This window comes from Seriola aureovittata, chromosome 20, assembly GCF_021018895.1.
Source record: "Seriola aureovittata isolate HTS-2021-v1 ecotype China chromosome 20, ASM2101889v1, whole genome shotgun sequence".
Taxonomy (NCBI): Eukaryota; Metazoa; Chordata; class Actinopteri; order Carangiformes; family Carangidae; genus Seriola; species Seriola aureovittata.
In genome coordinates this window covers 4372133-4443883 of record NC_079383.1, presented here as the reverse complement: position 1 = coordinate 4443883, position 71751 = coordinate 4372133, and the positions used below count along the sequence as shown (strand labels likewise).

The window sequence follows — 71751 nt, the reverse complement described above, 5'->3', positions numbered from 1 at the left end:
TCATCATAACCCATAACCCATAAGATACAGTATATGGAACCATTGGCAATGGATCAGCAGTAGTGAATCATATTCATAGAGTGCTATGGTTTCTGGGCCGTAGACTTCCTATGGCTGCACAGCGACTACAAAAATACTTCAAGGAAGTTCGGCTGTTGTGGAGATGGAAGGAAGAACTAACAGCCTTTGGCACATCCAGACATAGTGACATGCCAAACTCCCAGAACCCATCTTGTCCTGCCCCACCTTGTTGCCTCAGAAGCCTGAGAGCAGCTCTGCCGGGACAGCTTGATGGACTGCTTTCTGTCCTGCTGTCTGTATCTGAGCATGCAGCCAGGCGCTAGGCTAACAGAGTAGATCTGGCTCTCATTAACACAGTTTTGTCTCCCTGCTCCTCCTCTGCCTGACTTAGTGGCGGGCCGTATGGATTAGCGCTCAGACGAGCCCCTCAGGAGAGCAGTCATGCTGTCATGTGTAAAAATGTTATGAGACGTCGGGCATCGTTTCATAAGGTGTTGGGTTCCCAGACGTCACTCACTTTGTCATGCTCATTCCTGGTTTGCTATCAGGTAATTGTTTTGCCATGCTGGCTTATAAGAGCGAGAAAAAGTGAGAGAATGATTGGAAAGATCATCCTTCGCCACAGCCACCTGAATGGTATATTGTAGTGAGGAACTAATATGTTTGCCATCAGGTCAGCTCTATAAATGTTATAGGGCTGCGAGGTGCAGCAGGCCTTCTTAACTTTAACAGAATTCTTGGACAAGAGTTCAGGGCTCGCAGGTTTTGGGGTTGAACCTTTTTGTAAACAAGAACAAACCATTTTCTCTCCAGACAACCTTCCTTGTTCTGGGCAGAAAGACTTGGAGGCACCTGTAGGTCTGCAGACTGTTTCACTGTTTACGTTCTGAGGTGAGGTAGAGGAAAATGCCCCTTTTGCTCCTGCTCTTTCCTTCCTTTGAATCAGCCAAAGCCAGGCTCTGGCCTCTCTTAGGTTACCCTCTGAGCACCAGAAGGCTGTGAGGTAATGACCGGCGTGCCCAGAACTGATGGCTCTGTCACTGCAGGTGGAAACACTTTGATTATGTGGGCCCTTGTGTTTACATTGTTGCACCCGTTTACATTTAGACCCTTTGACATTTCATCAAGCAACGGGAGCGTCCCGTTTCAGGACTCTGATCTGTTTTGAGCTGTGCAACCTGCTGGCGGCCTCGGTGTCCTTTGGGTTACAGGGAAGTCAGTCAACCTCCCTTCTCTTGACTCACTATGAGAAACTTTTAATCGTCTTGTGTGGGCCTGATAGAAGTTTTCTTTAAGAATATAATATTTTTTTAATATTTCAGCTAAATATCTGAAGAGTAAGAACATCTTTGGGAAGAAGTCCTATCAGGAATTACTATGGATACTGTCAACACAGAGGCTTACCCACATCCTCAAAAGAAGCAAGCCTGTATGTGTACCCATCAATCACACTGGGCCCCCCATAACTTAATAAGAACAGGCCCCGGGTAAGCAGGAAACCTCTGTACTTGTTTGGTGTGAACCTCTGGCCATGGATCCATGTAAGTCAATTAAGCTATAATTGGGCTGTAATTGAGTTTCATCATATTCGATACCCTGTCAATCTAATTTAAACCTAAATGATTGCATTGTAACCCACACTTATTTTCAAAAACACAGCGCCGTGTGTACAGCCCCTAAAGAAAGCAGGAGAAGGGGACTCCTCGCCCTCGAAGAGAAAACTCCTCTCTCCGTAGGGGGTCGCTTTCATCCCAGCCTCAGGTTACTGTGGCAATAAGCAAAAAGGATGAGGACAGGCGGGCAGCAGGGGTATGGCCGCCTTGTAGAAACAAAATGGAAGGATGAGTAACTTCATTCGTCATCCCACCACCAACCATAATTCCCCTTGTTCACGGTGCTCCTGTCCTGTGTGGCAAACCTCTGGCCGCACGCCACCTCTCCATCTCAGATTCCGTGACCGTGTCGTCATTCAGTGCATCAGGACGCCCGTCCGGATCTCCGTCATGCTACCACTACAACATGGAAGCAAATACCCATGTACTCAGTCCATCGGCTTCTATAATAAACTAATCACTTTGTATCAACACGGGTCGGGTGTAAGTTTTCCACATGCCTCAAACATTTTCATGGACTAGACACATGCTCCTGCTGCAGCGCTTTGCTCCCAGTGAAAAAAAAGAATCCACATTAATAAACTCCCTTTTGGGTGAGATGATTGGCATGTATAGAAACAAATTCATTATTTTGTATAAATAATCTGGCCCCTGTGTTGTAATTGCACTGCTTATTTTTCTTCTCCAAGCTGATCTCAATTTTTGGGGGTGGACCAGAGAATTTGTTGTAAACCACCAGGACTAAAAGACTCCCAATTTCACTGTCTTTGAAGAGACAAGGAGGTCTGCAAGGCCGAGGAAGCTGTCTTTCAACCAGGTCAGACCTCAGAGCTAGCAGAGCTTAGGGATGGAGTTCAGAGGTTGAACTTTTTGTCACTTTGCAGGGTCTTGTAGCTTAAGGCCTCGACCTTATTACAGGTCCACATCACTGTGTGTTTTTTCCTGACCATTTGAAGTCCTTTTTGCCTCGGATGTAACCCGAGTTAAGGTTTATTACTGCAAACCACAGGAAGCTCGGGTTCTTTTACTGTATTGTGGACAATTGAATTTGAAAACACAAAGCCAACCACTACCTCTCCCACCCTCCCACTAGCAAGCTAAAGTCAAATAAAGCCATCTCCACGGAAATGGTACCCAGGTCACACAAACACAAGATACTTCACATGTTCGGCTGTGTGTGTATCCACCATCCACTTTGTCGCAGGATTTCCTTACAATCAGATTATGAGGAATAACAGAGGTGTGACAAGTGTTTTGTAACCGCATAGCTCGCAAGAGTCATTTAGAGGGGTTCAACCACAGGTACTTCTGTCTGTGTAATGACATGAGAGAGGAGGACATTGTTTGATCTCTGGTTACTCAAAGCTACTTACAGATCAAGAAATGAGGAAGCGGGTCTTTAAGTGGGGATTTGTCAGGCCAGGCCTTGTGAGCAAGTACACTGCAGTTCAGATTTGTTGTCATGTGCTGAAAAGATGAAAAATGGCACAAGCACAAAGAAACTTCAAATATGGCCTAATAGATGAGCAGAAAATATACAACTAAATGTATGTATATATACTGTAGGTCTGTTGAGTACTATATCTCAGAGATTACCACATATAAGGAGTTACTACACCATGTTGTAATGTTTAATGTTAGTTTCTTTCTATCTTTATTCTAATGACACATTTTTATGGCATAATGACTTTCCATATGGTACCAAAAAAAATGCCAAAAAGCCAGATTCACCCTTGACCAAATATGTGGTCACTGTGTTTTACTCTAGGACAGTGCTGTTCTTGGAATTTGGAGAAGCACTGTTTTTGACTGTTTGTTTTAGATGTAGGAGGAAACTGATACCTTCAGATGCCATAGACTTGCTAACCAGATGTCCATGCATGTGGGCATTCCTCTATGCTGTCCTGCATGCAACGACTTTGACTGTGTCTATGTGCGAGAGTAGTTGGAGTGTAAGGGTAGCTACAGTACTGGTGTGGCTATTTTGTCTACACCTCACCACCTCCAGTTGCAATATGGCTCACATTATTACCCTGCTGAGTTCCAGCTTGTCTTAACACTACAGAGTTCTCCTCTTCCTTTTTTTACTCTACATCAGCTCTCACAAACACTGTGCCCAGAGTACGCTTGTAATAAAAGACCAACACCTCCCACCTCCACCATGCTGCTGCCTTGTGCCCCCCTGGGGGTTGTGAACAGATAGTGTAACAGCAGTGTGTGGGTATAGCATGGTCCTGGTCCCCCGCTGTTCCAACCTTGGCTTCTTGCTCCCAAATTCACTTATAAAGTTGAATTCCTGCGCTCGGCTTCCCAGCAGGCAGCGGTGGTGCACTCACAAATATTTACATTCATCCAATTAAACAGCAGACAGTAGCCCATATATATTTAAGTGAAGTCATGAGGTGCCATTCATTACCACCTTCACTGTGTTGTGATCAAGAGCTAGCTGAACCAGTTTTAAAAGCTAAACCTACTGCGGCTGTTCCTCTGCAATATTGTTCTGCCTCTGAAATGCGATTGAAAGAAATAGTTTCACATTTTGAGCAGCTCACTTATTAACATGTATGTCATATGTTTAATCTGTACCAAAACTAAAATGTAAAAAAGAGAAGTTGAAGGTTTATGACGGTTATGTGCCAAACAATTTTTAGTCTGACTGCTAGCTTTGTTGTTAGCATGATGTTTATGGATTTAACAAATGAGATATGATCTGTTAATTGCTGGTAGGGAGAATTTGTTAGCTTCGAATCGAGGGAGACTAGCTGTTTCCCCCTCTTTCCAGTCTTTATGCTAAGCTAACTGATACTAGCGATATCTTTTGAATGACACATAGGGTCAGGGAGTTGGACCAATCTTCTCATCTAAGCAAGTAAGAGTATGAACAAAAATCCAAAACCAGTGCTTTAAATAGTCAGGGAGCAGCAGTTGGCTGTCTGATATCGATGTGATCGGACACAGACAGACACAATCACACAGTGGCAGTAACACAAGACAATACATTTATTTTTGTCTCTGTTCTCCTCCCACTTGTTTCAGACACATTTTTGTTTGAGTACATAATTTTGACTGAACTGATTTGTCTCCTCAAATACAAACCAAATGGGCCATTAGGCTTTCTTTCAATTGCTATATCTCACTGGCCCCGCATGCTTACTCCTGCACAGCCAAGCTGCCGCGGGTGCAAAAGTTATGACAGCTGTCTCAGGTGACTGGTGCAATATTTACTTTCTGCCATGGCAACACCGACAAGTTTTATGTCACATGAAGAGTTGATGAGATGCTTCAGGAACCTGCTACTCTCAGGTTTTGTGGACTTATTCAAAACAGATCTGTGTCACATGAGAGGAAGGATACTTTGGACATTTGTGTAATGCTGAATCACAGAATGCCCTCCTCTCCCTCCTTATCCCAGCCCTGATATAAAGCCCATGATGGTCAAAGCCAGTCGACCCCAAATGAAAAGGATACTGTGTGACCATATATGTCCTCATGAGGTGGTCCCACAGCCATCTGCCCCAAAAAATGGTATTAGGCATCAGAGTGTTGCACAGTGTGTGCTCTGTAGGCAGTGAAAAAACCATACTTTCCAAAGGCCACGGGAGGTCTTGTGCGGTCCTTGCCAAATGGTGCTAAAGTCACGCAGCTTGCTATAAAGCGCTACTGTACACATCACAGAGGTCTCCTCAGAGGCAGATGAACCACAGCTGAAGATGAGGCTGCAGTCTCTCCAGCAAGAGGAAACCGTGCAGAGGTCTACTCCAGGAACTGGACTTGGTTTTGGAATTGAAGTGTCTGCTTTAGCCAGCACTGGCATCCATCTATGAACATCATTTAGATCCAGGATTCTGAAGGAACTGATTATTTTTGATTAAATTTTCCCAATAAATATCCAATAAAACAGCAACTGAAGTCCAGAAATATCAACAGATTTGAAATGACAGTGTCATTTATTCCCTCCGTCTGGTTTTCTTTCCAGTGTATTCGTAGGTTCTATGCAGAGTGTGTTTAATTTGTTATACTAAAAATACTAAGTATTAAGTATCTAGCTATTTTAGATCTTATTTTTCAATAATGTATGCATTGTTAAATTACTGTATTTTGTATTTTAAGTCTTAAATTAAATTCCAGTTAACATTAAATAGGGAGTGTTATGAAGAACAATAACAGTAAGAAACTTTTTGACATGATAAAATTGCATCATCCCAACAACTAACAATTGTCACAAGTGAGAAAAAATAATGTGAGTCATGAGATTTGTGCAGCTTATGATCTTTAGATATGGTATGCCAAGGGAGGGGCTGGGTCCAGAAGTGCTGACAGCCAATCAGTGTAGCTTATAATGAAACATGATCTTGTTGAATTAATCAAGGCCGCACAGCCTGTAGAGGTTGTGGTGGTGCTTTGGAAACAAATTGATTTTTGATGAACAACAACTATTGGTGAAAAAATGTCACTAATGTGCCTCACAGACAAATAGGACAGTAGTCATACCAATTGTCATGGGAAACAGGAAAATATTCCGCCTTTTAAAATGTCTTAAATTTGCCTTGTTGAAGACTCAGAGTCAACTACTGATAAAGAAAAGTCTATATAAACAACTACTAAGTATAATCAACAGAATGTGCCAGAAAGTAACAAAAATGTAGCTACTCAGTATGGAGATCTGTTTCTTCTTCATTTACTCATTATTCATTATTACAGCTCATACAGGGACATACAGTGATGAGCTGCCTTCTATTTTGCCGGTCCAGGTAGAGCTCATTTAACTACTTTTTGTTTTATTGACTGGTTTAAACTGCATACACATAATCTCTATATATTTTGTATGTATTATCCTTATTCACAAAGTATCTAATAACTGCAGCTGTCATATGTAGTTTAAAAAAACAGTATAATTTGATTCTCAAATGCAGGTGAGCAGAATACACCAAAAAATGGTACAAGTACGTCAAAATTGTACTTAAGCACAATACTTAAATAAATGTACTTTGTTACTTTCCACAACCAGTGACAGGTTACTGTGATGCCTGCTATTGTTTACACAGTATATTCAACTTTGTTGAAATATATAATTTTAAGCGTGATATACTGAACTGTTATAGATACTTTGTGACGATTTCATTTAGTTTTTATGGGCCAACTTACAAGTCACTACTGCACCATAACTGCACAATAAGTGTATTCATTGTCAATTATAATTTTGGCTAATTGTATTGTATTTGATCATCTTATTTTTAGGATACATTTTTTTAAATATTGTTTTAATGCATTTCTTTGCCTTATGATGCAAAATTTGAATTGCCTGTTTTTGAAAGGTGCTATACAAATAAATCACTTGAATACATATCTTTTAGAGAATACAGCATGTGATGTCAATGTCTATAGGGGATTTGATGTAGATACAATATCTCACTAGCTGTTCGCTTTTTATATACCTTGTATATTTAACACCAATTCCGAAATATCACAAAAGCAGATCACAAAGGAAGAGTAAACACACCATACGTATTAAGCACTGGTTACTAGCAGTTGTTTTCCATTATGATTAAAATACCGTGAAGAAACAAATATACTGTGGTTACAGACGGCTTAAGAGTGTGACCAATCATTCCCTCCAAAACAATTTAATGCAAGAAATTTGGTACCAACAAACCGTATTACAGATTTTGAAATTACAACCAGTGAATAAAGACAAATTGTTTGTATGAAGACCTCATAACCATGCCTGAAACAAATTAAGACACTATTTTAAAATGTAAAATTCCAGTAGAAGCATAATTTTAAAAAAAACAATCACTCCTCCCAACGTTTATGGGTTTTATGTGAAGAAAGATTAATGGTAGGTAGTCTTCTGACTTGTCTCTACCTAGCAGTCATATACCCACGCTCTCTGGTCAGGATTAGATGTCTGATAAATGTCAGCCCTCTAAATGGTTGCAGTGAGTAACCTTCATCAAACTGCGAATCACCCATGACGAGATCGTGAATCCAGACAGCTCCACTCCACAATTTTACGCCTAACATGTGTGTATATTTATCTGATGGGGGGGGGGGGAAGAAAAAAAAAATAAAAATAAGAGTTCCATAACTAACATCTGGAGGAATGGGCTCCTGCGCTGGCCGAGTGTACCCATTCGATTCCAGATTTATGGTAACATTACAGTTTTGGCTGCGGCCGTGTGCTTGAGCAATGTGAGGCCTATTTATTTGCTGGCCTTCAAAACTGGCTGCCACACTCATGCCATGCTGCCTGCCAGGTCTGCAGCCTCTCACTCTGTCTCTAGGTTTCTCTGCTTCCACCTCCCTGCATGTTTAAATATCACAATATGCGCTTATAAAATGGTTAAATGTGTGTGCGCATCTGTGTTTTAAATACCACTCTGACTGCTCTGTAATGCCATCCTTTTAAAATATGTCTTGGGAGTTTCACTAGGTTTGGACACACGGAGGCCTGCTTTTTCCATATGACAATCAAGAAAGATTGGACCCACCACCCTGTCGCTTTTATACACATATACATACACACACACACACACACACACACACACACACACACACGCACACCACACATGGAGACATGCATTTGGATCCCACTCGGTCCATCAACAATGTATCTTTGTGTTCCCAAACACAAAGTGTTAACGTGACAGGACCTTCCAGTCTCTCTCCAGGCCTCGCTCGCTGCCAAACCACATTCCTCCGGCAGCTGCCATTTCTTACATCTGCTGCATTGACGTGGTTTCACTTGACTGTAGTGAGGAATTTATTTAGTTTTTCTGTGATGAAATATTACACAGAGACACCAGGCCCTGCTCTCCTCTATGTCTTATTTGTGATCCCCCGGCTGTCATTATGTTATGAGTGGTTGTGGCTTCTGTTTTACTCTGCACTCTGCCCAGCCGCTGCTGCTGCTGCTGCAACTCTCCACAGGTGGTGGAAATACTCTCTGCCCTCACGATAGTCAAACAACATACTAATGCGGATGTTGGATCTCAGATATTGAAAGTTGATTAATCAGAGAGGCCAAGTGCATACTTTAACCTCGACCACGAGTATTTACAGGTGGATAAACAGTATTTATTACCAGTGAGTAAGCAACAATAAAACAATTACATTTTCGTCCCTGAACTTCAGTTCAGTCTCACCGCTCTCATCAGCAACCTTTACAGATGCAGCAGGCAGCTGGTTTCAGTCAAAAAGCTCTGTGCACCAGCCCAGCAGCACTAAGCTGAGGGCAAATTTGTGACTAGCTAGTTAAAATACAGTAATGTAGCATTTAGAAGCCAAAAAGCAAGGTTACTTTCTGTAGGAGATGAGCTAAAAATGGACGAGAGTATTGAATGTACATTCATCATGTGGCCAGAAACAAGAATCCACGAATGAAGGTTAATGTTGCACTTAATGTCTAAATAGGCAAGTGCTGATATGGTGATAAACTGTCGGTTTGGTGAACAGCTTGTGCTGCCTCCATGTGGCCAGAATAATCAATTAATGCAGATTTAAGAAAAGCAAGCAATAAGCAACTGTTTTCAAATGAGTAAACAACCCTTGTATTTGTACTTTATTATGAATGTTTAATAGCATGTATTTTTAAAAACCTTTTATGTAAAAATGCTGCATAAGGCGATACAATGTTTATATAAAAGCTCACATTCTTAAAATGACATTATAAGGCGTTATGATACCTTCATTAATGGTTCATACCACTTACACATGCTTTAAGGGTTTGAATGGAACAATTAAGAGTATACGTCCATGTGTGTAATTAATTATGAAAACCATGAGATGTGGTTGAAATCTAATAAGTGGACCTTGAGTTGAGTGGTTTTTTTTCCCTCAGACACTGTTTCCAAGCTCAAGAATGAGTTTCCATGCTCAGGTATGTCACTAATGTTATGAAGTAATTACTGACTGTTTACACAGCACTTATAAATGCCTCACAGGGAGGTTACAGTGCTGCTGCTTTCTGAGGTGAAAATCTCAGCCTTTCTTTTTTAACTGCAACCGTAAACGTGGAAGGATGATGCACCCACCTCAATGAGGCACTGTCTGTGCAAATTGCAAACCTTGCAAGATTCCACTTTCCTTAACAGCCCAATCCATCAGGCTAAAACCAACATTTCAGTGCCTGGCTGAGGGCAAACCCCACATGGAACAGGCAGTGCTATCGGCTTTGGAGGATGAACTCTGGAGAGTAAAGTGGCTCTGCTGGTGACACCACAGAATGCAAAAAACAGCAATCATGCAATCATGGCATACGATGCTGCCATGAGGGTTATTTTTGAATTATGCTGCCTCAGCAACTGACAACACCCAAAGTTCATTCACAGGAGCTGAAATAAGACAGCAATGAGATGTTTCTTCCAACGCAAAAATATCTGAAAGATCATGACCATGACCTTTGTCTGAACATCAAGTCCTCTAGAAGAGTAGATCCTCAGTTTCCCATCATCACTTGTGCAGCGCTACAGCCCAGATCAGCGGTTCCCAAGCTTTTTGGCTTGTGACACATTAAAATGAAGCAATGTCTACATGTGATTCCTCATTCACAGGTTATAGCGTGAGTGTGGACATGAGTTATATGCACTTTAACCAAAAGAGTGATTTTTCCTTGTTAAGGTCCAGAAACTCTTAAAAGTATTTCACAAGTAAAGAGTCATAAAAACTGAATAGACTAAACAGAAATTTTCAGATTCATTTTCAGCAATTGTTCAGGAAATATAGGGAAGAAGAGAGTGAGAAGGAAGACGTGCAAAAGGTAATGTACGCAGTGCCTGTCTTCAAGGGCGTAGATTTAGTCTCAACATAGGGAAGCAACAACCCTGCCACCCCTCCAAAACAAAGACATTGGCTTTTTAATGACAACAACCAAAGGGTTTATTAACATATGAGCTCTGAATTTACATACATACAATCATAAAAACGTAAAAGTATAGAAATGCATAAAAGGTCATAGTAGAGTAAGTCATAAGCACGGTAGGTATCAAGGTATACTAAGTCATAAAAAAAGTCTTGGCATAATAAGACATAAAAAATTCATAGTATAGTAATTCATAAAAAAAATGCCATGGTATAATAAGGCAGAAAAACATCATAGTATATAGTAAGGCATGAGAACATCTGAGTACAATGTGGCATAAAAAGTCATAGTAAGTCATTCGATAGAAAGGCATAAAAAACATAATAGTATAGTAACAAATAAAAATGTAATAGTATAGTAAGGCATAAAAACTTACAAAGTATAATAGGGCATAAAAATGTCATAAAAATATCATAGCAAAAAAAATGCATACTATACTATAGTTAAGGTATAAAAATTTAAAGTATAGCAACTCATAAAAACATCATAGTACAGTAAGGCATAAAAATTCATAAAAATTCATAGTAAGTTATGAAAAAAGCCATAGTATACGAAGGAATAAAAGTAATATTATAATAAAACATAAAAGCGTCATAAAGAATTACAAAGTATAATAAGGCATAAAATGTTACAAAAACATCATAGTATAGTAACAAATAAAAATATAATAGTATAGTAAGGCATAAAAAATTACAAAAGATAATAAGGCATAAAAAATGTTACAGTATAGTAAGGCATAAAAAATGGCATTCGATAGAAAAGCATAAAAAACATAATAGTATACTAACAAATAAAAGGCAAAAAAACGACATAGTATATTTAGGCATTAAAAGCAAAAAAACGATATAGTGAAGTAAAGCATAAAAGGCAAAAAAATGCGTATAGTAAGACATAAAAACGTTATAGTATAGTAAGGCATAAAAAGTCCAAAAAATGACATAGTATAGTAAGGCAAAAAATGTCATAAAAACAACATAGAATAGTAAGGTATAATAACGACACAAAATAATTTATAGTATTGTAAGGCATAAAAAGTCATAAAAACGACATAGTACAGTAAGGCAATAATTGTCATAAAGATTTAATAGTATAATAAGGCATAAAAACGACATAGTATAGTAAGGTATAAAAACGTCATAGTATAGAAAGGCATTAAAGGCAAAAAAACGAAAAAGTGAAGTAAAGCTTAAAAAGCCAAAAAAAACACATATTATAGTAAGCCATAAAAACTACATAGTATAATAAGGCATAAAAAGTCATAAAACGTCATTGTATAATAACACATAAAAATGTCATAGTATAGTAAGGCATAAAAAGTCATAAAAACGAAATAGTATAGTAAGGTAATAAATGTCATAAAAATGTAGTAGTATAATAAGGCATAAAAAACAACATAGTATAGGAAGGCACAAAATGTCATAAAAACGTCATAGTATTGTAAGACAAAAATACTTCATGGTATAGTAAGGCAATAAAAGTCATAAAAGTTCGTACGATAATTAGGCAAAAAAACGTCAAAAGACAACATAGTATAGTAAGGCATAAAAAGTTAAAAAATTACATAGTATAGTAAGGCAAAAAAAGTTAAAAAAATTACATAGTATAGTAAGGCAAAAAATTTCATAAAAACAACAGTATAGTAAGGTATAAAAACGACTTTTAATTTAATAGCATTGTGAGGCATAAAAAGTCATAAAAAAGATCATAGTGTGTAGTTTCATAAAAATGTAATAGTATAATTATGAATAAAAACTACATAGTATAGTAAGGCATAAAAACGACATAGTAAAGTAAGGCATAAAAACGACAGCATAGTTCAGTTAGCGCATTAAAAGTCATAAAAACAACATAGTATAGTAAGGCATAAAAAGTCAAAAATATGTCATAGTATAATATGGCATAAAAAGTCATAAAATTGTCATGGTATTACAAGGCATTAAAACAAATAGTATAGTAAGGCATAAAAATGCATAAAAACTGTATAGTGTAATTAGGCATAAAAACGACATAGTATAGTATGGCATAAAAAGTCAAAAAAATGTCATAGTATAAAAAGGCATAAAAAGTCATAAAATTGTCATAGTATGGTAAGGCATGAAAACAAATAGTATAGTATGGCATAAAAAGTCAAAAAAATTTCATTGTATAATGAGGCATAAAAAGTCATAAAATTGTCATGGTATGATAAGGCATTAAACAAATAGTATAGTAAGGCATAAAAATGCATAAAAACTGCATAATGTAATTAGGCATAAAAATGACATAGTATAGTATGGCATAAAAAGCCAAAAAAATGTCATAGTATAAAAAGGCATAAAAAGTCATAAAATTGTCATAGTATGGTAAGGCATGAAAACAAATAGTATAATAAGGCATAAGAAGTCATAAAATAATCATAGTATAGTAAGGCATAAAAACAACATAGTATAGTATGGCATAAAAAGTCAAAAATATGTCATAGTATAATAAGGCATAAAAAGTCATAAAATTGTCATGGTATGACAAAGCATTAAAACAAATAGTATAGTAAGGCATAAAAATGCATAAAAACTGCATAGTGTAATTAGGCATAAAAACGACATAGCATAGTATGGCATAAAAAGTCAAAAAAATGTCATGGTATAATGAGGCATAAAAAGTCATTAAATTGTTATAGTGTGGTAAGGCATAGAAACAAATAGTATAGTAAGGCATAAAAACGACATAGTATAGTAAGGCATAAAAACGTCATAGTATAGTGAGGCATAAAAGGCACAAAAACGTCATAGTATTGTAAGGCATAAAAGGCATAAAAACGATATGGTATAGTAAGGCAATAAAAGTCATAAAATTGTCATGGTATGATAAGGTATTAAACAAATAGTATAGTAAGGCATAAAAATGCATAAAAACTGCATAGTGTAATTAGGCATAAAAACAACATAGTATGGCATAAAAAGTCAAAAAAATGTCATAGTATAATAAGGCAAAAAAAGTCCAGATATGACATGGTTTATTAAGTCATAAAAACGACAAAGTATAGTAAGACATAAAAATGCATAAAAACAACATTGTGTAATAAGGCATAAAAATGACATAGTATAGTATGGCATAAAAAGCCAAAAATATGTTATAGTATAAAAAGGCATAAAAAGTCATAAAATTGTCATAGTATGGTAAGGCATAAAAACAAATAGTATAATAAGGCATAAAAAGTCATAAAATAATCATAGTATAGTAAGGCACAAAAATGCATAAAAACTGCATAGTGTGATTAGGCATAAAAACGACATAGTATAGTATGGCATAAAAGTCAAAAAAATGTCATGGTATAATAGAGCATAAAAAGTCATTAAATTGTTATAGTATGGTAAGGCATAGAAACAAATAGTATAGTAAGGCATAAAAATGCATAAAAACAACATAGTGTAATAAGGCATAAAAACGACATAGTATAGTATGGCATAAAAAGTCAAAATAATTTCATTGTATAATGAGGCATAAAAAGTCATAAAATTGTCATGGTATGATAAGGCATTAAACAAATAGTACAGTGAGGCATAAAAATGTATAAAAACTGCATAGTGTAATTAGGCATAAAAACGACATAGTATAGTATGGCATAAAAAGTCAAAAAAATTTCATAGTATAAAAAGGCATAAACAGTCATAAAATTGTCATAGCATGGTAAGGCATGAAAACAAATAGTATAGTAAGGCATAAAAATGCATAAAAACTGCATAGTGTGATTAGGCATAAAAACCACATAGTATAGTATGGCATAAAAAGTCAAAATAATGTCATAGTATAAAAAGGCATAAAAAGTCATAAAATTGTCATAGTATGGTAAGGCATTAAAACAAATAGTATAGTAAGGCATAAAAAAGCATAAAAACTGCATAGTGTAATTAGGCATAAAAACGACATAGTATAGTATGGCATAAAAAGTCAAAAAAATGTCATAGTATAATAAGGCATAAAAAGTCATAAAATTGTCATGGTATGACAAAGCATTAAAACAAATAGTATAGTAAGGCATAAAAATGCATAAAAACTGCATAGTGTAATTAGGCATAAAAACGACATAGTATAGTATGGCATAAAAAGTCAAAAAAATGTCATGGTATAATGAGGCATAAAAAGTCATAAAATTGTCATGGTATGATAAGGCATTAAAACGTCATAGTATTGTAAGGCATAAAAGGCATAAAAACGATATGGTATAGTAAGGCAATAAAAGTCATAAAATTGTCATGGTATGATAAAGTATTAAACAAATAGTATAGTAAGGCATAAAAATGCATACAAACAACATAGTGTAATAAGGCATAAAAACGACATAGTATAGTATGGCATAAAAAGTCAAAATAATTTCATTGTATAATGAGGCATAAAAAGTCATAAAATTGTCATGTATGATAAGGCATTAAACAAATAGTACAGTAAGGCATAAAAATGTATAAAAACTGCATAGTGTAATTAGGCATAAAAACGACATAGTATAGTATGGCATAAAAAGCCAAACAAATGTCATAGTATAAAAAGGCATAAAAAGTCATAAAATTGTCATGGTATGGTAAGGCATAGAAACAAATAGTATAGTAATGCATAAAAATGCATAAAAACAACATAGTGTAATAATGCATAAAAACAACATAGTATAGTATGGCATAAAAAGTCAAAAAAATATCATTATATAATGAGGCATAAAAAGTCATAAAATTGTCATGTATGATAAGGCATTAAACAAATAGTACAGTAAGGCATAAAAATGTATAAAAACTGCATAGTGTAATTAGGCATAAAAACGACATAGTATAGTATGGCATAAAAAGCCAAACAAATGTCATAGTATAAAAAGGCATAAAAAGTCATAAAATTGTCATGGTATGGTAAGGCATAGAAACAAATAGTATAGTAATGCATAAAAATGCATAAAAACAACATAGTGTAATAAGGCATAAAAACGACATAGTATAGTATGGCATAAAAAGTCAAAAAAATTTCATTGTATAATGAGGCATAAAAAGTCATAAAATTGTCATGTATGATAAGGCATTAAACAAATAGTATAGTAAGGCATAAAAATGCATAAAAACTGCATAGTGTAATTAGGCATAAAAACGACATAGTATAGTATGGCATAAAAAGTCAAAAAAATGTCATAGTATAAAAAGGCATAAAAAGTCATAAAATTGTCATAGTATGGTAAGGCATAGAAACAAATAGTATAGTAAGGCATAAAAATGCATAAAAACAACATAGTGTAATAAGGCATAAAAACGACATAGTATAGTATGGCATAAAAAGTCAAAAAAATGTCATAGTATAAAAAGGCATAAAAAGTCATAAAATTGTCATAGTATGGTAAGGCATTAAACAAATAGTATAGTAAGGCATAAAAATGCATAAAAACAACATAGTGTAATTAGGCATAAAAACGACATAGTATAGTATGGCATAAAAAGTCAAAAAAATGTCATTGTATAATGAGGCATAAAAAGTCATAAAATTGTCATGGTATGATAAGGCACGAAAAAAATAGTATAGTAAGGCATAAAAAAGCATAAAAACTGCATAGTGTAATTAGGCATAAAAACGACATAGTGTAGTATGGCATAAAAAGCCAAAAAAATGTCATAGTATAAAAAGGCATAAAAAGTCATAAAATTGTCATGGTATGGTAAGGCATAAAAACAAATAGTATAATAAGGCATAAAAGGCATAAAAACAAATAGTATAGTAAGGCACAAAAATGCATAAAAACTGCATAGTGTAATAAGGCATAAAAACGACATAGTATAGTATGGCATAAAAAGTCAAAAAAATGTCATAGTATAATAAGGCATAAAAGGCATAAAAAGTCATAAAATTGTCATGTATGATAAGGCATTAAACAAATAGTACAGTGAGGCATAAAAATGTATAAAAACTGCATAGTGTAATTAGGCATAAAAACGACATAGTATAGTATGGCATAAAAAGTCAAAAATATGTCATAGTATAATAAGGCATAAAAAGTCATAAAATTGTCATGGTATGAAAAAGCATTAAAACAAATAGTTTAGTAAGGCATAAGAATTCATAAAATAATCATAATATAGTAAGGCATAAAAATGCATAAAAACTGCATAGTGTAATTAGGCAGAAAAACGACATAGTATAGTATGGCATAAAAAGTCAAAAAAAAATGTCATTGTATAATGAGGCATAAAAAGTCATAAAATTGTCATGGTATGATAAGGCATTAAACAAATAGTATAGTAAGGCATAAAAATTTATAAAAACTGCATAGTGTAAAAAGGCAGAAAAACGACATAGTATAGTATGGCATAAAAAGTCAAAAAAATGTCATAGTATAAAAAGGCATAAAAAGTCATAAAATTGTCATAGTATGGTAAGGCCTGAAAACAAATAGTATAATAAGGCATAAAAATGCATGAAAACAACATAGTGTAATAAGTCATAAAAACGACCTAGTATAGTATGGCATAAAAAGTCAAAAAAATGTCATTATATAATGAGGCATAAAAAGTCATAAAATTGTCATGGTATGATAAGGCATTAAACAAATAGTACAGTAAGGCATAAAAATGTATAAAAACTGCATAGTGTAATTAGGCATAAAACGACATAGTATAGTATGGCATAAAAAGTCAAAAAAATTTAATTGTATAATGAGGCATAAAAAGTCATAAAATTGTCATGGTATGATAAGGCATTAAACAAATAGTATAGTAAGGCATAAAAATGCATAAAAACTGCATAGTGTAATTAGGCATAAAAACGACATAGTATAGTATGGCATAAAAAGTCAAAAAAATGTCATGGTATAATGAGGCATAAAAAGTCATAAAATTGTCATGGTATGATAAGGCATTAAACAAATAGTATAGTAAGGCATAAAAATGCATAAAAACTGCATAGTGTAATTAGGCATAAAAACGACATAGTATAGTATGGCATAAAAAGTCAAAAAAATGTCATTGTATAATGAGGCATAAAAAGTCATTAAATTGTCATGGTATGATAAGGCATTAAACAAATAGTATAGTAAGGCATAAAAATGCATAAAAAAACATAGTGTAAAAAGGCATAAAAACGACATAGTATAGTATGGCATAAAAAGTCAAAAAAATGTCATAGTATAATGAGGCATAAAAAGTCATAAAATTGTCATAGTATGATAAGGCATTAAACAAATAGTATAGTAAGGCATAAAAATGCATAAAAACTGCATAGTGTAAAAAGGCATAAAAACGACATAGTATAGTATGGCATAAAAAGTCAAAAAAATGTCATAGTATAAAAAGGCATAAAAAGTCATAAAATTGTCATAGTATGGTAAGGCATGAAAACAAATAGTATAGTAAGGCATAAAAATGCATAAAAACAACATAGTGTAATAGGCATAAAAACGACATAGTATAGTATGGCATAAAAAGTCAAAAAAATTCATTGTATAATGAGGCATAAAAAGTCATAAAATTGTCATGGTATGATAAGGCATTAAAACAAATAGTATAGTAAGGCATAAAAATGCATAAAAACTGCATAGTGTAATAAGTCATAAAAACGACATAGTATAGTATGGCATAAAAAGTCAAAAAAATGTCATTACATAATGAGGCATAAAAAGTCATAAAATTGTCATGGTATGATAAGGCATTAAAACGTCATAGTATTGTAAGGCATAAAAGGCATAAAAACGATATGGTATAGGAAGGAAATAAAAGTCATAAAATTGTCATGGTATGATAAGGTATTAAACAAATAGTATAGTAAGGCATAAAAATGCATAAAGACTGCATAGTGTAATTAGGCATAAAAACGACATAGTATAGTATGGCATAAAAAGTCAAAAAAATGTCATAGTATAATAAGGCAAAAAAAGTCCAGATATGACATTGTTTATTAAGTCATAAAAACGACATAGTAAGACATAAAAATCCATAAAAACAACATTGTGTAATAAGGCATAAAATCGACATAGTATAGTATGGCATAAAAAGTCAAAAATATGTTATAATATAAAAAGGCATAAAAAGTCATAAAATTGTCATAGTATGGTAAGGCATAAAAACAAATAGTATAATAAGGCATAAGAAGTCATAAAATAATCATAATATAGTAAGGCATAAAAATGCATAAAAACTGCATAGTGTAATTAGGCAGAAAAACGACATAGTATAGTATGGCATGAAAAGTAAAAAAAAAATGTCATTGTATAATGAGGCATAAAAAGTCATAAAATTTCAATGGTATGATAAGGCATTAAACAAATAGTATAGTAAGCCATAAAAATTTATAAAAACTGCATAGTGTAAAAAGGCAGAAAAACGACATAGTATAGTATGGCATAAAAAGTCAAAAAAATGTCATAGTATAAAAAGGCATAAAAAGTCATAAAATTGTCATAGTATGGTAAGGCCTGAAAACAAATAGTATAATAAGGCATAAAAATGCATGAAAACAACATAGTGTAATAAGTCATAAAAACGACATAGTATAGTATGGCATAAAAAGTCAAAAAAATGTCATTATATAATGAGGCATAAAAAGTCATAAAATTGTCATGGTATGATAAGGCATTAAACAAATAGTACAGTAAGGCATAAAAATGTATAAAAACTGCATAGTGTAATTAGGCATTAAACGACATAGTATAGTATGGCATAAAAAGTCAAAAAAATTTAATTGTATAATGAGGCATAAAAAGTCATAAAATTGTCATGGTATGATAAGGCATTAAACAAATAGTATAGTAAGGCATAAAAATGCATAAAAACTGCATAGTGTAATTAGGCATAAAAACGACATAGTATAGTATGGCATAAAAAGTCAAAAAAATGTCATGGTATAATGAGGCATAAAAAGTCATAAAATTGTCATGGTATGATAAGGCATTAAAAAAATAGTATAGTAAGGCATAAAAATGCATAAAACAGCATATTGTAAAAAGGCAGAAAAACGACATAGTATAGTATGGCATAAAAAGTAAAAAAAAATGTCATTGTATAATGAGGCATAAAAAGTCATTAAATTGTTATAGTATGGTAAGGCATAGAAACAAATAGTATAGTAAGGCATAAAAATGCATAAAAACAACATAGTGTAATAAGGCAGAAAAACGACATAGTATAGTATGGCATAAAAAGTCAAAAAAATGTCATTGTATAATGAGGCATAAAAAGTCATAAAATTGTCATTGTATGATAAGGCATTAAACAAATAGTATAGTAAGGCATAAAAATGCATAAAAACTGCATAGTGTAATTAGGCATAAAAACGACATAGTATAGTATGGCATAAATAGTAAAAAAAAATGTCATTGTATAATGAGGCATAAAAAGTCATAAAATTGTCATGGTATGATAAGGCATTAAACAAATAGTATAGTAAGGCATAAAAATGCATAAAAACTGCATAGTGTAATTAGGCATAAAAACGACATAGTATAGTATGGCATAAAAAGTCAAAAAAATGTCATGGTATAATGAGGCATAAAAAGTCATTAAATTGTCATGGTATGATAAGGCATTAAACAAATAGGACAGTAAGGCATAAAAATGTATAAAAACTGCATAGTGTAAAAAGGCAGAAAAACGACATAGTATAGTATGGCATAAAAAGTCAAAAATATGTCATTGTATAAAAAGGCATAAAAAGTCATAAAATTGTCATAGTATGGTAAGGCATGAAAACAAATAGTATAATAAGGCATAAAAATGCATGAAAACAACATAGTGTAATAAGTCATAAAAACGACATAGTATAGTATGGCATAAAAAGTCAAAAAAATTTCATTGTATAATGAGGCATAAAAAGTCATAAAATTGTCATGGTATGATAAGGCATTAAACAAATAGTATAGTAAGGCATAAAAATGCATAAAAACTGCATAGTGTAATTAGGCATAAAAACGACATAGTATAGTATGGCATAAAAAGTCAAAAAAATGTCATGGTATAATGAGGCATAAAAAGTCATAAAATTGTCATGGTATGATAAGGCATTAAACAAATAGTACAGTAAGGCATAAAAATGTATAAAAACTGCATAGTGTAAAAAGGCAGAAAAACGACATAGTATAGTATGGCATAAAAAGTCAAAAAAATGTCATAGTATAAAAAGGCATAAAAAGTCATAAAATTGTCATAGTATGGTAAGGCATGAAAACAAATAGTATAATAAGGCATAAAAATGCATGAAAACAACATAGTGTAATTAGGCATAAAAACGACATAGTATAGTATGGCATAAAAAGTCAAAAAAATTTCATTGTATAATGAGGCATAAAAAGTCATAAAATTGTCATGGTATGATAAGGCATTAAACAAATAGTACCGTAAGGCATAAAAATGTATAAAAACTGCATAGTGTAAAAAGGCAGAAAAACGACATAGTATAGTATGGCATAAAAAGTCAAAAAAATGTCATAGTATAATAAGGCATAAAAAGTCATAAAATTGTCATAGTATGGTAAGGCATGAAAACAAATAGTATAATAAGGCATAAAAATGCATGAAAACAACATAGTGTAATAAGGCATAAAAACGACATAGTATAGTATGGCATAAAAAGTCAAAAAAATGTCATTGTATAATGAGGCATAAAAAGTCATAAAATTGTCATGGTATGATAAGGCATTAAACAAATAGTATAGTAAGGCATAAAAATGTATAAAAACTGCATAGTGTAAAAAGGCAGAAAAACGACATAGTATAGTATGGCATAAAAAGTCAAAAAAATGTCATTGTATAATGAGGCATAAAAAGTCATAAAATTGTCATGGTATGATAAGGCATTAAACAAATAGTATAGTAAGGCATAAAAATGCATAAAAACTGCATAGTGTAATTAGGCATAAAAACGACATAGTATAGTATGGCATAAAAAGTCAAAAAAATGTCATAGTATAAAAAGGCATAAAAAGTCATAAAATTGTCATAGTATGGTAAGGCATTAAAACAAATAGTATAATAAGGCATAAAAATGCATGAAAACAACATAGTGTAATTAGGCATAAAAACGACATAGTATAGTATGGCATAAAAAGTCAAAAAAATGTCATTGTATAATGAGGCATAAAAAGTCATTAAATTGTTATAGTATGGTAAGGCATGAAAACAAATAGTATAGTAAGGCATAAAAATGCATAAAAACAACATAGTGTAATAGGCATAAAAACGACATAGTATAGTATGGCATAAAAAGTCAAAAAAATGTCATGGTATAATGAGGCATAAAAAGTCATAAAATTGTCATGGTATGATAAGGCATTAAACAAATAGTACCGTAAGGCATAAAAATGTATAAAAACTGCATAGTGTAAAAAGGCAGAAAAACGACATAGTATAGTATGGCATAAAAAGTCAAAAAAATGTCATAGTATAATAAGGCATAAAAAGTCATAAAATTGTCATAGTATGGTAAGGCATGAAAACAAATAGTATAATAAGGCATAAAAATGCATGAAAACAACATAGTGTAATAAGTCATAAAAACGACATAGTATAGTATGGCATAAAAAGTCAAAAAAATTTCATTGTATAATGAGGCATAAAAAGTCATAAAATTGTCATGGTATGATAAGGCATTAAACAAATAGTATAGTAAGGCATAAAAATGCATAAAAACTGCATAGTGTAATTAGGCATAAAAACGACATAGTATAGTATGGCATAAAAAGTCAAAAAAATGTCATTATATAATGAGGCATAAAAAGTCATAAAATTGTCATGGTATGATAAGGCATTAAACAAATAGTATAGTAAGGCATAAAAATGCATAAAAATGCATAAAAACAGCATATTGTAAAAAGGCAGAAAAACGACATAGTATAGTATGGCATAAAAAGTCAAAAAAAATGTCATTGTATAATGATGCATAAAAAGTCATAAAATTGTCATAGTATGGTAAGGCATGAAAACAAATAGTATAGTAAGGCATAAAAATGCATAAAAACTGCATAGTGTAATTAGGCATAAAAACGACATAGTATAGTATGGCATAAAAAGTCAAAAAAATTTCATTGTATAATGAGGCATAAAAAGTCATAAAATTGTCATGGTATGATAAGGCATTAAACAAATAGTACCGTAAGGCATAAAAATGTATAAAAACTGCATAGTGTAAAAAGGCAGAAAAACGACATAGTATAGTATGGCATAAAAAGTCAAAAAAATGTCATAGTATAATAAGGCATAAAAAGTCATAAAATTGTCATAGTATGGTAAGGCATGAAAACAAATAGTATAATAAGGCATAAAAATGCATGAAAACAACATAGTGTAATAAGGCATAAAAACGACATAGTATAGTATGGCATAAAAAGTCAAAAAAATTTCATTGTATAATGAGGCATAAAAAGTCATAAAATTATCATGGTATGAGGCATTAAACAAATAGTATAGTAAGGCATAAAAATGCATAAAAACTGCATAGTGTAATTAGGCATAAAAACGACATAGTATAGTATGGCATAAAAAGTCAAAAAAATGTCATTATATAATGAGGCATAAAAAGTCATAAAATTGTCATGGTATGATAAGGCATTAAACAAATAGTATAGTAAGGCATAAAAATGCATAAAAACAGCATATTGTAAAAAGGCAGAAAAACGACATAGTATAGTATGGCATAAAAAGTAAAAAAAAATGTCATTGTATAATGAGGCATAAAAAGTCATAAAATTGTCATGGTATGATAAGGCATTAAACAAATAGTACAGTAAGGCATAAAAATGTATAAAAACTGCATAGTGTAAAAAGGCAGAAAAACGACATAGTATAGTATGGCATAAAAAGTCAAAAAAATGTCATAGTATAAAAAGGCATAAAAAGTCATAAAATTGTCATGGTATGATAAGGCATTAAACAAATAGTATAGTAAGGCATAAAAATGCATGAAAACAACATAGTGTAATTAGGCATAAAAACGACATAGTATAGTATGGCATAAAAAGTCAAAAAAATGTCATTGTATAATGAGGCATAAAAAGTCATTAAATTGTTATAGTATGGTAAGGCATAGAAACAAATAGTATAGTAAGGCATAAAAATGCATAAAAACGACATAGTATAGTATGGCATAAAAAGTCAAAAAAATTTCACTGTATAATGAGGCATAAAAAGTCATAAAATTGTCATGGTATGATAAGGCATTAAACAAATAGTACCGTAAGGCATAAAAATGTATAAAAACTGCATAGTGTAAAAAGGCAGAAAAACGACATAGTATAGTATGGCATAAAAAGTCAAAAAAATGTCATAGTATAATAAGGCATAAAAAGTCATAAAATTGTCATAGTATGGTAAGGCATGAAAACAAATAGTATAATAAGGCATAAAAATGCATGAAAACAACATAGTGTAATAAGTCATAAAAACGACATAGTATAGTATGGCATAAAAAGTCAAAAAAATTTCATTGTATAATGAGGCATAAAAAGTCATAAAATTGTCATGGTATGATAAGGCATTAAACAAATAGTACCGTAAGGAATAAAAATGTATAAAAACTGCATAGTGTAAAAAGGCAGAAAAACGACATAGTATAGTATGGCATAAAAAGTCAAAAAAATTTCATTGTATAATGAGGCATAAAAAGTCATAAAATTGTCATGGTATGATAAGGCATTAAACAAATAGTACCGTAAGGAATAAAAATGTATAAAAACTGCATAGTGTAAAAAGGCAGAAAAACGACATAGTATAGTATGGCATAAAAAGTCAAAAAAATGTCATAGTATAATAAGGCATAAAAAGTCATAAAATTGTCATAGTATGGTAAGGCATGAAAACAAATAGTATAATAAGGCATAAAAATGCATGAAAACAACATAGTGTAATAAGTCATAAAAACGACATAGTATAGTATGGCATAAAAAGTCAAAAAAATTTCATTGTATAATGAGGCATAAAAAGTCATAAAATTGTCATGGTATGATAAGGCATTAAACAAATAGTATAGTAAGGCATAAAAATGCATAAAAACTGCATAGTGTAATTAGGCATAAAAACGACATAGTATAGTATGGCATAAAAAGTCAAAAAAATGTCATTATATAATGAGGCATAAAAAGTCATAAAATTGTCATGGTATGATAAGGCATTAAACAAATAGTATAGTAAGGCATAAAAATGCATAAAAACTGCATAGTGTAATTAGGCATAAAAACGACATAGTATAGTATGGCATAAAAAGTCAAAAAAATGTCATGGTATAATGAGGCATAAAAAGTCATTAAATTGTTATAGTATGGTAAGGCATAAAAAGTCATAAAATTGTCATAGTATGGTAAGGCATAAAAATGCATAAAAACAACATAGTGTAATAAGTCATAAAAACGACATAGTATAGTATGGCATAAAAAGTAAAAAAAAATGTCATTGTATAATGATGCATAAAAAGTCATAAAATTGTCATGGTATGATAAGGCATTAAACAAATAGTATAGTAAGGCATAAAAATGCATAAAAACTGCATAGTGTAATTAGGCATAAAAACGACATAGTATAGTATGGCATAAAAAGTCAAAAAAATGTCATGGTATAATGAGGCATAAAAAGTCATTAAATTGTTATAGTATGGTAAGGCATAGAAACAAATAGTATAGTAAGGCATAAAAATGCATAAAACAGCATAGTGTAAAAAGGCAGAAAAACGACATAGTATAGTATGGCATAAAAAGTCAAAAAAATGTCATGGTATAATGATGCATAAAAAGTCATAAAATTGTCATGGTATGATAAGGCATTAAACAAATAGTATAGTAAGGCATAAAAATGCATAAAAACTGCATAGTGTAATTAGGCATAAAAACGACATAGTATAGTATGGCATAAAAAGTCAAAAAAATGTCATGGTATAATGAGGCATAAAAAGTCATTAAATTGTTATAGTATGGTAAGGCATAGAAACAAATAGTATAGTAAGGCATAAAAATGCATAAAAACAACATAGTGTAATAAGGCATAAAAACGACATAGTATAGTATGGCATAAAAAGTCAAAAAAATTTCATTGTATAATGAGGCATAAAAAGTCATAAAATTGTCATGGTATGATAAGGCATTAAACAAATAGTACAGTAAGGCATAAAAATGTATAAAAACTGCATAGTGTAAAAAGGCAGAAAAACGACATAGTATAGTATGGCATAAAAAGTCAAAAAAATGTCATAGTATAAAAAGGCATAAAAAGTCATAAAATTGTCATAGTATGGTAAGGCATGAAAACAAATAGTATAATAAGGCATAAAAATGCATGAAAACAACATAGTGTAATTAGGCATAAAAACGACATAGTATAGTATGGCATAAAAAGTCAAAAAAATTTCATTGTATAATGAGGCATAAAAAGTCATAAAATTGTCATGGTATGATAAGGCATTAAACAAATAGTACCGTAAGGCATAAAAATGTATAAAAACTGCATAGTGTAAAAAGGCAGAAAAACGACATAGTATAGTATGGCATAAAAAGTCAAAAAAATGTCATAGTATAATAAGGCATAAAAAGTCATAAAATTGTCATAGTATGGTAAGGCATGAAAACAAATAGTATAATAAGGCATAAAAATGCATGAAAACAACATAGTGTAATAAGTCATAAAAACGACATAGTATAGTATGGCATAAAAAGTCAAAAAAATTTCATTGTATAATGAGGCATAAAAAGTCATAAAATTGTCATGGTATGATAAGGCATTAAACAAATAGTATAGTAAGGCATAAAAATGCATAAAAACTGCATAGTGTAATAAGGCATAAAAACGACATAGTATAGTATGGCATAAAAAGTCAAAAAAATTTCATTGTATAATGAGGCATAAAAAGTCATAAAATTGTCATGGTATGATAAGGCATTAAACAAATAGTATAGTAAGGCATAAAAATGTATAAAAACTGCATAGTGTAAAAAGGCAGAAAAACGACATAGTATAGTATGGCATAAAAAGTCAAAAAAATGTCATAGTATAATAAGGCATAAAAAGTCATAAAATTGTCATAGTATGGTAAGGCATGAAAACAAATAGTATAATAAGGCATAAAAATGCATGAAAACAACATAGTGTAATAAGGCATAAAAACGACATAGTATAGTATGGCATAAAAAGTCAAAAAAATTCATTGTATAATGAGGCATAAAAAGTCATAAAATTGTCATGGTATGATAAGGCATTAAACAAATAGTATAGTAAGGCATAAAAATGCATAAAAACTGCATAGTGTAATTAGGCATAAAAACGACATAGTATAGTATGGCATAAAAAGTCAAAAAAATGTCATTATATAATGAGGCATAAAAAGTCATAAAATTGTCATGGTATGATAAGGCATTAAACAAATAGTATAGTAAGGCATAAAAATGCATAAAACAGCATATTGTAAAAAGGCAGAAAAACGACATAGTATAGTATGGCATAAAAAGTAAAAAAAAATGTCATTGTATAATGAGGCATAAAAAGTCATAAAATTGTCATGGTATGATAAGGCATTAAACAAATAGTACAGTAAGGCATAAAAATGTATAAAAACTGCATAGTGTAAAAAGGCAGAAAAACGACATAGTATAGTATGGCATAAAAAGTCAAAAAAATGTCATAGTATAAAAAGGCATAAAAAGTCATAAAATTGTCATAGTATGGTAAGGCATTAAAACAAATAGTATAATAAGGCATAAAAATGCATGAAAACAACATAGTGTAATTAGGCATAAAAACGACATAGTATAGTATGGCATAAAAAGTCAAAAAAATGTCATTGTATAATGAGGCATAAAAAGTCATTAAATTGTTATAGTATGGTAAGGCATAGAAACAAATAGTATAGTAAGGCATAAAAATGCATAAAAACAACATAGTGTAATAAGGCATAAAAACGACATAGTATAGTATGGCATAAAAAGTCAAAAAAATTTCATTGTATAATGAGGCATAAAAAGTCATAAAATTGTCATGGTATGATAAGGCATTAAACAAATAGTACCGTAAGGCATAAAAATGTATAAAAACTGCATAGTGTAAAAAGGCAGAAAAACGACATAGTATAGTATGGCATAAAAAGTCAAAAAAATGTCATAGTATAATAAGGCATAAAAAGTCATAAAATTGTCATAGTATGGTAAGGCATGAAAACAAATAGTATAATAAGGCATAAAAATGCATGAAAACAACATAGTGTAATAAGTCATAAAAACGACATAGTATAGTATGGCATAAAAAGTCAAAAAAATTTCATTGTATAATGAGGCATAAAAAGTCATAAAATTGTCATGGTATGATAAGGCATTAAACAAATAGTACCGTAAGGAATAAAAATGTATAAAAACTGCATAGTGTAAAAAGGCAGAAAAACGACATAGTATAGTATGGCATAAAAAGTCAAAAAAATGTCATGGTATAATGATGCATAAAAAGTCATTAAATTGTTATAGTATGGTAAGGCATAGAAACAAATAGTATAGTAAGGCATAAAAATGCATAAAAACAACATAGTGTAATAAGGCATAAAAACGACATAGTATAGTATGGCATAAAAAGTAAAAAAAAATGTCATTGTATAATGATGCATAAAAAGTCATAAAATTGTCATGGTATGATAAGGCATTAAACAAATAGTATAGTAAGGCATAAAAATGCATAAAAACTGCATAGTGTAATTAGGCATAAAAACGACATAGTATAGTATGGCATAAAAAGTCAAAAAAATGTCATGGTATAATGAGGCATAAAAAGTGATTAAATTGTTATAGTATGGTAAGGCATAGAAACAAATAGTATAGTAAGGCATAAAAATGCATAAAAACAACATAGTGTAATAAGGCATAAAAACGACATAGTATAGTATGGCATAAAAAGTCAAAAAAATTTCATTGTATAATGAGGCATAAAAAGTCATAAAATTGTCATGGTATGATAAGGCATTAAACAAATAGTACAGTAAGGCATAAAAATGTATAAAAACTGCATAGTGTAAAAAGGCAGAAAAACGACATAGTATAGTATGGCATAAAAAGTCAAAAAATTGTCATAGTATAAAAAGGCATAAAAAGTCATAAAATTGTCATAGTATGGTAAGGCATTAAACAAATAGTATATAAGGCATAAAAATGCATGAAAACAACATAGTGTAATTAGGCATAAAAACGACATAGTATAGTATGGCATAAAAAGTCAAAAAAATGTCATTGTATAATGAGGCATAAAAAGTCATTAAATTGTTATAGTATGGTAAGGCATAGAAACAAATAGTATAGTAAGGCATAAAAATGCATGAAAACAACATAGTGTAATAAGGCATAAAAACGACATAGTATAGTATGGCATAAAAAGTCAAAAAAATGTCATGGTATAATGAGGCATAAAAAGTCATAAAATTGTCATGGTATGATAAGGCATTAAACAAATAGTACCGTAAGGCATAAAAATGTATAAAAACTGCATAGTGTAAAAAGGCAGAAAAACGACATAGTATAGTATGGCATAAAAAGTCAAAAAAATGTCATAGTATAATAAGGCATAAAAAGTCATAAAATTGTCATAGTATGGTAAGGCATGAAAACAAATAGTATAATAAGGCATAAAAATGCATGAAAACAACATAGTGTAATAAGTCATAAAAACGACATAGTATAGTATGGCATAAAAAGTCAAAAAAATTCATTGTATAATGAGGCATTAAAAGTCATTAAATTGTCATGGTATGATAAGGCATTAAACAAATAGTATAGTAAGGCATAAAAATGCATAAAAACTGCATAGTGTAATAGGCATAAAAACGACATAGTATAGTATGGCATAAAAAGTCAAAAAAATGTCATTATATAATGAGGCATAAAAAGTCATAAAATTGTCATGGTATGATAAGGCATTAAACAAATAGTATAGTAAGGCATAAAAATGCATAAAACAGCATATTGTAAAAAGGCAGAAAAACGACATAGTATAGTATGGCATAAAAAGTCAAAAAAAATGTCATTGTATAATGATGCATAAAAAGTCATAAAATTGTCATGGTATGATAAGGCATTAAACAAATAGTATAGTAAGGCATAAAAATGCATAAAAACTGCATAGTGTAATTAGGCATAAAAACGACATAGTATAGTATGGCATAAAAAGTCAAAAAAATGTCATGGTATAATGAGGCATAAAAAGTCATTAAATTGTTATAGTATGGTAAGGCATAGAAACAAATAGTATAGTAAGGCATAAAAATGCATAAAACAGCATATTGTAAAAAGGCAGAAAAACGACATAGTATAGTATGGCATAAAAAGTCAAAAAAATGTCATGGTATAATGATGCATAAAAAGTCATAAAATTGTCATGGTATGATAAGGCATTAAACAAATAGTATAGTAAGGCATAAAAATGCATAAAAACTGCATAGTGTAATTAGGCATAAAAACGACATAGTATAGTATGGCATAAAAAGTCAAAAAAATGTCATGGTATAATGAGGCATAAAAAGTCATTAAATTGTTATAGTATGGTAAGGCATAGAAACAAATAGTATAGTAAGGCATAAAAATGCATAAAAACAACATAGTGTAATAAGGCATAAAAACGACATAGTATAGTATGGCATAAAAAGTCAAAAAAATGTCATAGTATAAAAAGGCATAAAAAGTCATAAAATTGTCATAGTATGGTAAGGCATGAAAACAAATAGTATAATAAGGCATAAAAATGCATGAAAACAACATAGTGTAATTAGGCATAAAAACGACATAGTATAGTATGGCATAAAAAGTCAAAAAAATTTCATTGTATAATGAGGCATAAAAAGTCATAAAATTGTCATGGTATGATAAGGCATTAAACAAATAGTACCGTAAGGCATAAAAATGTATAAAAACTGCATAGTGTAAAAAGGCAGAAAAACGACATAGTATAGTATGGCATAAAAAGTCAAAAAAATGTCATAGTATAATAAGGCATAAAAAGTCATAAAATTGTCATAGTATGGTAAGGCATGAAAACAAATAGTATAATAAGGCATAAAAATGCATGAAAACAACATAGTGTAATAAGTCATAAAAACGACATAGTATAGTATGGCATAAAAAGTCAAAAAAATTTCATTGTATAATGAGGCATAAAAAGTCATAAAATTGTCATGGTATGATAAGGCATTAAACAAATAGTATAGTAAGGCATAAAAATGCATAAAAACTGCATAGTGTAATAAGGCATAAAAACGACATAGTATAGTATGGCATAAAAAGTCAAAAAAATTTCATTGTATAATGAGGCATAAAAAGTCATAAAATTGTCATGGTATGATAAGGCATTAAACAAATAGTACCGTAAGGCATAAAAATGTATAAAAACTGCATAGTGTAAAAAGGCAGAAAAACGACATAGTATAGTATGGCATAAAAAGTCAAAAAAATGTCATAGTATAATAAGGCATAAAAAGTCATAAAATTGTCATAGTATGGTAAGGCATGAAAACAAATAGTATAATAAGGCATAAAAATGCATGAAAACAACATAGTGTAATAAGGCATAAAAACGACATAGTATAGTATGGCATAAAAAGTCAAAAAAATTTCATTGTATAATGAGGCATAAAAAGTCATAAAATTGTCATGGTATGATAAGGCATTAAACAAATAGTACCGTAAGGCATAAAAATGTATAAAAACTGCATAGTGTAAAAAGGCAGAAAAACGACATAGTATAGTATGGCATAAAAAGTCAAAAAAATGTCATGGTATAATGAGGCATAAAAAGTCATTAAATTGTTATAGTATGGTAAGGCATAGAAACAAATAGTATAGTAAGGCATAAAAATGCATAAAAACAGCATAGTGTAAAAAGGCAGAAAAACGACATAGTATAGTATGGCATAAAAAGTCAAAAAAATGTCATAGTATAATAAGGCATAAAAAGTCATAAAATTGTCATAGTATGGTAAGGCATGAAAACAAATAGTATAGTAAGGCATAAAAATGCATAAAAACAACATAGTGTAATAAGGCATAAAAACGACATAGTATAGTATGGCATAAAAAGTCAAAAAAATTTCATTGTATAATGAGGCATAAAAAGTCATAAAATTGTCATGGTATGATAAGGCATTAAACAAATAGTATAGTAAGGCATAAAAATGCATAAAAACTGCATAGTGTAATTAGGCATAAAAACGACATAGTATAGTATGGCATAAAAAGTCAAAAAAATGTCATGTATAATGAGGCATAAAAAGTCATAAAATTGTCATGGTATGATAAGGCATTAAACAAATAGTATAGTAAGGCATAAAAATGCATAAAACAACATAGTGTAATAAGGCATAAAAACGACATAGTATAGTATGGCATAAAAAGTAAAAAAAATGTCATTGTATAATGATGCATAAAAAGTCATAAAATTGTCATGGTATGATAAGGCATTAAACAAATAGTATAGTAAGGCATAAAAATGCATAAAAACTGCATAGTGTAATTAGGCATAAAAACGACATAGTATAGTATGGCATAAAAAGTCAAAAAAATGTCATGGTATAATGAGGCATAAAAAGTCATTAAATTGTTATAGTATGGTAAGGCATAGAAACAAATAGTATAGTAAGGCATAAAAATGCATAAAAACAACATAGTGTAATAAGGCATAAAAACGACATAGTATAGTATGGCATAAAAAGTCAAAAAAATTTCATTGTATAATGAGGCATAAAAAGTCATAAAATTGTCATGGTATGATAAGGCATTAAACAAATAGTACAGTAAGGCATAAAAATGTATAAAAACTGCATAGTGTAAAAAGGCAGAAAAACGACATAGTATAGTATGGCATAAAAAGTCAAAAAAATGTCATAGTATAAAAAGGCATAAAAAGTCATAAAATTGTCATAGTATGGTAAGGCATTAAAACAAATAGTATAATAAGGCATAAAAATGCATGAAAACAACATAGTGTAATTAGGCATAAAAACGACATAGTATAGTATGGCATAAAAAGTCAAAAAAATGTCATTGTATAATGAGGCATAAAAAGTCATTAAATTGTTATAGTATGGTAAGGCATAGAAACAAATAGTATAGTAAGGCATAAAAATGCATAAAAACAACATAGTGTAATAAGGCATAAAAACGACATAGTATAGTATGGCATAAAAAGTCAAAAAAATGTCATGGTATAATGAGGCATAAAAAGTCATAAAATTGTCATGGTATGATAAGGCATTAAACAAATAGTACCGTAAGGCATAAAAATGTATAAAAACTGCATAGTGTAAAAAGGCAGAAAAACGACATAGTATAGTATGGCATAAAAAGTCAAAAAAATGTCATAGTATAATAAGGCATAAAAAGTCATAAAATTGTCATAGTATGGTAAGGCATGAAAACAAATAGTATAATAAGGCATAAAAATGCATGAAAACAACATAGTGTAATAAGTCATAAAAACGACATAGTATAGTATGGCATAAAAAGTCAAAAAAATTTCATTGTATAATGAGGCATAAAAAGTCATAAAATTGTCATGGTATGATAAGGCATTAAACAAATAGTATAGTAAGGCATAAAAATGCATAAAAACTGCATAGTGTAATTAGGCATAAAAACGACATAGTATAGTATGGCATAAAAAGTCAAAAAAATGTCATTATATAATGAGGCATAAAAAGTCATAAAATTGTCATGGTATGATAAGGCATTAAACAAATAGTATAGTAAGGCATAAAAATGCATAAAACAGCATATTGTAAAAAGGCAGAAAAACGACATAGTATAGTATGGCATAAAAAGTCAAAAAAAATGTCATTGTATAATGATGCATAAAAAGTCATAAAATTGTCATGGTATGATAAGGCATTAAACAAATAGTATAGTAAGGCATAAAAATGCATAAAAACTGCATAGTGTAATTAGGCATAAAAACGACATAGTATAGTATGGCATAAAAAGTCAAAAAAATGTCATGGTATAATGAGGCATAAAAAGTCATAAAATTGTCATGGTATGATAAGGCATTAAACAAATAGTATAATAAGGCATAAAAGGCATAAAAATGTATAAAAACTGCATAGTGTAAAAAGGCAGAAAAACGACATAGTATAGTATGGCATAAAAAGTCAAAAAAATTTCATAGTATAAAAAGGCATAAAAAGTCATAAAATTGTCATAGTATGGTAAGGCATGAAAACAAATAGTATAATAAGGCATAAAAGGCATAAAAATGCATGAAAACAACATAGTGTAATTAGGCATAAAAACGACATAGTATAGTATGGCATAAAAAGTCAAAAAAATGTCATGGTATAATGAGGCATAAAAAGTCATAAAATTGTCATGGTATGATAAGGCATTAAACAAATAGTATAGTAAGGCATAAAATGCATAATAACTGCATAGTGTAATTAGGCATAAAAACGACATAGTATAGTATGGCATAAAAAGTCAAAAAAATGTCATTGTATAATGAGGCATAAAAAGTCATAAAATTGTCATGGTATGATAAGGCATTAAAACAAATAATATAGTAAGGCATAAAAATGAATAAAAACTGCATAGTGTAATTAGGCATAAAAACGTCAAAAGACAACATAGTATAGTAAGGCATAAAAGGCATAAAAACGTAATGGTATGGTAAGGCATAAAAAGTCCCAAAAACGAGATGATATATTAAGGCATAAAATTTAAAAAAACGACATAGTATTGTAAGTCATAAAAACGACTTAGTGTAGTAAGGCATAAAAACGACATAGTATAGTGAGAAATAAAAATGTAATAGTATAGTAAGGCATAAAAACGCCATTGTATAGTAAGACAACAAAAGTCATAAAAGGTCATACTATAATCAGGCAAAAAAAGGTCAAAAAACGACATAGTATAGTCAGGCATTAAAGGGAAAAAAACCACATAGTATAGTAAAGCATAAAAAAAAAAAAACGATAGTATAATAAGGCATAAAAACGACATAGTATATTAAGGCATAAAAGGCAATAAATTACATAGTATTGTAAGTCATAAAAACCACATAGTGTAGCAAGGCATAAAAGGCCAAAAAACAACATAGTATAGTAAGGCATAAAAACGTCATAGTATAGTAAGGCACAAAAAGGCAAAAACACGACAAAGTATAGTAAGGAAAAAAATGTCATAAAAATGTAAGAGTATAATAAGGCATAAAAATTGTCATAGTATGGTAAGACAAAAAAACTCATAGTGTAGTAAAGAATTTAAAAAATATCATAATATAGTAAGGCATAAAAATGTCCTTAAAATCATCATAGTATAGTAAAGCATAAAAAACTTCATAGTATAGTAAGGCATTAGAGTCGCCAATTAATCTAATTTGCATTCTGTCAGAGAGAACCTTGCAGGCCCACTGCTTATTATAGTATGGGATCAAAATGTCATAGTATAATAAGGCATAAAAGGCATAAAAAGTAAAGTCAGGCATCAAAACAACATAGTATAGGTAGTGTTAAAAAAGACATAGTATAGTAAGGCATCAAAAGTCATAAAAACATCATGGTATAGTAAGGCATAAAAGTCATAAAAACGTCCAAGTATTGTAAAGCATAAAAAGTCACCAAAACGAAATAGTATAGTGCGGCAAAAAATGTCATAAAAATGTCATAGTATAATAAGGCATAAAAAGGTCATATTATAGTATGGCATAAAAATACTTAATTTCTGTAATAAAAATGTCATGGTATATTAAGGTATAAAAACGTCATCCTACATTAAGGCACAAAAAAACATCAAAAAAACATCCTAGTATAGCATGGCATAAAAAGTCATAGTATGGTGAGGGATGAAAAATGTAATACAAATGTCATAGTATAGAACGGCATAAAAAGTCATAGTATAGTAAGGCATAAAAATCGACATAGTATATTAAGGCATAAAAAAATGGCATCAAAACATCATAATACAGTATGGCATAAGAATTCATAGTATAGTAAGGCATAAAAAATGTCATGGTATGGTAAGACATAAAAACTCATAGTGTAGTAAAGAATTAAAAATCATCATAGTATAGTAAAGCATAAAAAACTTCATAGTATAGTAAGGCATTAGAGTCGCCAATTAATCTAATTTGCATTTCTGTGGACTGCAGTAGGAAGTCGGAGTAGTCAGAGAAAACCTCGCATGCCCACTGCTTACTCTTCCACCTCATAAATATATCAATGTATAGTAAGGCATAAAAACATCAAAGTATAGTAAGGTATAAAAAACTCAAAGTAAGTCACAAAAAAACACCATAGTATAGTTATGGTATACAAACGTCATAGTATTGTACAGAATACATACTGTAGTAAGGCATAAACTCCACACAGTAGTAAAGCATACAGTTTAGATAGAAAGAACCCACGCAGGCACAGGGAGAAAGGGAAAAATTCATACAGAAACTGACACTGACTCAAATGACATGATTTGAGTCCATTTATCAAATTTTGTGCGGCTCCCTCTGGAGGCACAAAAGGTTTCATACAACCTTTCATCACATGTACAGTCCCTAACACCTTTAAATACAAATTTGCAGTGTGATTTATGATCTATCTGACCAAAATCAAAGGAACTTTTTCATAGTAATTTCGAACTCTGAAATAGTGAGATGCTATCACTGGATTTCATGTGTATATGAAAACAGATACATCAGCTTAACATTTGCTTGCACCAACAGAAATGAAAGTACCAGTTCTCACCCCTCAGCCTACTTGTCATTCTGCTCTCCACAGGTTCTTCTGCTTTGCCTTGATCCCATGTTGGCAGGCGTGAGCTGGCCTCTGGAAGGGTCTCATTGTTTGTAGCAGCTGTTTATTCTGCCTGTCTCAGGAGCTCAGAAGACGGCCAATTACCAGGATTTAGGCTGTAAGGAAACAGCTGAGGTGCAGGCAGCTAAACCGCCTGCTTGTCCTGCCGTGTTACTATTATTGTGTGTGTGTGAGTGACTCTTGGATGGACTGAGATGTGGGATCCAGGGAGGAAATTCACAGATATTATCCTCTAATAAACAAACAAGGAGACCCGCTGCATGTGGCTGTGCATGTTGGGCCTGTTTACAAGTTGGAGGGAAATGAAAATGGATCAGACTAACCTCTGAACACCAGCCCTGAACATGAGACCTGTTGTATTGCAGGGCTTTGTGGTGAGACTGCGACTGGGATTATGTGAGTTTACAGCAAGGAGGAAGAAATGTTTTGCGTGGTTGGAGTTTGTGTAAGCGTTGTCTCGCCGGCAACGCAGCACGGCGCATGTACGAGCAACTGCGGTCAGGGAAATCATGTGAATGAAAACTTGACACCAGGTATCAAAGCAGAGATTTCCTGCATTCCCTCGCCCCCAAAGACCCATTCCTGTTCCATTTCATGAAAAGTGTGTCTCCCTTTCTGTGAGAGCAGTTTACTCTGGCAACTCCACCACCTACATTTATCCATTTCCCAATGCTCTCAGGTCAGAACAATGTGCATGCCTCCACAGTCTGTTCTTACAAACGCAATTGACCCTTTTTGTTTAAAACTGGCATGTGTCACATTTTTTCCCCTGTTTCAGACCCGCTCACAAAACAAAATGAAGATGATGTCCACCTGGAATAACACCCGGCATGTCCTCATTTGGCCAAAACACAGCTTTTGCTTGCGGTTCCGTGTAAGCATAGCTCTCTCCCTCTTGTTTCTGGTGGTTTCTGAAGACGTTTATTATGAGAAATGAAGACAGGAAATATTTTTCAACTGCCTTAGGTTAGCTCAGCAATGAGGGGACTCAAAAACCGCCCCGTAACAGAGCTGAATCCAGAGGAAGACCTGAAAAATGTGGCTTTAATACAATAATGGAATCAAGAAGACAAACTCATGGGATATAAGTAAACGAAACGTCTTGTCTAATACTAAAAATTGTGATCCAAAAAAAGGAGTATGGATCTAATTCTGACTTGGGTGTGAAAAGCTTGGATCAAAAGGTTTTCTTCATTCTGAACACATGTATGAGCAAGTGATTCAAAGAAATGTAAGTGTTTGCAGGTCATCCAAAAATCAGAATTAATACTGAAATAACACATTGTTCCCAGCGCATACCGACCTCATTAATTAATTTAGTCAGTAATCTATGTAAGCACTCTGCAGTGGAATTCCTCGTCAGTGTTAGCTAATGTTTCCATTGGAAGTTCCCAGTATCATGTAAACTCATGCTGCACTCATCTACAGACGTGCCCTTTGGGGAAAATATGCTAATTTAAGGGGTGCAATTTGCAAATCGCTAACGCTTTGTCTCCCGTGTGATTATCTCTGATTCACACGGTGTCCATGATCTGAGCAGTGGCCTGCATGCATCACCTCCTCAAACACCCATGAAGTTAGAGCTGATCCAAAACAGCCCCAGTCCCGAAATGATTGCAAGGCTGGACCAAGTTTTTAATCAGTCGGTTCTTTCAGGAATCTAACAATTAGGCCCAGCAATTTTTCTCATATTTGTGTCCAAGGTCCAGGAGTAAGCAAAAGACAAAGCCCTGGCTCTAATGAACAGGGGCTCCTTGGAGCATCCTTCACAGCAAGGTAACTAATTATTTCAGCATGCCACGGGAGTCATATTTCCTCATCAAATAGGAAATGATTTTCAGAACGTCTGCGTTCTTGGATTTCATTCCGTGTGGTTTCGCCCCGCTGTCGGTGAACTTGAGTTTCTGGCGGACTAAATGGCCAAGGTGAAGTCTGGAGTCTGTCAAGTCATAGGGCGAGCCAAGCGAGAATCTCCACTTGTCTGTCTCCTGCGCCGAGATAACCGTGCAGTTCCACGACTCCTTTCAAATCTTTCAGCAGCACGGAGAGGAGGCATGGATGAAAAAAAAAACTGAAGGGAGAAGCTATAGGCAGCATGGAATATCACTTAGTTTTTCAATGGAAAATGTGGCTCAGGGAAGGCGGGGTTTGGCCGGCTCAGTGCAGTGAGGGATGAGAGGTCAAAAAACCTGATAGGATTATTTGAGGAAGTTTCGGGGTGAGCCATCTCACAGGGCCACGCTGAGGTCCAGAGGCAGCTGATGCACAGGAAAACCAGCAGAGCAACACGTTGGTTGTTTGGCCACTCTGCTGGCTGTCGTCTGATTGGCTCTGACTGACAATGGAACCACAGGATAAAGGGCCTTCCAGCACTGGGCAGCATTTAGTTTGTGGCATTTGCTGCTAACCAGCATGGGAGCAGCTGCTGTCAATATCTTTATTCTCTGTCTCTTAAATCACTTCAGTATCTTTCTCGCTCTGTCGTTCCCAAGTTGAGAATGGTCTTGGCCGCACAGCCTCATGGCACTGCTCAGGTTCAGGCAGTGGCATGGTAGAGCCATTAATATACAGGAAAGAGAAGTGAGACTGAGCCCTGAGGAAAAGGACACACCTAGGAAGTGTAAGACATAAATTCAGTCGTCCCCTGGCCTCCCTGAGATGCCAGACATTGCACAATGGGTCGGTTGTCTATTGACGCTATCATACAGGATCCACAATCCCACAAGTGTTCAAATTATATGTACAGACACATAACGACAGCGGATATAGAAAACCCAAACGTTATAAAATCTTATTTAGAGCCATTTATCTCTTTCTGCTGCTGCCCTCTTGAACTCCGGAGAGGCAGATTTCGATCTGATCCCGGGTCAAACAAATAAAGTGAGATGCCCAACATCCTTCTAAAGGTAGCAAAAATACACAGGAGATAGCAAACGCTGGGGCCCAAACCACTAATGTGTGGTATGTGGTTGACGCAGCTCGCTGTTGTATACATTCAGCTCTTTCAATGGTTTGTCATGATTAGTTTGTTTAGCTCTCAAAAACCACCCCGACTTGTGTGTCATAAACAAACATCTCCTACACTGCGATCAGTGTCGAGCGGTGGCCCATGGTTAGAATTAAGACTTTAGCCTGGTGACATCAACAAAGGAAAACTAAAATTGCCTAAAGTGGCAGTTTACAGGCACGAATTTGTGTTTGTGTTTTGTTTTTTCCTCACAGAGAATTGGGCTTTCAGATGATAAACACACAGACTCCTGCACATAAACTGAGGCTGTTTAGAGAAGATTAATTATTAGCTGAAATGTCTAATATTTGTCTTTAAAGCTGCACTATAATATATTTTCATATTGACAATAAATCTAATAACTTTATTTAAAGTGAAAGAGGTCACCGGTAGTGATGAACCCACAGAGGATTATTGCCTAACTGTGCAGTTTGTTTTTTGCATCTTGTAACTAATTGTTCTAATGCTATGCTAGCTGCCCAGCAACAAACAGCAGACAGTTTCCAGCTAGCTAGTAAACAAAGTGGGAGATAAAAACAAACAAACTCTATCTAGTAGACATCTCAACTAACACATTTCCCATTTATAAGGTGATTACAGCAAGTGGCCAAAAAATCTGTTAATGCAAATAAATAGAAAAGCAGCAAAAGCTTGTGAATATTAACATTAACAATGAGCAAACATAAGATGCCTTTTATTTCCTTTAGAGGTTTATTCATTGCTTTGACCAAGTAACAACTGTTTTTAAAAAAGAAACTTTACATGAGAGCAAATTGGACAATACAAGGAGATATGCATTTGGTCATTGGATTGAAAATCCAGTCTCTATCAAAACAAACAAAGAAAAGAAAATCTGAATTTATATAACTTAACAATAAAAAAACAAACTATGGTCACCACTTTCTTTGTTTTTACAAAGTCTGTAATAATAATTTATAGGCTTTATTACACACCGTTGCTTTCCATTCGTCAGCGTGGTTGTGAAAGCAGGGTTTGAGCTGGAGAAATATGTGTACAGTACCAAAGTCTTGGTAAGTAGAAACCCCTTTGTTAGTACTCATAGTGTCTGTGTCGGGGAGTGACTGCAGGTAGGAACAACAAAGGCTGCTCTGTGGTCTCTGAAGCCTCCTCCTCTCGCTCCATCTCTTCGCAGCGAGCGGGTATCGTGTGAGGTGTGAGGGTCGCGAGTGGTCCAGAGGTTCAGAGGTGCGATTAGAAACACAAGGAGCAGGCCCGGCACTACCCCGCAGCTAGCCGGCCTGGATCAGGTGTATAAAAAACACATGTGGAAGCCCACAACCCCCACTGCATAAGCAAATAATGCCTGGGGATTGGCTAGTGCGATTCATTTCATTATACTTCCATAGGCACGCTAACAGGAATAATATACGGTTGTCCTTCATTTCTTTTACTTCGCATCACCTTCATGTAAAACCACTCAATGGAAGCTGTGTGTTTTCTGATTGAAAACCAAGAATTGTAAGTGCAGCTTTTTTTTTTTTTTTTTTTTAACAGTTTGCACATTCAAGACACATAAAAAGGTCAAAAAGTCACTTTGTGCAGCTTCACTCCCCCCACCCCACGCCCCCCCACCCCACCCCGAAAAGTCCTTGACCATAAGCACAGTCTGGGTTGTCAAAAAAATCAAAACTGCACAATTCATGAAGGAGTGTACATTTTGACACACATAAACAGTACCTTGAAGATATACATAAAATTAAAAAGTCGGCACAGAGAGCCAACTTCGGTTTCTCCCATAAGTCCACCAGTTTGTGAACTTGGCATCCCTCGCCGCAAACGTTTATACCATATGCACCGTACATAAGTACTTTCTATAAAAAAAAGATTCTTTCCATTGGATGACAAAAGAAGCTCTTAATGCGGTATGGTTAAGTAAAACCAAGTACAAAGTTTTGAACAAAAACAAAACCACACATATACAGACTCACAATAACAAATACTTTGAACACTTGCTCTGGCGACAAAGAGATAATACTGAAGTGTGTATTTTTGAAGACAAACAAAAAAAAAAGAAAGCGAGGGGGAGGAAGTCAAACTTTTAAGTCTATCCTCTGGCTTCTTGTAAACTGTAATTTAAATGTAATGCTAAACAGCTGAGAGGGCTGAGGATCAAAAGGCTGGGGGAGCTGGTGCTGGCTTTTTATTTATTTTTTAATTCACTCCGGACTGTCGTGTTCTGAGCAAGAAAAAGTGAAAAAGGCAACACTGTTCACACACACAAAAAAACACTGATACTGCAAAGCAAAAACATCCCTTTTAGGTCATGGCATTCTTCCATTAGAACAAATACTGTATTGAACCCTTTACGAGATGCCAGTGGATCTACGTAGACCTGTGTCGCTGCTGCGTAGGTGCATGTGACTTCATTTGGGTCCAGCTGGGAATTTGTGCACGTTTCAGCAACTAAAAGCCGTGATAAGACAGGAATCCTTTGCTGGTTAGTGAAATCCAAGGCTGAGATGTGGAGAACGTTGGCTGTTTATCGATCTTCTGCTCATGTTAGAGCGACTTATCTCTGTATCCAACAGTTCTTGATGGCCTGCCAGAAACAAGAGGCGGACTGAGACAAAACAGTGTTCAGTTTACAGTCAAAATGAAGACTCCAGTCAAAACAAGAAAAGAGAATTAATGCTGGGCATTTTCTGCGAGTGTGTTTCTGTGTGTGTCCGTGTGTGTTCGTGTGTGTGTGTGTGTGTGTGTGTGTGTGTGTGTGTGTGTGAGTTCATCAGTGCCTCAGATGGTGAGCTCACTCAGTTCTTAAGGCACAGGCTGTTATGGTGGATTTCCATTCACAAAACAAATCATGAATCACGACTGTGACACTAAACTTTGTAAAATATTCCTTCACAAATTCCAAATAGGCACCTCAGTATCTGTACTTTGCATTGACCACAGTCGGTGAGTTATTTGTCTAAATAACCAAAAGGCACTTTGGCAAAATACACATTTTGTAGCGTAAAAAAAGAAGAAATAAAAAAAAAAAATCAGACTCATCCAAAAATAAGTTAACATTACAAAAGTGTCTTGTTTTAGGAAATACTGCAGTGAGACTATCACCAACACTTGTCTATCGCACATTAACCCAGCAAAGAAAAGGATGGTCAAGGCCTCTGTTGCACTTTTTAAGACACCAATAACAACCAAAAAGAATGAGAGTTCTCTTTTTGTTCCACACTTCCTCGCCTCAAACACCCCCCATCCTTACACAACATTTCTCTTTTCATGTCGGGTGGGGGGGGGGGGGTTTATTTGGACTCTGGCGAGCTTGCTGAAACAGGAATGTTTGCTGGTTTGCATAGAGAGACGGGAGGGTGACGTCAGGGCTAATATTTCTGCATCAGCGGCACTTTAACAGTCTTGATCTCTGCTATATGGGAGGACTTCTGGATGATGCAGCTGGTGGTCCCCGAGGCGCTGTCCTTCCCCTGCGCCAAGTTGGTCAAGGCCATGGCGGCGTTGATCTCCTTCCAGTACGTCTCGTCTTTGCCCTTCACCTTCTCCTTTTGCGCAGCTGCGACGCCATTGCCGCCACTGATGATCAGCACAACATGCAAACATGCGCAGGGAAGAACAAAACAGAGCGGGGGGGGCATTAGAGGTCAGGTTGTAATGGATGAAAAAAGAGGATTTGATCTGGACTGCAAGGTAAGAGAAAGTCCACTCACCTGTCAAATTTACTTGATCCATGGTCTGTGGTTTCTGAAAGCACAAGAAGAAGAAAAAAAAGGTTAATTTTGCAGTTCTTTAGGGTCAATGAGGATTTATTGAAATCTAGAGAGGTGTGTGCGTGTGCACATGCTTTTGTGTGAGGTCTGCATGTGTACACCGTGTCCTGTGCAAACATGTGTTGCTCTGTTTTCTCTCTTTACTCAGATGCTGGACAAAAAGGACGTTTTGCAAGAAGCCGTCAAGAAACAAGGTGACTAATAGGATCAAGTTGAAAGATGTTTCTTATGACTCATAAACTCCATTCTCTAATATTTTGTTCAAAAACAAATGGGCCCCGGCCAACGTAATTGAGTTGTCTGAGGAAATCAGATTGAAAATGACTGAGCGTAAAAGATTTGAGTGGGAATGAAAAGACAGCAAGTGAGTCAGTGAGAGAAAGATGGATGTCTGCTCGCTTTTTTTTTTTTCTCTCTCTTCAAATGGGAGCAATCTCTATCTCATATGTAAAACATTAGCAGGGAATAGCAAAGTCATTAAACAATGAAACGAAACTTTTCTTCAGGGCAGCCGAGAGTGTTTACTTCAGCGTGCCGTTCACTCAGAGAGAAAGACCATGTGCACGTCTGTGTTTGTGTGTGTGTTTGCGCTGAACCTGTCCTCTCTCTCTCGGGCCCAGCTCTCGGTAGGTTTTTGCCCGGCAGTGAAAACGATGACACAGGCTTGGCGTTTTCATGAGGCATTAAAAGAGACCAGAGCATCTGGATTTCCTCGCTGTGCAGCTTCCAGGCGCTTTCTTTAAGTTAACTAAACACACAGCTAAGGCCCCGTGATCTTTTAAGAAGTTCAGTCTTGACCAGGTATAGCCGACTCGCCGACTTGAGAACGTTCAAAAGAGGGCACATTCTCTTAGAAATCTCCATTTAGTCGAAAGGCACCAAAGAGTTCGTCTTACCTACGTCCATTGCGCAACAATAAGTTCTTGCTCTCTTGCATGTGACTTTTTTAATCACCACCACAAACACATCTCCCAGCCTCCTGCAACCCCACGCCATGTTTCCCAGTAAAGCAAATGTCTAAACCTGAGCAGCCGTTTTAACGATCCCCTTCCCTGCGCCACCGTCACCGCAGCTCGACAGTGGACGGGCGTTCCTGTGCATTCCCTCCTGCTAATGAAAATCTGCACCCTTCATTTTGCGCTGGAATTTCATTCCCATGATAGTTATGAGGGACTGGAAAAGGTTGCACGAGGACACTGTGTTCGGGGTTTTAGCATTGTCACAGACGGCCACAGAGACGGAGAGCCAAAAACTCCAAACTCCTCTGGCGTCGGAGAAAGCACACACTAGATTTTTACCGTTCTGCTTTGTCACCTCTAACCTCGCCAAAGCCCTCCGTGGACTTTCCAAAGATCTGGATTCAGTGTCCAGGATTTTGCAAGCTGCCATAAGTGCCTAATTATTCCCAATGCCTTGCTCTGTTCCTCCCTTGTTTTCCAAAAATGTTCCCATGTAGCGTGACCCACACTGACGGTGCCGGGTGTGCAAGGCCCTGGGCTAATGTGGGCCTGATTATGAAATTTCCTGTAGTTTTCCCGTTTGTTCTGTAATAGGTGTATTCCACAGAGAGAGATAGACTTCACTCCCCAGTTTTCCTCTGCTGATCATTCTTAGACAGGAGAAGAGAGGAATGTGTGCGCACGTGTGTGAGGGAGATGAGGACATGATAACCCAGAAGTACAAACCACAGACTGAGATTTTCGGTTTTAGTGCGTCAAAGCGTTCCAACTAAATCCTCGCATTCTCCTCTTGTCACAACTCCCTGCCGCCCTATCTTTCCTTCTGCCTTTATCTTGTTTTATCTTGCTTTATTATTGATATTCCTCCGGTCCTTCATCCTCTGTCCTCCACTCGATCACCTCTTGCTGCAGCGGTCTTGCTGTAACACCCTCTGATCCATGTACTCGAGACTGACCATTCCAATGCAGCCCAGCCAAAACAAATGCAGTTTCCTTTCTATGCTTTAATAAAGGGTGACTGTGTTATGCTCAAAAGCTGTTTTTGAAAGCCCTTGATTTTATCCATCTCCTGTTTTTCTTATTCTCTTTTTAAAACCATTTTTCAGCCACTTATTTTTTTAGCCTAAATTGTGAATATCAGGTAGATACATGAGGACTGGAGGCATCCTCTCTGCACCCTCATCTCCATCTACTCTTGATTGTTGCCAGCGCTCCACAGCGGATTGGTCCTGATTAAAAATATGCACTGATCTCCATAATCACAGCGCTGTAATTATAGGCCAATTGCACTGTTTTCATGTGTTGTTTATGTTCCCCCAAGACATATTAGCTCAGTGTTTACTGCTGCGGTGCCCCGTGTATAGATTGGTTGGTGACAGCAGCGAAAAGGTCAAACGCGGTGACATCAAAGACAAACAACATGCAGAAGAAAGTGTTCTGTGAAGTGCGATGTGTGTTCCTGTCCATCCACAACCTTAAGTGTTTCCAGTGTCAGTGTGTGTGAAGCAGCCACTGTCCAGATGCTGCATTCGGAACATGCAAAACAGTGTTTTCAAGGGCCAGATGGAGAAGGTGTGGATGCAACGTTGACCCAAGCCATCCTGATCTCCAGGACCACCTCCCTACCCCCACCCCCCCTCACACCATCCCCTGTTGAACTAAGCATCAGTCTCTGCCTACGGGGACACCAGACCCCAGGATCTAGGAATGCACCACTGCATACAAAAACTCTATTTCCAAAGCCATGTGCCTAAAACATCTAAAACTCAGATTTTTTAAAACAAGAGTGGTGCCAAAGACTCAATAAATCACCAATAAATCACAGAGGACATTTTATTATTTTCTTTTTCTTTTTTCCCTGTTTTTTCTTTTCTATTTTTTTTCTTTTTTGCTTTCTACTTTGCTACCGAACACTCAGTCCACTTTGCTGTTGCCTTTGGGCTTCACCGACAGCGGGGTTTCACGGACCGCCAAAGGGGAAAGCTAAGAAGGCTGATGGTTTCTGGCGTCGTGGTGGAAGTCCAAAAATACTAGCTCACTTAGCATCACCGCGGGGTGATGGAGGGAGAGCAAAAAGAGGGTAAAAAAAAAAAAAAAACACACACACCCTGACAAGCTTTAACAAAACTTGGTGAAAATGAGGGAAAACAAGCAGGGGCTGACAAATTACAGGGGGAATGAGGTTACACCTGTTAAGACGACTGTGGAGGAGAGTGGTTGACTATCATCATTACCATCTGGTGCTGTTGTTAGCAACATACAACAATAAACAAGGCAGGCTAAGTTGCACAAACCGAGGGCTGGGCTGAATTAGGCAGACAAATAAACACACACACAAAACACAAACGTTTTATACGAGATTTAAGTTTCATGCTTTTAGGTGGTGGTCTTATCCAAAGTGACTTAGAATAAGTGTCAATTCTTAGGTCATAAATTAGTCATCGGTGGCTTTACAATGTTCCCACGACCATAAAAAGGAACGGAGGAAAGTGTTTTGTAAAACAGAACAGGTAAGAGGAAAGGCAAGATAAAGGAATGGTTTGACATTTTTGAGGAACGTGCTTAGTTGGTTTCTTTCATTAGCTATGTAAGGAGATGATTAGCTTAGCTTAACATAAAGACAGTAAGCAGGGGCAAAAACCTGGCCTGGTTGCAGCACCTCTACAATTTGTGGTTGAGATTTAGAGGGTCTTTTGTTTTGAAACTATTTGATGAATTTTGGCGAAGGCCCGCCAAGCTGTTTCCTCCTGCTTCCGGTTGTTACGCTAAGCTAAGTTATCCATTCCATCTTCACAGTTAATGTAGAGGCATGAAAGTGCCGTTGATCTTCTTATGTTTCTCAAAATGTCAAATAACTCCTTTCAGAACTTCGGTGTGAATATTACCTCAATATTACCTTACTAGCTTTTTCCAGAGCTTTAAAACCTTGTTATCACGTGACCAAAGTTTCATACAAGTATGAAACGAAAATTCCATCAATTTTTAAGAACAGTTGAAATCATAAAAAATAAAAGTTACCACTTTGTCATAAAGTCCTTTAAAGGTTTGTAAGTCGGAACATTTGGCTTTCTTAATGGTTAATGACTCATTTACTTATACCTTATAGATTACATTTAAAGTAATGTTATTATTTCTATTAAACCATTAAGTTTACAGCTATAAGGGTTAATAAGTAATTAATAAAGGGTAATAAACCATAAAGTCTGCTCTCACTGTAAATAAAGTAATTGATAAATGGTCACAAGTTTCTCGGCTTCTATATATATGTCAGCAGTAAAACTTTAACTTTGTTAGTCATCAGAAATTACAAATGTTATATTATTGATAAATTCCATTAAGTCTGCTGTTAATCTTAATAATGACTTGATACATAAAAAGCAGCTAAATACTGATGTCCTGCTGCAGGAGGATAAACACCAGTCAGAGAGTTTTCTTGACAACGTGTCAGTGCAAAAGCTGTTCACAGAAATGCCTAAGAAGTATCATTCATTGATTTATTAACAATTAATACAGCCATTAGTTTTCACTAATAAACCCCTTATAACCCTGTTCGTATCAAAAAGTTGTGCGTTGCTGGGCAGAAGATGGACATAGTTTACTTTGACAGAAATGAAAAGATTATTCTACCACTGCAGGCAGACTGAAAGTTGGACACACAAACACACACACACACACACACACACACACACACACACACACACACACACACACACACATACACACACACACTAAACTGAGGAAATGATCTAAGCTGATTTCCCTTTAAGCACCTGATGAGAACCAGAGTGGTGTTGCAGTCTTGACAATCGGCTTGCCGCTGACCTGTGCAACCACAATACAGGTCAAGATGAGAACAGATCACAGAGTCATTAAGCAGCCTCTTTGTTATCTAACACAGCCGCTCCAGGGTCTGAGCATGAGTCAGGACTTACTGTCAACACAGGTGAGTCATAATGCTGCTCTGGACAGAAGTGTATTATCCTTAAGCCACACTTCACCTCCAGCAACGTCTGTGTCATGACGCTTACCGGATGTAAAGTCTCATTGAGATTACTGAATGTGCAGACAAGTGACTGCATGGACCAGTTGCCTCGAGCCAAATCTTTTTGATTCTGTCCAAAACAGGAAATGACAAACGCTTCAGGCGATTTACAGCGACGTTTATTGATGCTATCTTTGATTTGACACCAACCCAAGCCACAGTCTTGAGCGTGAGGTGCAACAAAGAGTGATCGCTCGCGCTTTCAGGCTCCCAGATCTATCTTTTATATGTTTCTTTAATGATCTGTGCTTTTTATAATGTCAAGAAGGGTCTGTAAATGAAGTTAGAGATGCCTTGGCACTTTGCTGCCTTGCATTCTGCCAACGCTGCTTCTATATTACCCCTCCCAGCCGTTTCTCTCTCTCTCTCTCTCTCTCTGTCTCTACGGGTGGTGAAAAGTCTGAGTCTGAGACTCCAAAGAACCAAACTGTCAATTCCACTCAGTTAGCCAAAGACATCATACACGGCGTGAATTTAATGCCTTCTCCATTTGCCCTGACAACGCTTTCATCACTTAAAAAAATAGTGAATAATTAGCTCTTATACTATTTAACAGAACATATGCACAGCGCTGCAGCCAGACAGATACTGAGCCTCTGCCCAAAAATGACTCTCCCATCCGCTGCATTTCTTTTTCTGTGTGACTTTTTTTCCGTGTCTGCCCGGCAGATGACACACTGGTGTGGCTGCGGTCGGGGCAGATAACCAAGACCCAGCAATGAGGATTGCCTTATGTCGTCTTGCTAGATGGAGAAATAATAACAGTGTTTCAGATGTTTAAACGCTGCCAGGTTGTCATTGTGTTTACGAGTGCCAGTAAACAGAGTGTAATCAGGGCCCCAGTAAATCAGCCAAAATGAGAAGAGTGTCTCGACAGGGAAGTAAATACGTTGTCATGGCAAGTGTGCGAGTGTCTTCTTTATGTGCTTGTGTGGATGTGTGTGTGTGGACTGCCAGGGTGTCATGAACAAACAACAAAAAAAAAGAAAAAAAAAAACCCAGCCTCATCATGAGCAGAGATCGGGGTTTGGGATTTGGCGTGACAACAGATGATCGCATGAAAATGATCATCACAAAAAGATTGAAAAGCAGACAGCGATAGCATCTGAGGATCAGAGGGCTCATACTTCAAATACTGACTTCATGACAACAGGGACGCATCGCTGATGATGAACAGATGAGCCTGTTATCACTGCTCTGACACAACAGGTACAAGAGAGACAAAACAGAGCCGACCCATTTCATCACAGGTTTGTGAGTAACATCCTCGGGGGATGAGTGGCTGTTGTTTGCGGTAACAAAAAAACACACATCAGGGGGTAAAAAAAAGCAGAAACCACGAGTAAACATTATTTGGATTTTTAAGTGTTTTCATGTGCCCAAAAATATCCTTTTTTTTGGGAGCTGGAGGCCAAATGATATGTTTGCGCTGCACTCACTGCATCATTATGTTGCAATTCTTCTCAGTGGTAGGTTGTTGAATTGCCCTCTCACACTCCTGGGGGATTTCTGTGTGTGTGTGTTCTGTGTCCTCACTGGGTCACACCTCTGCTCTCTCATTAAACCTCACCCTCACTCTCTGCTCTCCTCCGTCCCGTGGGAACACAATGGAAGCCTATTGTTCTAGACACGGCTCAGTTTTTAAATGGAAACAATTTGTGTTTTATACAGACCAGGGCAGCGTGGCTTGGTTTCCCTGACTAGGCAGGCAGCTGTGCTTTCTGAGTCTGATGACCCGATTGTGTGTGTGTGTGTGTGTGCGCGTCCCAAAAAGCTTTGGCACGCTGATGATTTAAAAACGATCAGGTTGAGAGGGCTCATTATTCTGCACTCCTCCAGTTCTATGTTAGGGAGCTGCATATAAACAGTTTCTGTGTCGATGTTTGTGTGTTAACACTTCTCCGCAGGATGACGGCTCGAATGAACACTGTCTCAGTCTGCTGCTGTCTTCTCTGTTTGCCTCGCACCCAGCCTCTGTTTAGTGGTCGGAAGCCGATATCTCATCTTCCAGTGACAGAGGTTCACCATCAGGGTTTTTCTTTTTCTTTTTTTTTTTTTCTTCCTCACTTTCTCTGTCTTCTTATCCACCTTTCCATTCGCATGAAGCTGCACCACAGCTTGATGCCAGGATTATACCTCACCTCTGCCAACTCCCAGTCGTTCCCACCATTGGACCAGCCACACCCAGAGGGACACTTCACAGCCTCTCAGCTCCATCACTGACGACTCCACAGAGTGCAAATGACTTTAGAGTATGTGTTTGTAATATAGTTGGCTAGTTAGTTATATTATCTATTGTGTCATGCACATTATATGACACTGAAATTTTATTGCCGTGGTTTAACAAAAATAAATTTACAATCTCCTGTTCAGGTTCCTATAGAGATTTCTTATAACCATCCATCCAGAAAAAGGAAAGGGAAACAAAAGTGCATGAGCATAACTGTGCACATGGAGAAGACTTTTTTCAAGAGGAAATTTGTTTTTAACTATTTTTGCACCAAACCTCAACAGACCATCTTTCTTTATACGTGAGGAATAATTTAAAGCTCTTATTCGGACACATGCAAGAACCAGGGTGGTGGAAGCATCTGTACATGCATATGTGGGTATATTTATCTTTTGCTACACACACATATACACACCAAGACACGTGGACTACACTTTGTTTGTACACCATCACCATCCTAAACCCAAGTCCTCACTCTAAACCTACTTTAAAGGGTCACTTCAGCCAAATTACGAAGCGACTTTTCGACTTGCTCCTGTCATAAAGAGTGATGAAGATACCTGCTTCAGCCACCTCGATACAAGGGAAGTGACTGGAATTTCATCCGTGGTGCTCACAGCAGTGAAAAAATAACACTTTCACTACATAAAAAGAGGCTACATTGATATAAACTATATTTTTATATCACAATTTCAAACAATAGAAATGAGCAACAAATTTCATGTCATTAAATCCCTATTAATATGTTGGTTATCAGATGTAGAACTCATCAACTAAGAGAGCTAAATGAAGAACAGCATAATGCTATGAGTTCTCTGTGTAGTTGTTTTATCTAAGCCAATTATCCTTTTAATAAAACTAAAATACTTTTAACAATTTATCATACTCAATTCTTTTAAGTAAAATATTTATCTATGAATCTGCACAGCAACTCAGCCTGCTGACTTCTTTTTTTCATAGTAACTGACAATAATTTCAATTAATATTGTATAATTATAATATATTTTACATAACAGTTACCTACTTTGTTAGATTGTTGGAAAAAATTTCTAATAAAAAAAGGTTTGAGAGGTTCGGGAACCACTGGTCCACAGCTGGAAGTGATGTCTCCGGATTATCCAGCGTCACAAGGACACTGATTTTGGAGAGACAACTTTACTGTTGAATTTTTCAAAGGAAATTTTTGAATACTCCGAGGAGCAGAAATAAAATCCTCATCATCTCCATTGCTCTGGCAGAAGGTAGAAGAAAAGAAAACTATCTCCATGGCCAGACAACACTATGAGTAAGTGCAAAAATAGCAATATTTTTTTGTAATTTGGGTGAACTTTGCCTTCACAGTGGTTTAATTGTTTGTCTCACTCGATCACTAAGTCCAAGTTTTATGTCTAAAACAGCCACTTAAAGTCAGGCCAGGCCAGCTGCCCTCACTCTGGCAGACTTCCCTATCTTTATGAGAAGAAATTCAAGAACTTACGCACACTTATGCACACACTCATTTCTTCCAACCACACGCTCTGTGTCTCTTAGTCACTGCCACCATGTTGTCTTTTTCTCCAACAGGCCACTGCTGGAGAAACTCAGCTCTTGATCTGGATGGAACAAGTGCCTCCCTCTCCTCTCCTCTTCGCATCCCCTCCACACTGACTCCCGAAGCCCAACCTGAACCCAGTGAGTCTTGGCAAAAACTGCCGTCTTGGAACAACATCCCTGACATCCTCCTCTCTCTGTCTTCCCCTTCTCCTTTCCTATGAAAGTGTGGAAAGACCAGTTTTTAGCCAGTTAATCCACATCTCTGGATTCCAAAGATGTGGAGCTCTCAGCCATCACTGTCTTGGAGTGTTTCATAGTCACCGAGAGGCCCCATGTTGAGCATTATCTACGGTAAATTACACCACGTGTCATCAGTCAGCAAATGTGACATCAGAGTCTTAAATCTGCCACAACAGCCACTATCCCTCAACAGCACTGCTGAATAAATCATCACAGTTGAAAAGGAAACAAAAGAGACAATAACGGTAAAGGAAATCCAGTATATCTTGTTAGTCAAAATATGAAAATAGCCAAGATAGAAATCTCTTTTTTATCATGAACAACCATCACATCTTTCTATCTTTATACCTCAAGAAAAGAAATCCAAACATTCTTCTTCTTTTCCACATTAAGACAACTTTTCTTCCATTCACCTGGACGACTCCAGAGCTCCTTAAGTGCCACTAAACTCTCCAGGTTTCAATAACTGTCTGGCGCTCACTGCAACCTAATTTGAAAGGCCCTCAGGATCTCAGCTGCTGCTGTCAAACGCTGCTGTTTTCATTGAACAGATTTCTGAGAAACGTATGTGTTACACTGCACCTGACTTGGAAATGAGCTACTTTACTGCTGCGTTGTATGTCCAAAAGACTCTGGCTTAGATATCTGTTGATGAGAAATGCCATAAACACATAATAACAGACAAAAATAAATAATTAGACCATTTTGGCAGCATTAAACACATAAATTCAATGTATAGCCATGCCAGACATTCCTATGTTCCTCTCAGGATGAATTGTAATAAAGTTGGTGATCCCTTAACTTTGTTAAGCACTTTGGTTTATAACCAAATCACTAAAAAACTAATGCTATTCCAATCAGCCTCAACTGTCTTTTGTATTTATCATTAAGTAGCAAATGTTAGCATGCTAGCATGCTAAACTAAGATGGTGGACATGGTTAAAACACTGGTAAACACCAGCATATTTACATTGCAACATGTTACTTCAGTACAGCCTCACAGAACTGCTAGCACGGCTGTAGACTAGTGGTCTTGTTAAATTATACAGAGTAACATGCAGCATGGAAACAATGACAGAAAATGGAAAAACAATAAAGATGCCGTCTAAAATTATTTTTAGCCATGCTAGTAGTAGTTTGAAACATATCAATAGCTGTTAGTTGGACTGTCAAGTCTTGTGGTTTTGAGTTAGATGTCTTGACAACTTTTGGATGGATTGCCACGAATGAATGAATGAAATCTAATAACTTCGGTGAGCTAACTAACTTTTGATCCGACACTATCATGGGATCAAAGTTTGTCCAATAATAAAATCAAACCTGCAAAACTTTAGACATTCCCATCTGCTTCAACTGGACTTTGTGTTGTTGGGTGTAATTAGCTAACATTAGCATGATAACACTCAAACGTTACCTTCTACAAATCAGCAAATTAGCATTTTCATTCTGAGAATTTTAGCATGCCGATGTTAGCATTTAGCTGACATAGCTGCTAACATGGCTGTAGACCCTTAGTCTTCATCAGAAAATCAGGGGGAAAAAACATTGTTATCTTAATTTAATAGATACACTTTTGACTGAGGCACATTAAAATCAAATTATTGGAAACTTGCTGGTGGCCACTGACTTGCTTTCAGCTATCTGTACTTTTCCACATCAATAGAGACATTGGCAAGCACTCTCAATTCACCATCAGGCTACTGTGCTCAGCTGTAACCAGAGTCCATAAAGGAGAGAACCTGAGAAAACGTAGCCCTGTCAACCTCGTGTAAAATGTCTGACCGAGATCTCTTAGTCTCCATCCGCAGAAACGTTGGGAGTTATTTGGCGTATAATGATCTATATGATATCAGACGGGGCGAAATCTGGTACTGAGCAAGAAGAAAAACATTCAGCCAGATTCCTGCCATTTAATATCCCATTAAAGGGTAATTTGGCATGAAACCCCTGGCATGTGTGATGGAATTCTACTGCTCCTTGTGTTCAATGAAATTCCCCACAGGCTTTGGCCTGTAGGTGTGTGTGCATGTGGCTGTTTGTACTGGATGTGTGTGTGTGCCTGTGCTTGTATGAGGCCTGTGAATGGTACATGAGTGTGTGCGTGTGTGTGAGTCCTTTCAAGCCAGCAGAAGTTTAGTTTTCCACTGGGGTAAATCTACACTCTCCATCTCCTGCCACGTCTGACTGCCCTCTGTAGTCACAGATAACACTGTAGGCTCAGGCCGCGGTCACAACAGCCAACTGGCCCATTAATGGACTTTTAGCCAATGGTATGATGGTTGCCAGGCACGCCACTTTCGCTTTGACCAATCACAATTGTTTTACAGGCAGGAATTCAGCAAAAGAGCGTGCCAAGAGACATCGTTTGTGCTCTTTCTTTCGAGTTCAAATTCTTTTCCTCCTTGCTGCCTGAAAATGTCAGACGTTTTGTCATTGTCAAAAAGGAACTAGGGGGAACATAGAGGGAGCTTAAGTCTGATTTATTCTGTCTGTTTTTCTCTGTGTACCTGATATAAGTACAGATTTATGTGAAATCTGCTACTCTGGGAAACATTTTTCTCTTATTATAAAAACACAATAAAACTATTTGTGAAGAGGAATGTGCTCACTACAAAAAATATCTGGAATATGCAGCCCACAGGAGAAAAAAGGAAATGATGCAAACCCGAGCTTAAAATTATTCCTCTCTGTCTCCCTCTTTCATTTGTTCTGTCTACGTCGGCGAGATCAGGTGTGGAATTAAAATTTCATTTTCCCGACTTTTCTTTGTTTCGTTTCTTCGACTGGGCAATCGGAGCGGAGGGCCCCAGCAGGTGTTCGATCCCATGAGTCAACACGGCTTCAGAGAAGTTTCCATGTGTGGACTCAAAAGCTTTTCTTGCATGTAACAGAGTAACACTTCTGTAAAGGTGCCAGAGCCCGAGAAATCCGAGAGGGAGACGTCGGTGCCAAGAAATTATATTAACCATAGAGATAAAATAGTTACTCTCTATTAAAAACAGCAAGCCAGCCAGGTGAATTAATCTTTTTCTGGGATTTCTCTTATTAAAATCTGGTAGAGAGGGAGTTATAAGTCTCACTTGGTCTATCCATCTCTTTCTTTCCTTCTCCATCTGTGAGACCCAGCAGGTGCTTCGCTGTGAAAAAGCCTGATGTTCGTTCAGGTCACAGGGTTTTAAGCTTTTTGATCAGGACGACTGTAACCGTCGCAGTCGCTGATGCATTTCATACACACACACACACACACACACACACACACATACACTCACACTCCACCCTCCATCACGCTCAGATAATATGAAACACATTTGTACATAAGACGAGCTTTGAATGAAACACAATAAAACCGGCTCTTCCCCCCACACAAAGCTTCCCCCATCCTCCGTCACTCCGTCACCTACACCTTCAAATCCGGCCCCTTCAGGGACTCAGTCCACGCTCAGCAGAAAGTGAAAACATCACTATCGCTTATGAAGTGAACAAAGGGGCCAGTGTTCTCAGCTGAAGAAGACAGATCTGACCTTGATTGTTCACAGCTCAGACAAGTTGTGAAGTGAGACACTGTTAAAGCTTTTGTATCACGCAGAGTTCTGTGATTCGCACTAAACTCACAGCACGGGAGAATATGAGCGTCCATTAGGTCCTGATTTAATGTAATGTAGAACAACCGGTTTCCATCATGTGTGTAGAAGAAGGCTCTCTGGACAGTCATAACCCTCAAACAATGCATGCTGGGAAGTTTGCTAATATACTAACTGTGTTTCTTTAGAAAATTAATTTGATAAATTGAGTGAAATCAAGTCACAAGACTTAATTTTTATATTCATATTTATAAATAGAGTTTATAACTAGAAATTTTAAGTTGGAACTGATATGAAATCAATAAAACTTATATTTACATTAAATTAATGATAAATGATTAGTTGATTCTACTGTTCCTGTATTATGTTTTACAGTGATTAGATTTGAAACTGCAAAATCAATTTGAATTTTTTAAAATGTATCCAGCTTGTTTTTCATTCACGTTACAGAGTTGAATCTTGCCTGAAATAAACTGTCGTCCGGCAAAGACGCCCTAAATAAAAACACGTGAGTAACAAAGTCTGTAAGGCGACATTTTTTAAAGGATTATTTCCTTTCAGAGACTTTCATTTCTGCCCATTTGTGCCAAAAACACAATATGTTCCCAGAGTGGAACATATTGTACTAACCAATATGAAAACAGGCAGAGAGAGGAGAATAAAACAGGAGCTTTGTCTAAACCAAAGAAAAGTTTCATCTCACTCTGAACGCTGTTTTTCATCGTGTAGGGAGGAAAACAAGGCCAGACACCTTCAACTCTGTCGGACATCTGCAGCAATAATGTAAACATGACCGGCAACAACTTGTTAATGTTATGTTGCCTTTGCTGGGGAAACTAAAACGAGACATTGATCTGTATAGTTTTATATTTTTTCTCTTTTTTAAAGCCAAAGTAAATTGACTTGAATCTAAAAAAGAAATGCATTTTTTATGTATCACATTCACCCAGTCTGCTGACACACAAACACAGCCTGTTTTCCCTGTCCTGGCTCTCCCAGCAGGACCTCATGGCAGGATCAAAGACTTGCCAAACAGTAGCATGAAAGTGAGCATGTTCCACATGGCCTTGTTGTGTCTGGCCTAGCCTGGTCAGAGGAGCTGGCTGGGGGGAATTCCTTCTCTGCTCAGCTGGAGTGGGTGAGAGACAGCCAGTGTGCTTACACGAGTGTGTGAAGTGACAATACATGAGTGTGTGTGTGTGTTTTAGACACACTGCAGTCTTGCTTAAATCTAATAGATTTAAGGCTCAGGGCCCTCTTAACTGCATCTCCATATCAGGAGTCATAAGAAACACATTTAGCAACACAAACCCCATATTAAGTGAAAGTAGGGAGGTGGGAGAAAACAGTGTAATATGGCAGAGGGAGGGAGGAAGACAGGCAGAGAGGCAGACAGTTGGAAATAACACCACCAGCACCAGCTGCAGAAATTAAAACAAAATGTGCAGATGGAGGGGACAAAAAAAAGAACAAAAGTGAAGGATGTCGTGCGTGTGTGAGGGGAAAGAATGCAAGAAATGTGGCTCCTTACCAGCCCGATAAACAAAGTTCGCCTCGGCCTCGGAGGAGGACGGTGACAGCAGCTCGTCGTCGTACTCGTTGGAGCTGAAGGAGCCGGAGTGGTTCCTCTTGCGAGCGTCCATGACGGCGTTGGCCACCATGACGTGGCGCAACGAGTCGTTCAGGTAGCGGTGCAACAGGCTGCTCTTGTACTTGGGCGGAGACACGTAGTCCTCGGCCAGTGAGGCAGCTTCGGCGGCCGAGCGCAGTCCCGCGCCCATACCCATCCCCATCCCCATCCCCATGGCCATGCCCATGCCCACCATGGAGGAGCCCTCCTTCTTGATGACACTCTGGTACATGGGCTTGGTAAGCTCCTCGGGGCCGCTCTGTGTCCTCTGAGGGTTGTCACCATCTACAGCGTCAAGGCACAAACAGATTCAGAGTTTTAGATTTTTATCTTCCAAAGCAAAGGACACCTTTGCAAGTATTTTTACTCATTCACACTCATATTATCTTTCATACTTTGTCTTGTATTTATTCTTCACCTGTGCAACATTTCTATACTGTATGAGTCATTCCTAAAAAGATATTTTTACACTTTTGATTTTAATGCTACTATAACAAATGATTGGTCAAATCTAGTGTAACTTTTTGTAGGTGGGTGCTCATTGATAATTGATATACTTAATACATTTTTTAAAAGCCTAATTAAAAGCAGTTCCCATAAACATCCATTGTGTATGTAACTCACACCCAAAAACAGAACAAACTATTGCTCACTGACTGACTGTACATAAGCTCATAATGACATGTACAGTTATTATCATTTACATAATTCATTAAAGGCAGTTTAAACATTGACCCTGTGCACAGTATAATTTCCATTCAAATTTAACAATACTCATCCAAAAACTATGTCGATCAGCATCAGTGCTCGCAGCAATCAAATCCTTTTTTTTGAGCAAATGCTTCTCTGGTTTAAATGACTGTCTAACTCGTGTGCACTGCTTTTTCATCCCAACTGAGTCAGAGTGAGGTGACCTCGAGCTAATCTTCAATCTAAATACCAGGGCAGGGAGATTTCCACCTGGCACTCCTGCCCTCTTGTTGGCATCGCCTCAAGAGCAGAAAGCCCCGCCAAGCCTTAAGACGCATTACCAAACCATAACGGATGGCAGTCGATTTCCTCTCCATCTTAAGCACGTTGCCCCTCTATTCCCCTGCAGAAATAAATAATTTCCAGGGTGCTCTGCAGCTGAAGAGATTGAATTAAAGTACAGGTTCCTACCTGATGAAAGCAGTGAGGGGGGAAGAAAGATAAAACACCGCACTGAAAAACCAGATATCCTCTGGCGGGAGGGAAATCAGGGAGAAGTTCACTGTAGATACTCTCCCTGCCAAGACTGTAATTTTGTAATTTGGGCAGGTTGGACATTTGATTCAGTCTGGGCCAAATTAAAATTATAGCTCCCACATATCAGAAACACATGGAGGTAGCGTACTTGTCCTCCTCCCCCTGCGCTGTCTGAGGTAGAAATTAACAAACCCTCAGCATTTCCTTTGAAACCACATAAAGCGATAATAAAATTGTCATTATAATCCCATGACAGTGTCCTTTTACATCTAGGTGTGCCACCTTTTTAAGCATGACAGCATGTCCTTTCCGGATCCCTTGCGGAAAACAACATTTTCTCTCTTGGACTTGCTGCTGCAGCTACAAAACAAGCTGGACCATTTCAGGATAGCACACCGGGTTAGTTCGGTCAGGTCTGGCCCCATAAATAGGAACAAAAGCACAGGCATAAAAACATAATGGAGGGCCTTTCAGCGCGTGGGTCAGAAGCGGGAGCAGGCTGCGGATAGCTTCATAACCATAATGTGACAAGGAGAAGAGTCAGGGAGATATACAGAGCCTCCGGTGGTACAGTGGCCTGTGGCGGACACAACGCAAACACCATGCACACATTCCTCTCTCGGCCGCACGCTCGGCTTCTCCTCCTCAAAAATTTAATTACAGATCACCGACACCACAGCGTTCTTCCTTTCTGTTCATCCTTTCACTGCGTGAGTATGTGTGTTTTATTTATTTTGGTTTTTTTTTTTATGTTTCCTGACCATGTTTTCTGCGCCGTCAGTGAGAAGAAGAAGGCAGTCACTTGAAAATCAGCATGTGTTTGCAGTAAATACACGGCTGACGGAGAGCTACTCATTTCCAATTATAGGCTGGGAAGACAGAGGTTGGCTCAGCGGGGTGTCTTAATGACAGCGTGTTGCAGCCCGCCTGCCTCGGTGTCTCCCGGCTGCGTTGCACACTTGCCAATTATATACAACCAGAACATGAGTCTGCATAGCATCAGCCCGCTTTAGGTTGGGTACCAATAGAGAGAGATGGCCTGGCCTTTGGCCTCACCTCATGTCATTATGCTTGACTTGAATTTCAGGGGCACAAAAGGAGTATGATGTCAGGAGACTTTCCTGGTCATTCTATATAGAGAGCATCAGGTTTACAACAGAGTATGGGACCAATTTATAATGGAGGTCTGAGACATTAAGATGTGATATCTTTGAAAAGATCATCCATCACACTGATGGATGGAGCAGCAAATGGAAAAGTTTTCCTCCATCCTTTAACATACTGTATACCTATGTTAAATCTTGCCAATCAAACAAATTAAATGAATTTTAAATTCGACATATAGATTCAAGGATATTGCTGCAGCTTTTCCTTTCATCTAGAGCAACTGCAGAATAACCCCAGACTTCTTGGTTACCATTACAAACAACCATAATGACAGAGGTCAAAGGTCACAGACAAAATTCAGACAACTAATACGGCTGTTGTTCCTGAAATGAGGAAGAAGTGTGAAATAAATAATGATTTTAACATTTCTTTCAGTATTTAAGGAAAGTAAAGATAGAGAATATACATTTGCTGCAAAAATGAACTTCATGCTGCCACTAACTGCCTGTTAATCCTGCTCCCTATACATTGTGTGCCATATACTACTACTACATTTACAATTAAAATTTTTACTTCATTATATTTTGCAATGAGACCCAGGTACCAACCAGTAATTTGACACAGGTTCGCCATATGTCAAATTCATTTGTAGCAAATTGATTAAACACAAACGTATGTTGGAATAAGAACCATGTGTTAAAAGCCTTACAACTGCGTTTGACAAAGGGAACCTGACACAGACAACTGCTCAAAATGAGGCCGTAATCACAGACTTAAACCCTCAGAATTTCAGTTAGTGCTGTGATTTATGTCATGGCCACTGAAACTTCTTGATTCTGATTGGCTGAAAGGTGTGGATTGTTTATTTTTGAACTGTACAGTATAATTGGACGCCTATGACGCAGGTGTTAGTTTGCAGAACTAAATGAATGTGCCCCTATTAAACTGTAGTAAGGAACGGCAGCAGTGAGCTGCAGAGCTGCAGTGAGATCGGGGTTATTTGTGTAACCAATAAAAATATAAAAAGCTTCACAATGAGAACAACAGAAATTTCAGAGGAAACAGAGGCCGCTTGTGTGCGAGTGTGTGAGTGTGTGAGAGAGTGCTATGTAACGTTGTTGCAATTTAGTATTGCACTTTCATGAAGTTGGAGGACTCGAACGAGACAGGCATCCTTTGTTTTAATTTCTACCATGGGACAAGAAACGCTGGATCCTACAATAATAATAATGCAACCGAAGAGCATCTTTCATTAGAGCCTCCTGATGACATATTCAGACTTCACAAAGCTCCTCTCGAGCCACAGAACACATTATACAACTGTTTTTACCACTGAGTAGATCTCCATGTGAGTTAAGTGTACTTCAAGTGTAGGATCCGTAGCAGATTGCAGCACTATCCTCTGTTCTGCTACGTTCAAGAACAATCAATAACATTTCTTTCTCCACAAATTTCACAATTCTAAAACTTGCCCAGCCTTTGGAAACATATTGATTTCTACTAAACCAGATGTTAACTACTGCCACCATGCGAACACTAGCCCAAGAGCTATAACTTCTGATTATCAAAATAGGAAAAGTAAGTTTACAATGAGTTATACAGTGTTAGTAAGTAAAAGACTTATACTTTCAGTTCGATTAAATGTTAGTAAGTGGTCTTGCTTACACCCGAGTTACCCTATGAGTTCTATGTTCCATTATTATTGCTTTGCATCAGTGACTATTTGCCCTCACATCATCCATTATAGTCAGTCACACATACAACATACACCTGTTGCATATTACTTCTTGTCTTACGGTCTAGCGCAGTGGTTCTCAAACTTTTTCACATCAAGGACCCCTAACCTTTCACAAATTAGACCACGGGCCCCCGTTTGATAAGATCTTGTCCCAGGGTCCCCCATCTGATAAAACTTTTGCTTTTAGATGTTTTATTACAGAAAACACATGATCAAAATAGTCATACATTCTGTCTTTATGTTACTTATGGATGGAATTATAGTGAAAATAAATTATTCCCCTCAAGGAATCCACTTTAAGACCCACTGGTCTAGTCAAACTGGGGTCTTCGGTTTCTGCGTCTGCAGGGCAGTCGCCTATTTCACTAGTCGAGCTGTGATATTGGTGGAATCTGAATTCTCCACTGAACTTCTGCAACACAAACCTTATTTAACCTGGAATGGAACATAAAGAGCTGCTGGTGTGTAGCTGTCAATCCGTACCGTCTGAGCAGCTGTCGTCGCTGCTGACGCTCAGCCTCTCCGCGTTGCCCTGAACGTATTTGTTGTAGAGTTTGATCCTGAGCGCCCAGCTCAGGTCGGGCTGCCTCACTGTGTTCTTCAGTCGCCTCCTGGCATTCGCAAACCAGTTGGAGACCTGAGGGAGAGAGAGAGAGAGAGAGAGAGAGAGAGAAATAGAAGGAAGTGGGAACACACAGCAAACAGAAACACATGTTATTGTTTTGAATCCAAACATCTCCACATCCATGGCAAAACAAAGACTATCCTTTATGAAAACGTCTGCTCTCTGCCTGCCGTCAGTCTCATTCAGAAAACCAAGAGAGGCCGAAAGCAGAAGACAGAAACAGAGTCAGGTTGCAGAGCAGCTCTCTGAAACCGAGCTTTAAGAAACATCCCAGACGCTCTGGAGAGACACGCCGGCATGCATCTTTTCTGCATCAACCCCACACAGAAACATTTAACACCCTCCACATGCCGGACAGCCAGCGAACGCAACGTTTCATTAACTAATGTTCCGACCGAGATGTATGTCCCAATGCTTATTCTGGACTCGCACAGACTCCCTCGAATAATACATTTTTTCCAACACTGTCTTCAAGATGCAATAAAAAAGACACTTGAGCTGGCGCTCTTCCTTTCACTGGGAAGGGAGACCATTAGATGTTATACTAGAATAACTTTTCATGCTCAATAGATTTCAAGCGGCTTATGGAGGGGCTGGGACTGGGGCCTTATGCTAGAGTACTTATTTTTCTGATCCTCTCTTTCAGTATCGTGTTTCTCGTTAACTAAGACCATCCCACATCCCTTTGTCTTGAGCCCAGCGCTGTGGCACTCCAGGGGAAGGCGGCATCTCGTACATGTGGCTTGGCTGGAGGGGAGGCGAGGCGAGGTGAGACGAGGCGACGCATGGGACGGTTCGCTAATGAGGACTGGAGGAAAGATGGCTGTCAATGGGGTGAGAGAAAACAGAAAGGAGGGAGGAAGGAGGAAGGAGGAGGAGGAGGAGGAGGAGGATGGCACATCTGCTCCAATGACACCAACAGAGATTAAAAAAGGGGGGGGGGGGCCCAGCAGCCAAACCAGCTCTTTCACCCGTGGCCTGTCTGCACTGTGTGTACCGTAAAGGAGACGGCATGCAGGCACGGCGAGGGATTTCAGTGGCGATGGAGAGATGGCACCGACTTATTAGAACTAACTTTAAAGAAACAATTCACAATATTTACATGGAAAAAAGGAGCCGTTTTGCTAAAACATGACAGATTTAGTTGCTTCGAACACCTGGTGCCAGGTGGGTGTTTGCAGGGAAAACTGCACAGGACGTGATGCGTTCTACATTACTGGCAGCAGCAGCAACAGTGGTTTATTTGGACCAAACAGTGGAAGAACTGGGTAGTTCTTCGCCTCCATGAGCGGATAGGGAAAGAAAAGAGTGCCACCTAGGGCTGCAACAAACACTTACTCTAATCCTGAACTCAAACTGATGTCTTTGAGTTGCTTGTTTTGGCCGATAAAAAGTGTGTCATTTACGAAAGTAAAAAACAGAAAAGCTGCATATTGTCACATTTGAGAAAGTAAAAAATTTACTTCATAAATGAATCAAATGATTAATCAATTTGACCATTTTTGGCCATTTATTTTCATCAAAAGACAGTATGAAAAACTTTAGTAAAAAAAAAAAAAAAGCCCACAGATCCCTTAAGGATATTTTTCATGTTGGAAAATATGATGAAAATAATTTACCTGCATGTCATCACTCTCGCTCAATTTCAAGAAATCTTCCACTGACCTTTGACACTGCTGCTGCTATTTGGGTGTCAGCTTGAATGTATGCATGTTTCAGATTGTGTGTGTGTGTGTGTGTGTGTGTGTGTGTGTGTGTGTGTGTGTGTGTGTGTGTTCACAGCTCGGCATCCCACTGTCCAACACAAAGCATTCCTCTGCACTCTGCTCGCGCTCACCAAAACAAACAGCTCCATCAGGCCCCCAAAATGAGAACCAGATTAAGCATCGTGGCCGGCGGCCCGAAAAAGCTGCCGCAGACTTTCTGAGGCCGTATCAGTGACCTTGTCAGCCAGATGATACTGTACATACACAGCTGAACGTGCCAGACACGAAACACACTCATATTCACCGCAGGGTTTTCCTCGAAGTGGTCAGTTTGTCAAGTTGTCCACTGTACTCTTGTGTTATCAGTAGAGGGTGCAATAGAACTTAAAGCATTAGAAACAAAAAATACAGTGCAACTTCAGCTACTGTAGAATCAGTGGTGGGTCGGATCTTTTTGGGGTCTCGTGGTGAAAGTGAAGATTCAAGAGACAAACAATAGAATAAGAAAGAAGGAAATATATGTCTGCTACACAAAATTATTTTTATTTTTCAAGATTTTTTTTTACTTCCTTATGAAATTCCAAATAATTTAAACAAACAAATAAAACAATATAAGAAACTGACCAGCACTGCTATGTAGACATGCTTTTTTAAAGCAGTCTTAAGTAAAAAGTGTTGGGAAGCACTGCCCTGCCTTTATTTGTGACTGCGCTAAATTTTTCACATAATTGAAGAAGAAGAAGAAGAAGAAAAAGAAGAAGAAGAAGTAGAAGCAGAAGAAGAAGAAGAAGAAGAAGTAGAAGAAGAAGAAGAAGAAGATACATTTCTGCTGTATCTTTTTTTCAGAATCGTTTTACCTCTACTGTTTGTTCAAATAGGAAAAGAGAATAACTTTTGTGTTGAATATGAAATATGACAAGAGTTGACAGGTAGTAATTACTTTTTTAAGGGGTCATAACTCAAAGAGTCGCAGTCACAGACAGACAGGACTGCAAATTTTATTTATGACTACAAGTTTCACGTTGCTGTGAAATAAAAAAAAACAAAAGAAAAACAGGAAAAACTGCCAAATGTAGCATTTGGAAGAAAAGTAGAATTAACAATTCAACACTGCATGAGTGTTGTAAAATAAACAGTTCAAGATGTAAAAACACTTTCTCCTAATTGCAAATGCAAGTTAAAATCCAGCTTTTCAGACCTGATTAGAGAGACACTAAACCACAGAAACCAAATCTCACTTTTCCCCTCAGCGATCACACTCATGAATACTCTATAAATCCCCTCACTCCTTTTTTTTTTTTACTTATTCAGAATCACTTTTTTTATTGTAAGCAGCTTGACCGAGTCTACAGCAGTGGACTCACCTGGACCAGGGTCATTTGTGAGCCGAGGGCCAGCAGGATTTTCTCTGTCTTGGTGGGGTAGGGGTTGTCTCGGTGCTTGTAGAGCCACTGCTTGAGTGGCCGCGCCATGTCCTGCAGGGCCTGGCGCTTGTGTCGCACTTTGCCGCCGCTGGGACGACCCCTGCGGAGAAACAGGTAGAATAATGTTCAGTCGGATACCAGACGATAGTTCGAGTACACTACAGGAAGCTTTTAGAGCAGGATATGCACGCAGAGACATTAATGCCCATTTTGTAAGTGACTTATATGACTATGGAGTTTTTAGCATTTCATTTTTTGATTCAGATATAAATATGAAATGTAAAATAAATACACATGCAGGATATAGTTGTTCAATCATCAACATCAAGCTCAGCATAAAACATTCATTTAAACCAATTTCTCCTTTTTCCAAATTAAAGTAAAAAAAAAAAAAGAGCCAGGATTATGTTGTTTATTGAAGTGAACCAAACAGTGTTACGCAGCTGCAAGTGGCGTCCTAAGTGGACCAGCATGTTGTCTGAATTAGTAAGTCATGACACATAGAGTGAACACTCAATACAGTATGCAATTTTCACACCCAGAGCACTGCAATTAGGCTAAGACACGTTGGATTAAAGCAAGAGAGACATGGAGAGTAAGAGAGAGAGAGAGAGAGAGAGAGACTGAAGCAGACAGACAGAGAGAGAGAAATGGCCAGTCGCAGTTTATTTTTCATTGTGTTTCCCACAAACCACCAACACGTCGCAAGGAAACAAACAAAAACATTTTACTCAGGCACACATTTTAGCGTTTTACACCCAAGAGAAGTGGATCGAGAACAATGTAGCCGGGTCACGAGCACAGCCAAGCCATCACACCATGGACTGACAAAGAAAGTGAAATTATACTTCTGGTTTTCCCTTACAGAAAAGAGCTGTGACACATGTCCAGAGGATGCTATAAAAACATCACATTAGGAATAAACCCTGGGTGGAGATTGAAAATATCTATCTGAAAGACCCAGCTCAGCAACTCAGTGGTGACTACAGCTACTATCAGCTCTTATAATAATACTGCAGTGGTTTTTTACGAAATAAAACCACATAATTCGTCAAGGAGAAACATGGACATCCTGTGAGTCCCTAAAAGAATATTTAAACATCTCTCATTGAAGTGCGTCTGAGTCTGTTGGTTTCCCTGAGCTGTGGAGGACTCGGTCTCACCTGTAGCTCCAGGTTTTATGAACCTGTAGATGTCAGTATGGTGCTGTGCTGTGCTGTGCTTCTCCCTTTATCTCACCAAAAAGCTCCATTGACTGCAGATGTAACATATTTTAGTCTAACCTCAAGTCTGCCTGAGGTCCATGTTCTACAAATATTTTCCTTGTAATCTAGATCGGTATGAACATCCTAAAGGACATTTTTACTCCGTGTTCTGAACTTCTCATTTAAGCACTCACACACACAAACACACACACACACACACACACACACACACCTTTTTAATAATTTTATGTTCTTCATTAGTCCTGATGTTTCCCTTGAGGTGGCACTTTACATTCACATAAGTTCAATAATTCTTAATGTTCCTCTTTATGACTAAGGCTTCCCCTCACATGTGCCCGCTAAACATTCAAATAATACATAAACACACAACATCAGGACATGACCTTTTCTTACACCTGCTCCCTGTCACAGAAAAACGAAAGCAAATATATATTTCTGAAAAAAGCTCTAGATCCTTATGTGATCCTCTAGACCACACAGAGAGTTGAAGGACGAATTTATTTATTGGAAACAGATGGAGACCTCTAACAGACACGCTACTGAACACGGTTGACCTACTTATTAATTTTGAGATTAGGTGTTAACATCAACACCTAAATGAAGACCAGACTGGGAAAAGGGTAAATATTAATTCCCTGATCCATCAGATCTTATTGCATTGAAGCCACATGAAAAACTGGAACAGCAAATTGGTGTTTCAGCCTTGAGGTGTAAAGTGCAAGTAGTTTTCCACATGTAAACGTCATTCCATCTGGATCTTTTATCCGTGCGTAAATTTATGATTTTTGTGCGTAAATGTCTACTTCAACACAGCTGCAGAAACTAATCAATTTGACATTTAATGAACAGTTATGTATTATAACCCAACGATGCTCATCCGCATATATAGATCACCAATATATCTTTATAGGAATGCGGCCCTATTTGAGCTTGATATTTCATAATCTGACTTAATTACGCGCACAAGCAGGAGAGATAACCACAGAGCTCTCATTGTTGTCCACTTTCTCACTTGTGCTGAGTAAAACAACCGTGAAATAGAGGTGTTCCTCATCAGTAAACCCCCGTGGGGCTTCCCGGACTCCAGTTAATCCACATGTTAATACAAGCCACACATGCTGCGTTAAACTCAGCAGAATGCTCCACATACCCGCTCCGCCTGTGTCTGATGGCCTGGTTGTCTCTGATGGTCTGGTTGCTGGAGAGGAGGTCTGGATGTTGCCCGTCGATGACTTCTAGATAGTTTCTGCTGCTCATTTCCACCTCCTTCGCCTTCTCCTCGAACAGGACCTGGCTGCTCAGCTTGTTAAACACAATGGTGTTCATCTTTGGCCAGAGAGTCCTCCGATTTCTCTGATGCGTAAAAATTTTTAAAAAAGGTAGAAAAAAAAAAGAAAATCTCCTCGGATTTGTCTCAGTGTCCCCGCGTCGCTCCTGTGGAACAAGTGGATATTTTTTTTTTTTTTTTTTTTTTTTTTTTTTATATACAAAAGATGGATTCGTATTTAATTCACAAACTGCGGTGTGGTCGTGAACTAAAATATGACCTTTGGTAGGAGAGGAGAAAAAACATGTCCTGACAAGACTTTAATATTAGATAATACACACTTCTGGCATAAATTATAATTTGATAGCTTCACTCTGATGTGTGTGATTAGGTCACCCCCCCTACAATGTGCCTGCTCATACAAAATAGACCACATTAAACAGCCTGCAGATCATTTTCACTTAAAGCGGACCATGCATAACTGCGCTGTTGTGATGTGTCATTATAAGCTCGCTCTTTGTAAACATTTGCATCTGCGATTCCAATTCAGAAAATATTTGCGTGAACTCATGAAAGCCTTAAAATCCAAATAGTTGCTGGATGTTTTAAGTGTTGGTTTCATGGTGCAGGTATTTTTTGGAGACAAGTTAAAGAATAAAATCCTGAAGAATCAGCGCAGGTCCATCTGGAGTCATTTGGGTAAATACATTTGCGCAGTAATTCCGCGCTTTAACAAAACCCTATTCACGAGTCAAACCATTTATTTCTCTTATTCAACCTCAAAGCTGATTTTATCTCAGCAAAAGTGACAGAATTCCACTGGATTTCTATTTAATATGGTTTCACTTTATTTGCTCTAAACAACTGGGGAGAACAGAGGATTTACTACAGCACAATCTGCAGCACTGGCTCGGCGGTTTGGACTGTAAACACTTGATTTGGCTGAAAAAAAAAAATATGTAAAATTCAAGCGAGAATATTTCTGCCCTTCCTCCGCTGCGCTGCGGTCGCTTGTCGCTGTAAATCCTGAATGGTTTATTTTGGTTGGTGCTCTCCCATTTTAATGCAAAAACAAACAACCCTGCAGGCTCAGAAATGTCACATTTTGATTTTTCCTCTTCACTTTTCATTTGAAGATCTCTCTGTAGAGGCTCCTCATGATGTGGTGCTATCAGCAGCAGCCCGGTGCCAAATATGTAAAGTACCATGTAACAGTGATGTCCACTTAAATAAACAAAAACTTCATCCTGGCAGTGTATTTTGAATCTATGTCTGTATCATATATCATATTTAAAAATATAGCCATGAAGACTAATGTCAGAATAAAAAACCTAAGTCCTGTCCATTCAAAGTTGGGTAAACAGGCTTTAGAGGGGTTTATCCTCCACTACATCCCTGCTCCAAACTTTAATAACCTGGATATATCGGTTCAGTCCTACAACAATAAGCAGTGTGAGTCAGTGTATGTCGGTTAGTTACCTGTCCCGGGCCCCTCCTGCGTCTCTCTGTTGTGTGTAACAATAATCCTGTTTCCAGTCGCCCATTCCCTGCTCACATGTTCATGTCCTGAGATCCTGAGCTCAAACCACACGGACCGCCGTCTCCTCCTCCGCTTTATCCAGCGGCCTGCGCTGCGCCGCCCGGGACTCTGAATATCTCACCCTGCTCATGTTTCCTAGCACACAGCCCGAGCCTGCGAACATACTGTCGATGGTTTAAGCCGGTTCTGGGGCCGGGGCCAGCGCAGGGAGGGAGAGGGGAGGGAGAGGGGAGGGAGGCTTCACGCTGCAAAAAGTAGGCTGTCTAAATCATTGAGTCCAAGGTAGTTTGAAAATGTTGTTTTTCTTGAAACAACTGTAACCAACTGACATGGGGCAACTTCCCGTTCCTTTCAGTGCTGCAGGAATCCTCTTCAGAGGAGTAGTTAATGGTTAATAAAACATCAACTAATGTTATATAGATCAATCACAAGCCATTTAAGTAACTGCTTTATGGTGGACGGTTAAATGAGCAGATCACTACCAGTCTTATTTAAATGCAGAATATGGTGCTACTGCCAGCAGCCATTTACCTTAGCTGAGCGCAAAGACAAAAGGGGGACCCTCTGACAAAATCCACTTCCCAGCACCATTAAAGCTCACTAATTACCCAATTTTATTTTTGCTTGTTTGATCTGAATAAAATATAATGTGTAATGCTTCAATAGGCATCAATAGAAATTTCACAACCTGGCAACTCAAAAGTTTTTTGATAGCAATAGCTTCTAAATGACTTTAAAGCTTGGTTTTTTTAAGAGGTAATAAAGCCATTTCTTATAACTTATAAACCCTTAATAATTATATTATATCAGAATTAGTTCCCAATATGGCAGGATTGAACTGTATGAGGGCAAAATTTGCTGTTGGGCCCCTACTGTGACCCCACCCAACCACCTCCTGCTCTCTGTGCAAAGTCTATGTACCTGTTTCCCCAATGTTTGCATTAAGTCTTCTACTTCTACAGTGCAGCATTACTTAATTATAGTTTGTAATAATGCAGGATCTTCCTTAGCAGATACAGTGCTTTAGTGGTGCAAATGCCCAAGAACACATTTGTCTTACTAACCTTACTAATGTACAGTGAACTCACTGCCACAAAGGGTCCTGGCCCCCGGTGCAGTTGGTTGGTAATCCAGCCTTGGTACCAAAGTATTTAATCTTGTGCCTGAGAAATTCCTAAAACCAAAGAAAAAACATTGGAACCAAGTAGTCTTCTCACCACAACTGCAGAATTTGTGACTTTCCATACAGAGGAAAAGCTCTCAGTGCTGAAACCGAGTCTCTTTGTGCAAGTGACATTTTTTACAGCCACTGCTCTGTGTATGGAGGAGTTATACCTCTGTCTGCACCAGGCAAACCTTACAGTGCAGTAAACCTGTTTTAAATGCTTGTAAGGATCGTACCATGTCAATTTACTGCAAGATCAAACCTCGATCCTAAATGGTCTCAGGTCAGATTTTTTAGTCCTATTCTTAGTTTTGAAACACCTTAGGAGTAACTTTCGTTGTATTCAGTACCTGGATAAAGTAATCTATCTTCTTTTTTTGGAACATCCTCATCTTCCAGCTGCTCCCAGAAGCTGAAGTCAGTTTGAAACACAGACCCAGTGCTTTCCCTGCAACGACAATTATTCCATCAGAATCAAACCAAACACAATCCAAGCTGGTTTTGGTGACATTCAGATTCTTACTGTATATAGCCATGCCACTGTTGATTACTCCCGATGCACCCTCTCATTGACTTCCATTATAAAAGCTGTCACATTATGGGCTCATGAGTCATTGCTTCTGTGGTCCTCAGCTGTGTGTTCCCTTGGGGTTTATCCAAGGTAGTGATTCGAAGGACGTGACTAAGCAGCAAGAGCCATATGAAGGTTTGGGATCCGTGTAATTATTGTTTATTTGTACTTATTTTCATTTAACAGGGGAAGTTAACTTTTACTAACAGTTTGTGCAAACATGCTATGAATGGCCCAGTCATGTAATCATGTTAATTAAGGTTGGGGAGAGTTTATTTACTCAGGTTATACACAATATGTAAGTTTTTCTTCTCACCTGAAGTGAACTCGTGCTACCTCCCGTGACCTTGTCGCTGGTAGCCAAACCTACGGGTCAGCGCTCTCTCTCAGGGATGGGAAAATGTAGAGGCTTGTCACTAGGCATCTCTCTAATGTTAATTCACCTTCTCCAAGGTCTCTGCTTTGGCTCACTAGATCTGCTTCAGACTCTGTTGTCCAGTGTGGGCGTCCCAAACGATTCAACAGGTAGGAGCACCACATTAATCATGATGTCCTGCTTCGTGGGGGTTGGTGACATGGACTCTGCAGACAAACCCTGTGCACTGCTCTGTTTCATCTCAAGCTGGAGTTCATGAATTACACTGGCATCTGCTTTTGTTGTCCTCTAATCTTTGCAACTCTACCAGTCACTTGCTAGACATTGTACAGATATTGGCAATTTTTGTGGTCAAATGATACAGGAGCTCTGAAATTCAGTCTTGTAATGGTTCAAAAATAGACTTTCATGTGACACCTGACTCTCTTAGGGAACTCTTAGTCTGGACCCTCTGAGTTTATTTTCAATTTCCAAGGGACGTGATCAACAGTCGTCAATCCAATTGACTCTGGACTCAATTAGATAGACTCACAACCAATCAGAGCATTGGCACATGCGATGTAGCTACCAGCTGGTAAAAATAAACATTTAC

At 36.6% G+C, this 71751-nt stretch overlaps 1 protein-coding gene across 1 annotated transcript; it reads right to left on the bottom strand.

The window, feature by feature from the left end:
- Window positions 1-40809: 40809 nt before the first annotated feature.
- On the bottom strand, window positions 40810-69102 carry mkxa (mohawk homeobox a). Its single transcript, XM_056365126.1, has 7 exons — window positions 68987-69102; window positions 67391-67674; window positions 64955-65114; window positions 61743-61896; window positions 57089-57472; window positions 42913-42946; window positions 40810-42778 (listed from the first exon to the last, which is right to left on the bottom strand). The coding sequence occupies exons 2-7, from the start codon at window positions 67564-67566 to the stop codon at window positions 42571-42573; spliced, it is 1116 nt and encodes a 371-aa protein (XP_056221101.1). The 5' UTR covers window positions 67567-67674; window positions 68987-69102; the 3' UTR covers window positions 40810-42570.
- Between the last annotated feature and the right edge of the window lie 2649 nt (window positions 69103-71751).

Bases quoted from the DNA above. Each gene is read 5' to 3' on its own strand.
- mkxa (XM_056365126.1), bottom strand. From the start codon at position 67,566: ATGAACACCATTGTGTTTAACAAGCTGAGCAGCCAGGTCCTGTTCGAG. The intron at 65,115-67,390 runs GTATGTGGAGCA...GTTTCTCCGCAG, and splicing joins ATCAGACACAGGCGGAGCGG to GGGTCGTCCCAGCGGCGGCA. The intron at 42,947-57,088 runs GTAAGGAGCCAC...TTGTGCTTTCAG, and splicing joins GAACTTTGTTTATCGGGCTG to AAACCACAGACCATGGATCA.